At 39.6% G+C, this 72,089-nt stretch overlaps 1 non-coding gene across 1 annotated transcript; it reads right to left on the bottom strand.

Annotated features, from left to right (window-relative positions):
• Positions 1-56,421: 56,421 nt before the first annotated feature.
• LOC132651931 (U6 spliceosomal RNA) lies at positions 56,422-56,531 on the bottom strand. Its single transcript, XR_009589455.1, has one exon. It is a non-coding gene; the product is annotated as a U6 spliceosomal RNA (small nuclear RNA).
• Positions 56,532-72,089: the final 15,558 nt, after the last annotated feature.

Below are 72,089 nucleotides of genomic sequence, written 5' to 3'. Positions count from 1 at the left end.
TTGTATCCAATTGATTTGCTTCAATTGTCTTATTGCTCTAGCAAGCACTTCCAGAAGATATGTTGAAGAGATATGTAGAGAGTGGGAAGCCATACTTTGTCCTTGATTTCAGTGGGATTGCTTTGAGTTTTTCTATATTTATTTTGATGTGGGCTGTAGGCACGCAATATATTGCCTTAAATACGTTTAGATATTTGTCTTGTATACCTGATCTCTCCATTACTTTAAACAAATATATGTACAATATTGTCAAATGCTTTTTCAGCATCTAAAGATATTATCATGTTTTTTTCTCTCATTTTTTTTAATATGGTGGATCACATTGATGTATTTGCATGTATTGAACCACCCCTGCATACCTGGGATGAAGCCTACTTGGTCATAATGGATGATAGCTTTGATTTGTTCTTGTATTTGGTTTGCAAATATTTTGTTGCATGTTTTTGCATCAATGTTCATAAGATAGATTGGCCTGAAATTCTCTTTCTTTGTTGGGTTTTTGTGAGGTTTATGTTCCAAGGTGACTGTAGCTTAACAGAATGAGTTTGATAGTGTTCCTTCTGTTTCTATTTTGTGGAATAGTTTGAAGAAAAGTGGAGTTAGCTCTTCTTTCTTTAAACCATCTGGTCCTGGGATTTTTTGGGATGAAAGACTTTTGTAAACCACTTCTATTTTCTTAGGGGATATAGGACTATTTAATTGATTTACCTGGTCTTGATTCAGCTTTGGAAGTGGAATCCATTAAGAAAATTCTCCATTTCTTTTAGATTTCAAATTTTGTGGCTTATAGACTTTTGAAGTAAGTCCTAATGATTGTTTTGATTTCCTCAGTGTCTGTAGTTATGTCCCCTTTTCATTTCTGATTTTGATGATGAAGTATAGACCTCTTCAGGACTGATGTTTTCTTCTTGGTAGTGGTGCCAGCATGCTGCAAGGATGAACTCTTTTTTTCTTTAAGAGACTTTGCATTGAGACTCTGATCATGTGCTTAGATGAAACAACACATACTTCGGTTTATATATTTTGAAGAAAAATATTTAGGGTGGCACATGGGTAGGAATTTGAACCTGTGAGGAATGGAAAAGGAGTGTAATGTATATTATATCAAATTCCAAAAAAACAGTAAAAATAACACATTGACAACTTTTACAATGACTTTTAACATGGAGAGAGATTCTGCTAAAGGAGGGAAGAGTTTGACTTTGTGAGGCATGCCTTCCAGGAACTCATTATGTAATAGAGAGTCCTAGCCATGAACTAGTGGTTACCCAGGTACCTCAGACCCTATGAGCTTAGGTGGCATCTCTGAGCAAGCAGTCCTGATAATAACATTATGTTTAGAGGGTTTGTCTGTAGAATCACAACAGTTAACACTGCTGTTCTAGTTTTCTATGCATATAACACAGACCCATTTCACTGCCCAGAAGGCCCAATTTTAAATGTAAACACCAGGACAAGGAGGGTTCCACACTGACCACTGTGTAGGCCACAGCTGCCTATCCAGCCAGGTCAGCCAAAACTGCTCATAAAGGTTTGCCAATAGTATTGTGGAACAGCACCATCTGTCAAATAGTTTATTTCCCCTCATTTCTCCTTTTACACTCACAGATTTCTCTTTTTTAGCCAAACCAGTCCCAGGAATTGTCTGGTTTCTGAGAAAAAAAAATAATTGGAATTCTGCCTCCTGGACATGGCAGATGTGGCTTTTCTCTAAGTTGTATATCTCAGAAACTTTCCTTCTCTCTAAGTTGTATATCTCAGAAACTTTCCTCTGCAAGTGGGGTGTTCTGAGTCTAAGAAGTAGATAGCAAGCTTCCTGGAACCTTGAGAACCAGACCACAAACATTGTGTAACCTTTAGTGAATTCCTGGATGCCTTGCAAGGTCGCACAGAAGTTTTGCTACTTTGATAAAAATTTTGCTTGTGCCCTTTGCTTTATAAGTGTTCTTTTCTCATTAATTAAACTAAAACTTGATCAGGAATTTGTCTTGTCTCCATTCTTTGTGTCTCTTTCCCCCTATTACCACTCCCCCTTTCAGGTGGACTCTTTTCTCTTGTTATAATGTTCATTTGAAATGCATACACCTTAACTTTGTTCATTTAAATGATTATTTCTCCCCCTAGGTCTCTGATTTCAGATATTGCATTGTGATAAACAGGCCAAAATTAAACAATTAACCATCAAAAAAAATGTTGTGCAAAGGAAGGAGCCAGAGGACAGGAAAGAGGGGAGGAGACAGAGGGCAGGAAATTAGTAGGAGAAATGGGCTAGAGAACTTGGAGAAAGAGCTGAAAGACAGAACATGGCACTATGTAGAGATGGATGGACATAATATTTCACAAAAAAGCAAGTATAACGGGTAAAATCTAAATGTTAGGGAACTATGAAGGCTTGGAGATATAGGAGGGAGTAATTATTACCCAGAAATGTGTTATAGGTTAACTAAATAAACCTAGTCTATATGTGGTGCCTTGGTTATACAGCTGGTTAGGATTAACAGCAATCTTAACTAAAGATATTTATTAGTAAATATAAATATCATACAACAATTTTGACTAGCCCAAAGGATGGGTCAGTTAGTGCCTGAACAAGGGACCTTGAAAACAAGGGGCAAAATGAAAAAGGCTTTTTTTTTTTTTGGAACTCAGGATACCTGAGAAAAAATGTGCTTTGTGATGACTGCCCATTACATGGAGGAAGATAAGGTAGACAGGCAGCTAAATTATGGGGCAGAGAAGTAGCAGAGAGATGTTAATGAGGACTTTAAAGTCAATGCTAATATAAGCAAGAAATTGGGGGAAATGCTCTTATCCCCTTAATTTTTAAATGAAGTTTCTCCCTGGTTCCCAGGTGAAGGTACCATCAATCTAGAAAGTTGGGAAAAAAGGAATCTCACAATCTAAAGTGTTATTTTGGAAAAGTAGAGGTGCCAAACAGAAAAATTACTTCCAAAGTTACTTAAAATGTTCATAAAAGAGCTCAAATATATTTGTGTAATTTGAAAACAGAAAATAATTTAGGAACTAGATGGGGAAGGTGAAACAGAGTCAGAGGTAGAAACTGCCAAGTCTCATAATTCAGACTGGCCTCCTGCACCCTCTGTCCCCATGGCTTTCCTTGCCACATATGCAGGAGATACAGGACCACTGTTCTCCAAGAGAAAGTACAATTACAAAGAGAACAAGTTCAGTTATTAAGGGAATTAAAGAAATTAAGATTATGAAATAATAATAATAATAATAATAATAATAATAATAATTGGATTGTTTGCAGTGGTAAGATTTAAAGTCTGATTTTGACTTTTAAAATTATAAATGTGTGGGGGGCAAGATGTCAGCACCAGGAGAGCACTGTGTCTGAGAAGCAGGACAACACTCTCTGTGCAGTGACCAGGAGACTGAACCCTGGGCCCTAAAACTACAGTGAGTGTGTTTCCCAGGTGAGGGGAGGCTTCCACAGTGTGGGAATCGGTTGGGTCCACTCTCAGGCTGCCCAGCCAGAACCCAGAAGAGATCCTGGGTAACACAGGCATTGGGTCTCCAGGCCAGAGCGGCAAGGTTGCATGTCCTGATCACTTTCCCAGGCAGATTGGTGGGCACAAGGGTGCCAGAGACTGGGAGTCCCAGTCACAAGAAAACCCCACAGGGAAGGAACGTTGCTAGTCTGATCATGGGTCACCCAATCTTTCCCGGGAAGGTCTCGCTGACCTCGGGTACTTGCCACCATCACAACTGAGCTCCCACCACATGGAGAGCAGCAGCTGCATGCCAAGCTCACCAGTACAGGTGAGCTGTGCACCCCAGAGCAACAGAGAGTGGGAATCCGTGTCCACAGAGGGGCCCACAGGGAAGGAAGAAACTGTGATGCTTGGGTCACCTATGCTTTGCCTGGGGAAAATCTTGCAGAACACAGACCACAGACCGCAGACAGGTGAGTATGCCCAGCCATCATGGATCCAGGCCCAAGCAGGGAGCACAGAGTTATTGGGAACCCAGCTACCACAGACTAGTAGGCAGGTGCATGCGCTGCCAGCCCAAAGACCTGCTTTGTACCAACTACTCATGACAGAACTGTTTGCCCCAAGATACCAGAGTCTTGGAGTCACTGTCTGGAGAAACCCTCACAAGGAACAATGAATGAATCAAAGAATGAATCAAAGGGGACAGATTAGGCATCCCAGTATATACCCGGAAATGGTCCTACAGACTGCCCTAAAGCAGGGAACTGCTGTGCCCCAGATAACCTGCTGTTACCAGGAGAGCAAAACTCAACCGCCACAGATTACCTCCTGGTTTCTGGGGAACAGAGCCCCAACCTCAGACCTACAAAAGACCTGGAACCCTGAGATCAAACTCCAGATACTGCTCCAAGGGCAACAACTTATCCCTAACAAAACCACCAAACCACGGGACACACAGGTTACAGCAGCTGATCACTAATTTACAGTAAGAAACCCCAGAAGCAGGGCACCTGTCTCCAGGACTTATCCCGGTGAGAGGAGAGCCCTCTTGACTAATAAGGACCACAGTTACCACTCAGGTCTCTATGCCTGAGGTGAGCTGTAGCAACTCCTGAAAAACACCGGCCATCCAGTGACTATACCCAAAAAGCTTAGAAGGCTTCCTTCAGGAAAAACCATCTTACTGCAAAGTGATTCTCTCCACCACTGGAGTCCAGGAACAACCAGAAACTAATTTCAAACACCTAAGATAGTCCAGTGGGTAGAGGACCTCATAAAAGTTCAAACAACAAAAGCCAGAACAATATGGCATCTCCAGAACCCAGTTATCCAGGGGCAAATAGCCCTAGACACCCCAGCATAATTGAAATTCAAGAAGATGACCTAACATCTATGCTCATGAAGAAGATAACAGAGGAAACAAATAAAATATGAAAATAAATAGAGGAAGCTGCAGCCAAACAGTTTGTGGCCTTTAGAGAGGAAATGCTTAAATCACTGAATGAAATAAAAGAAACAGAGGATTGTTCAAACAAACAGCTTAAGGAATTGATAGAAAAACATGAAAATACAGTCAGACAGGTGAAGGAAACCAACAAAATGACTCAAGACATGAAGATAGAATTGGAAAAATTAAAAAAAAAAAGAAAAGAAAACACAATTTGAAGAAATTGTGGAGAGAAAGAAGGGAAGAAAGCAGGAACTACAGAGGTTAGCATAATCAGTAGGCTACAAGAAATAGAAGAAAGAATCTCAAGTGTGGAAGATACAATGGAAAAAATAATTGTATCTGTCAAAGAAAATGTTAAATCTAAAAAATTCCTGACACAGACCGTCCAAGAAATTCAAGACAACTTAAAAAGACAAAACCTAAGAATAATAGGAATCGAGGGGGAAAAAAAAAAGATTCCCTGCTACAAGGCCCAGGAAATATTTTCAACAAAATCATTGAAGAAAAATTTTCCAACTTAAAGGAGAGGTCAATAAGAATACAAGAGGCCTATAGAACACCCAATAAATTAGACCAGAAAAGAAAATCCTCCCGCCACATAATAATCAAAACCGTGGAGGGGAGCCAAGATGACGTCGCCAGGAAAGCACCACGTTTGAGAAGCAGGATAGCACTCTCCATGCAGAGACCAGGAGACTGAATTCTGGGCCCTGAAACTACATCAATAGTGTTTCCCAGGTGAGGGGAGGCTCCCACGGTGTGGGAATCAGTCGGGTCCACTCACGGCTACACAGCCAGAACTGGGAAGAAATCCTGGGTAATGCAGACTTTGTGTCTCCGGGCTGGAGCCGCAAGCGTCCCTGTCCCAATTACTTTCCCAGGCTGATCTGTGAGCACAAGGATGCCTGAGGCTGGGAGTCCCAGAATCGGGAGACCCCACTGGGAAGCAAAGTTGCCAGACTGATCACGGGTCACCCAGTCTTTTCCCAGAAGGTCTCTAAGACGGCGGGTACCCACCACCAACACAACTGAGCTCCTGCTGCACGAAGAGCTGCCCGCTCAGCTCAGCGGTACAGACAAGCTGAGCGCCCCAGTACAACAGGGACTGGGAACCCCTGTCCAGAGAGGACCCCGCAGGGAAGGAAGAAACCTTGCTGCTGGGGTCACCTAGGGAAAGTCTAGCAGCCTGCAGATTGCAGACAGGTGAGTACACCCAGCCATCACAGATCTGGGCCCAAACAGGGAGCACAGAGTGATTGGAAACTCAGCTCCCAGAGACTAGCAGGCAGGCGCACACTCCACCAGCCCAGAGGCCTGCATTGTACCAGATACACCTTACAGACAGAACTGTGCACCCCAAGACACCAGAGCAGTACTCACTCGCCACAGATTACCTCTTGGGTTCTGGGGCACAGAGCCCCAACTTCAGACCTACAAAAGACCAGGAACCCTGAGATCGACCCCCCAGACACTACTCCAAGGGGCAACCAGTTATCCCTAACAAAACCGACCAAACCACGGGACACACAGGTTACAGCAGTTGATCACTAAATTTACAGCAAGAAACCCAGAAGGAGGGCAGCTGTCTCCAGGACTTCTCCCAGTGAGAGGACAGCACTCTCAACTAATCAGGACCACAGTTACTACCCAGGTCTCTATGCCTGAGATGAGCAGTAGCAACTCCTGAAAAACACCGGACATCCAGTGACTATACCCAAATAGCTGGAAAGACTTCCTTCAGGAAAAACCATCTTTCTGCCAAAGGGATTCTCTCCATTACAAGAGTCCAGGAACAACCAGAAACTAAATTAAAACAACTAAGATAGCCCAATGGGTAGAGGACAAGGTAAAAGTGCAACCAACAAAAGCCAGAGCAATATGGCATCTCCAGAACCAAGTTATCCAGGGGCAAATAGCCCTAGACACCCCAGCATAAATGAAATTCAAGGAGATGACCTAACATCTATACTCATGAAGAAGATAACAGAGGAAACAAATAAAATACAAAAAGAATTAGAGGAAGATAAAAACAAACAGATCATGGCTATCAGTAAAGAAATGGAGGAAATTAAAGACAAGGAGATTATGGCCATCCTTGAAGAAATACGGGAAGCTGCAGCCAAACAGTCTGTGGCCTTTAGAGAGGAAATGCTTAAATCACTGAATGAAATAAAAGAAACAGTGAATTGTTCAAACAAACAGCTGAAGGAATTGCCTGAAAAACATGAAAATACAGTCAGACAGGGAAAGAAAACCGACAAAATAGCTCAAGACCTGAAGATAGAATTGGAAAAATTAAAAAAAAAAAACAACACACAAATGGAAAACATTGTGGAGAGAAAGAACTTAGGGAAGAAAGCAGGAACTACAGAGGTTAGCATAACCAATAGGCTACAAGAAATGGAAGAAAGAATCTCAGGTGTGGAAGATACAATGGAAGAAATAGATGTATATGTCAAAGTAAATGTTAAATCTAAAAAATTCCTGACACAGACCGTCCAAGAAATTCAAGACAACATAAAAAGACAAAATCTAAGAATAAGAGGAATAGAGGAAAAAGAGGATTCCCTGCACCAAGGCCCAGAAAATATTTTCAACGAAATCATTGCAGAAAATTTCCCCAACATAAAGGAGAGACCAATAAGAATACAAGAAGCCTATAGAACACCCAATAAATTAGACAGAAAAGAAAATCCACCCGCCACATAAAAATCAAAACAGTAAGTATACAGAACAAAGAAAAAAATACTAAAAGCTGCAAGGGAAAAAGGCCAAGTAACATATAATGGCAAACCCATTAGAATCACACCTGACTTTTCAACAGAGACTATGAAAGCCAGAAGGGCCTGGACAGATATCATGCAGAACCTAAGAGAACACAGATGTCAGCCCAGGCTACTATACCCTGCAAAACTCTCAGTCTGCATAGATGGAGAAAACAAGATATTCAATGACAAAAACAAATTTCAACAATACCTCCAAACAAATCCAGCATTACAGAAGACACTGGAAAGGAAAATACAACCCAAGAAAGCGAGCTACATTCAAGAAAACACAGGAAATAAATAACCCCACTACAGTAAAACAAAAAGCAACCAAGCACACAACCATATGACCACAGCCAACATAAAATTCAAAGAATTTAACAGCCACTGGTCATTAAACTCTCTCAATATCAATGGAATTAATTCTCCAATAAAAAGACACAGACTAACAGAATGGATGCGTAAACAAAACCCAGCAATCTGTTGTATACAAGAAACACACCTAAGTCACAAAGATAGACATTACCTGAGGATAAAGGGATGGAAAACAGCTTTTCAAGCAAATGGATGCAAGAAGCAAGCAGGAGTAGCCATTCTAATATCTGATAAAATAGTCTTTCAACCAAAATTAATCAAAAGAGATGGGGAAGGATACTTCAAACTCATCAAGGGAAAATTCCACTAAGAAGAATTCACAATCCTGAACATCTATGCCCCAAAACAAGGGCTCCCACATTTGTGAAAGAAACATTGATAAAACTTAAAGGACACATAGATCCCCACAACTAATAGTGTGAGACTTCAACACCCCACTCTCAACAAAGTAAAGGTCAACAAAACAAATTAAACAAAGAAACAATGTCTCTAACAGAGGTCATGAATCAAATGACCTAACAGACATTTACAGAACCTTACACACAAACACAAAAGAATTTACCTTCTTCTGAGCACCTCATGGAACCTTCTCCAAAATAGACCACATAGTTGGTCACAAAGCAAGCCTCAACAGATACAAGAAGATTGACGTAATCCCTTGTATCCTGTCTGATCACCATGGAATAAAGCTGGACCTCAGTAACAACAAAAATAGCAAAAAGCCTACACATACAAGACAGCTGGGTCAGGGAAGAAATAAAGAAAGAAATTAAAATCTTCCTAGAACTCAATGAAAATGAAGACACAACATACCCAAACTTGTGGGACACAATGAAAACAGTGCTAAGAGGAAAGTTCATAGCACTAAGTGCCTTCAAGAAGAAATTTGAGACAGGGCAGTCAAGCACCCTAATGGCTCACTTAAAAACCCTAGAAAAAGAAGAAGCAGACACACCAAGAAGGAGCAGACAGCTGGAAATAATCAAACTCAGGGCTGAAATCAATCAATTAGAAACAAATAAAACAATTCAAGGAATTGATGAAACCAAGAGCTGGTTCTTTGAGAAAATGAACAAAATAGACAAACCTTTAGCCAAGCTAACTAAAAGGCAGTGAGACACCATCCAAATCAACAAAATCAGAACTGAAAAGGGGGACATAACTACAGACACTGAGGAAATCCAAGCAATCATTAGGATTTGATTTCAAAAGTCATTATGTAACAAAATTTGAAAATTTAAATGAAACGGACAATTTTCTTGATCAATTTGACTTACCAAAGCTAAATCAGGACCAGGTAAATCAATTAAATAGTCCTATATCCCCCAAGGAAATAGCAGCACTCATCGAAAGTCTCCCATCCAAAAAAAGCCCAGGACCTGATGGTTTCAGTGCAGAATTCTACCAAACATTCAAAAAAGAGCTAAATCCAGTTCTCTTCAAACTATTCCACAAAATCGAAACAGAAGCAACAACACCAAACTCATTCTATGAAGCCACAGTCACCTTGGTACCTAAACCTCACAAAGACCCAACCAAAAAAGAGAAATTCAGGCCAATCTCCCTTATGAACATTGATGCAAAAATAGTCAAAAAAAAATACTCACAAACGGAATACAAGAACATATCAAAATATCATCCACCATGACCAAGTAGGCTCAATCCCAGGTATGCAGGGGTGGTTCAATATACGGAAATCCATCAATGTGATCCACCATATTAACAAACTGAAAGAAAAAAACCACATGATAATCTCCCTAGATGCTGAAAAAGCATTTGACAAAATCCAACATCCATTCATGTTTAAAGTATTGGAGAGGTCAGGGATACAAGATATATATCTAAACATAGTAAAGGCAATATACAGCAAACCTATAGCCAACATCAAACTGAACGGAGAAAAACTTAAAGCAATCCCACTGAAATCAGGGACAAGACAAGGCTGCCCACTCTCTCCATATCTCTTCAACATAGTTCTGGAAGTCCTTGCTAGAGCAATAAGACAGTTGAAGGAGATCAAGGGGATACAAATTGGAAAGGAAGAAGTCAAATTATCACTATTTGCAGATGATATGATAGTATACATGAGTGACCCCAAAAACTTTACCAGGGAACTCCCTACAGCTTATAAACACCTTCAGCAAAGTGGCTGGATAAAAAATTAACTCAAAAAAATCAGTAGCCCTCCTGTATACAAAAGACCAAAGAGCTGAGACAGAAATTAGGGAAACAACACCTTTCACAATAGACACAAATGAAATGAGGTACCTCGGAGTAACCCTAACCAAGGAAGTCAAAGACTGGTATGAAAAAAATTTCAAGTCTCTGAAGAAAGAATTATAAGAAGATATGAGAAGATGCAAAGATCTCCCATGTTCATGGCTTGGCAGGATTAACATACTAAAAATGGCCATTTTACCAAAAGCAATCTACAGATTCAATGCAATTCCCATAAAATTACCAACACGATTCTTTACAGACCTGGAAAGAAAAATTCTCAACTTCATATGGAATAACAAGAAACCCAGAATTGCTAAAACAATCCTCTACAATAGAAGATCTTCTGGAGGTATCTCCATCCCTGATCTTAAGTTCTACTATAGAGCAACAGTTTTAAAAACTGCATGGTACTGGCATAATAAAAGAACAGTGGATCAATGGAGCCAAACAGAGGACCCAGAAATAAACCCACACACTTATGGACACCTGATCTTTGACAAAGGCGCCAAAACTATACAATGGAAAAAAAGATAGCATCTTCAACAAATGGTGCTGGTCCAATGGGATGTCTACATGTAGAAAAATGAAAATAGATCTATACTTATCACCCTGCACAAAACTGAAGTCCAAGTGGATCATAGACCTCAACATAAAACCTGACACATTAAATTGGCTATAAAAAAAGTGGGGAATATCCTAGAACTCATTGGTACAGGAGAAAAGTTCCTAAACAGAACACCAACAGCACAGGCTCTAAGAGCAACAATCAATAAATGGGACCTCATGAAACTGAAAAGCTTCTGCAAAGCAAAGGACACCGTCATCAAAACAAAGTGACTGCCTACAGATTGGGAAAGAATCTTCACCAACCCTTTATCTGACAGAGGACTCATATCCAGTATATATAAAGAACTAAAGAAGCTCTCCTTGTGGAGACCCTGTCATCTCCAGCTCTTACTATTTCCCAGTTCTTACATAAAATTCCATTCACTCTGCCCAGCAGTTGCCCATCAGGCTCAGCAACTGTTTTGATAGTCTGTAAGGCAGAGGGTTTCAGAGGCCCTCTGTTGTAGGTTCCTAGATTGTTTCCTGTTTTCTTCTTCTTCTGATATCCATCCTCTTTGTCTTTCTGGATGGGGATTGGACATTTTAGTTAGGGTCCTCTCTCTTGCTTAGTTTCTTTAGATGCAGAGGTTATAGTGGGTTTGTCCTATGTTGTATGTCTATATGAGTGAGTATATACCATGTGTGTCTTTTTGCTTCAGGGACAACTCACTCTGGATGATCCTTTCCAGATCCCACCGTTTACCTGCAAATTTCATGATTTCCTTATTTTTCGTTGTTGAGTAATATTCCATTGTTTAGATGTACCACAATTTCTGCATCCATTCTTCAGTTGAGGGGCATCTGGGTTGTTTCCAGCTTCTGGCTATTACAAATAAAGGCTACAAACATGGTTGAGCAAATGTCCTTTTTGTGTACTTGAGCCTCTTTTGGATATATGCCTAGGATTTGTATGGCTGGATCATGAAGAAGCACTTTCCTAGTTGTCTGAGAAAGTGCCAGATTGATTTCCAGAGTGGTTTTACAAGTTTACATTCCCACCAGCAGTGGAGAAGGGTTCCCCTTTCTCCACAACCTCTCCAGCATGTGTTGTCACTTGAGTTTTGATCTTGGCCATTCTGATGGGTGTAAGGTGAAATCTCAGGGTTGTTCTGATTTGCATTTCCTTAATGGCTAGTGAGGTTGAGCATTTCTTTAAGTGCTTCTCTGCCATTCGGCATTCCTCTACAGAGAATTCTGTAGCTCTGTTCCCCATTTTTTAAGTGGATTACTTGGTTTACTGCTTTTCAGCTTCTTTAGAACAAGAAAATTTGAACAGAGGGAATTTCCCAGAGACTCATACTCCAACCAAGGTCTATTCTTGGAAATAACCCAGAACCCCTGCACAGATGTAGCCCAGGGCAGTTCAGAGTCCAATTGGGTTACATAGTAATGTGAAGAGGGACTGCCTCTGACATAGTCTGATTGGCCTGCTCTTTGATCACCTCCCTCTGGGGGGGGGGGAGCAGCCTTACCAAGTCATAGTAGAGGACAATGCAGCCACTTTTGATGTGAACTGATGGACTAAGATCAGAAAGGAGAGGAGAACCTCCCCTATCAGGGGACTTGGGGAGTGTCATACATGCAGAGGGAGGAGGAAGGGTGAGGCTGGGAGGGGAGGAGAGAGGGGCTTATAGGGGGATGCAGAATGAATAAAGTGTAATTGATGAAAAAATTTAAAAAAAGGGAAAATAATTTAAGAACCTTAAATGACTTTCAAAAGTGGAGGAAAACATGGAGTTAGTCAATTTACATGGAGCAGGTCTCAGCCCTGGGGGCAATGGTCTCCTGAACCTGCTCAGACCTTGGACACCACCACTGCTAGTTCTAGAACTGAGGCAAGATGTTCCAATGAGGAGGTTAAGGCTTCTCATAATATTTCCTATAAGCCCACACCTGTTTGTTTATATCCCCCATTTTTATTCATTATTAGCCAGATAGAGCCAAGTAATTGTGGTAATGATACTTGCTTTTTGCTCAATGCTGGAATGCTAGTGGTATGCCCTGGTTACTTGCATGCCTCACTGGGTGCCTGTGCCCGTTGATGCCCCTCACCCTATGACTCTCTTCAGTCAGAATAGGGATCTTGGAACTACAGCCACCATTGTTACTGCCATCTCATTTGTGGCTGTTGGAGCTACCACTGTGGCATTAGCCATGAGTACTGTGCAGACTGCTCAGACCCTGAATAATCTTTTAGACAATGTAGCTCATGCCTTAGATGTACAAAAAGGATTAATGCTCAACTTGATGGTTTTCAATCATAGGATTGACCTCGTGCAGGAGAAAATTGATACCCTATGGCAAATCGCACAACCTGGCTACCAATGAAAGTATGTTGGACTTTGTGTCACTAGCATACAACATGAGAATTTTTCCTGTGCTGCAAATCTGTCTAAACAATTGTCTAGCTATATTTTAGGTAATTGAACTGGAGAATTCGATACTACGATGGAGCAGCTGAGAGTGGCCCTTATCACAGTAAATTCTACCAGAGTGGACGCAGGACTAGCCACAGGATTATCCCCATGGATTGCTGCAGCCATGAATCATCTGAAGGAATGGGCAGGCATGGGAGTGTTAGCAGGCCTTCTGGTGTTGGTCTCCTTGGTTTGCCTGTGGTGTATATGCAAGATTAGAGAATAACAACAGCGTAATACAGCCATGACCATTCAGGCCTTTACAGCCATTGAAGCAGGACAGTCTCCCCAAGAATGGTTGGCTACCATAAAAAGCTAAAATGTTATGCTCAGGATGTGAGGCTAAGCACTGCACTCAGGGTAGGCTGCTTTTGACCCAGAAAAGAGCAAGTCTGATTGCAAGAGGGTTGATGCCCCAGGTCCCACCTCTGAGAAAAAGGTATCAGACAGGTCTGATGCTCTTTGGGTGGATGACACCTTAATGAACATCAGTACAAAGTCCCAATTTATTTCTAATATCAGAGATCAGACCTCTACTCTTGCCTGATGTATCTAAAACAAAAAGGGGGAACTGTAGAGAACTGCAGAATGCCTATGCCTTAAAGATGGAGCTGGTTTCTGCCTTCCACCTTCCCTATGGTGAGTGCTCTCTGTGACAACTCCACATTTGGCTAAGGTTGAGGATCTGGCATGCTTCCATGTATGTGGACCTATCTGCATTGCCCACATGGCACGCTCTGGTTGGCTACCCAGAGGCTATTTAAGCTATGGGCTGGCTTTCCCCAGGGTCAGATGATTGCTCAAGTTTCCAGAATAAACTGCATTGAAAAACAAAAACAAAACAAAACAACAACAACAAAAAAAACCAAAAAATGTAAGTATACAGAACAAAGAAAAAATACTAAAAGCTACAAGAGAAAAAGGTCAAGTAACATTTAATGACAAACCCATTAGAGTCACACCTGACTTTTCAACAGAGACTATGAAAGCCAGAAAGGCCTGGACGGATATCATGCAGAACCTAAGAGAACACAGATGTCAGCCCAGGCTACTATACCCAGCAAAACTCTCAATCTGCATAGATGGAGAAAACAAGATATTCAATGACAGAAACAAATTTCAACAATACCTACAAACAAATCCAGCATTACAAAAAAGAAGGAAAAATACAACCCAAGAAAACTAACTACTGTCAAGAAAACACAGGAAATAAATAACCTCACTACAGTAAGACAAAAAACAACCAAGCACACAACCGTATGACCACAGCCAACATCAAATTCAAAGGATCTAACAGCCACTAGTCATTAATCTCTCTCAACATCAATGGACTTAATTCTCCAATAAAAAGACACAGGCTAACAGAATTGATGTGCAAACAAAACCCAGCAATCTGTTGTATACAAGAAACACACCTAAGTCACAAAGATAGACATTACCTGAGGGTAAAGGGTTGGAAGACAGCTTTCCAAGCAAATGTATGCAAGAAGCAAACAGGAGTAGACATTGTAATATCTGATAAAGTAGACTTTCAATCAAAATTAATCAAAAAAGAAGAGAAAGGACACTTCATACTCATCAAGGGAAAATTCCACCAAGAAGACTTCAGAATCCTGAACATCTATGCCCCAAAACAAGGGCTCCCACATTTGTGAAAGAAACATTGATAAAACTTAAACCACACACAGATCCCCACACTTTAATAGTGGGAAAGTTCAACACCCCACTCTCAACAAAGGACAGGTCAACAAAACAGAAATTAAACAAAGAAACAATGTCTCTGACAGAGGTCATGAATCAAATGGACCTAACAGACATTTACAAAACCTTACACCCAAACACAAAAGAATTTACCATTTTCTCAGGACCTCAAGGAACCTTCTCCAAAATAGACCATATAGTTTTTCACAAAGCAAACCTCAACAGATACAAGAAGATTGAAATAATCCCTTTTATCCTGTCTAATCACCATGGAATAAAGCTAGACCTCAACAACAACAGAAATAACAAAAAGCCTACACACACATGGAAACTGAACAATTTGCTACTAAATGACAGCTGGGTCAGGGAAGAAATAAAGAAAGAAATTAAAGTCTTCCTAGAAATAAATGAAAACAAAGACACAACATACCTAAACCTGTGGGACACAATGAAAGCAGTGCTAAGAGGAAAGGTCACAGAACAAAGCGTCTTCAAGAAGAAATTCGAGACAGCACATTCAAGGAACTTAATGGCTCACTTAAACAGCCTAGAAAAAGAAGAAGCAGACACACCTAAAAGGAGTAGACAGTAGATGGCTAGAAATAATCAAACTCATGGCTGAAATAAATAAAAAATACAAATAAATAAATTCAAACAATTAAAACATATAAAACAATTCAAAAAATCAATGAAACCAAGAGCTTGTTCTTTTACAAAATCAACAAGATAGACATACCCTTAGCCAAGATAAATAAAAGGCAGAGAGACACCATCCAAATAAACAAAATCAGAAATGAAAAGGGGGACATAACTATAGATACTGAGGAAATACAAAGAATCATTAGGACTTATTTCAAAAGTTTATATGCAACAAAATTTGAAAATCTAAATGAAATGGACAATTTTCTTGCTGGATTCAACTTACCAAAGCTAAATCAGGACTAGATAAAATAATTAAATAGTCCTATATCCCCCAAAGAAATAGAAGCAGTCATCGAAAGTCTCCCATCAATAAACAAAAAAACAAAAAAACAAAAGCCCAGGACCTGATGGTTTTGGTGCAGAGTTCTACCAGACACTCAAAAAAGAGCTAACTCCAGTTCTCCTCAAACTATTCTACAAAATAGAAACAGAAGGAACATTACCAAACTCATTCTATGAAGCCACAGTCACCTTAGTACCTAAACTTCACAAAGACCCAACAATAAAAAAGAGAACTTCAGGCCAATCTCCCTTATGAACATTGATGTAAAAATACTCAACAAAATACTCGCAAACAAGAACACATCAAAGATATCCACTATGACCAAGTAGATTTCATCCCAGGTATGCAGGGTGGTTCAATATATGAAAATCCATCAATGTGATCCACCATATTAACAAAATGAAAGAAAAAAAAACACATGATAATCTCATTAGATGCTGAAAATGCATTTGACAAAACCCAACATCCATTCATGTTTAAAGTATTGGAGGTATAGGGGATAAAAGGCATATATCTAAACATAGTAAAGGCGATATACAACAAGCCTATAGCCAACATCAAACTGAATGGAAATAAAATTAAAGCAATCCCATTGATGAAAGGGATAAGACAAGGCTGCCCACTCTTTCCATATCTCTTCAACATAGTTCTGGAAGTTCTTGCTAGAGCAGTAAGACAGTTGAAGGAGATCAAGTGGATACAAACTGGAAAAGAAGAAGTCAAATTATCACTATTTGCAGATGATATGATAGTATAAGTGAGTGACCCCAAGAATTCTACCAGGGAACTCCCTACAGCTTATAAACACCTTCAGCAAAGTGGCTGGATAAAAAATTAACTCAAAAAAATCAGTAGCTCTTCTGTATATAAAAGACAAAAGAGCTGAGACAGAAATTAGGGAAACAATACCCTTCACAATAGCCAAAAATGACATAAGGTATATTGCAGTAACCCTAACCAAGGAAGTCAGAAACTTGTATGAAAAAAAAAATTAAGTCTTTGAAGAAAGAATTAGAAGAAGATATGAGAAGATGGAAAGATTTCCCATGCTCATGGCTTGGCAGGATTAACATAGTAAAAATGGCAGTCTTACCAAAATCAATCTACAGATTCAATGCAATTCCCATCAAATTACCAACACAATTCTTTACAGACCTGGAAAGAAAAATTCTCAACTTCATATGGAATAACAAGTAACCTAGGATTGCTAAAACAGTCCTCTACAATAAAAGATCTTCTGGAGGTATCTCCATCCCTGATTTTAAGTTGTACTATAAAGCAACAGTTTTAAAAACTGCAATGTACTGGCATGGAAATAGAATGGTGGATCAATGGAACCAAACAAAAGACACAGAAATAAACCCACACAATTGTGTCCACCTAAACTTTGAGAAAGATGCCAAAACCATACAATTAATAAAAGATAGCATCTTCAACAAATGGTGCTGGTCTAACTGGATGTCTACATGTAGAAAAATGAAAATAGGTCCATACTTATCACCCTGCACAAAACTGAAGTCCAAGTGGATCAAATACCTCAATATAAAACCAGACACAATAAATCAGCTAGGAAAAAAAAAGTGGGGAATACCCTAGAACTCATTGGTACAGGAGAAAACTTCCTGAACAGAACACCAACAGCACAGGTTCTAAGAGCAACAATCAATAAATGGGACCTCATGAAACTGAAAAGCATCTGTAAAGCAAAGGACACCATCATGAAAACAAAGCAACTGCTTTGGGAAAAAATCTTCACCAACCCTTTATCTGACAGAGGACTCATATCCAGTATATATAAAGAACTAAAGAAGCTGAAAAGCAGCAAACCAAGTAATCCAATTAAAACATGGGGAACAGAGCTAAACAGAGAATTCTCAATAGAGGAATATGGAATGGCAGAGAAGCACCTGAAGAAATGCTCAACCTCACTAGCCATTAGGGAAATGCAAATCAAAACAACCCTGAGATTTCACCTTACACCCATGAGAATGGCCAAGATCAAAAACTCAAGTGACAACACATGCTGGAGAAGTTTTGGAGAAAGTTGAACACTTCTCCCTGCTGGTGGGAATGTAAACTGGTACAACCACTCTGGAAATCAATCTGGCACTTTCTCAGACAAGTAGGAATAGCGCTTCCTCAAGATCCAGCCATACCACTCCTAGGCATATATCCAAAAGAGGCTCAAGTACACAAAAAGAACATTTGCTCAACCATGTTTGTAGCAGCTTTATTTTTAATAGCCAGAAGCTGGAAACAACCCAGATGCCCCTTAACTGAAGAATGGATGCAGAAATTGTGGTATATCTATACAATGGAATAATAATCATCAATGAAAAATAAGGAAATCATGAAATTTGCAGGTAAATGGTGAGACCTGGAAAGGATCATCCTGTCATAGAAGCAAAATGGCACATGGTATATACTCACTCATATAGACATACAACATAGGACAAACCCACTAAAATCTTTGCATCTAAACAATCTAAGCAAGAGAGAGGACCCTAACTAAAACGCTCAATCACCATCCTGAAAGTAAAAGAGGATGGATATCAGAAGAAGAAGAAAACAGGAAACAACCTAGGAACCTGCTAAAGAGGGCCTCTGAAAGCCTCTGCTCTGTAGACTATCAAAACAGATTCTGAGCCTGATGGTCAACTTTTGGGAGGAGTGAATGGAATTTTATATAAGAAGTGGGAATAGTAAGAGCTGGAGAGGACAGGAACTCCACAAGAAGAGCAACAGAACAAAAAAAAATTTGAACACAGGGAACTTCCCAGAGACTCATACTCCAACCAAGGACTATTTATGGAGATAACTCAGAACCCCTGAATGGATGTAGTTCATGGCAGTTCAGTGTCCAAGTGGGTTATATAGTAATGGGAAGAAGGACTACCTCTGACATAGTCTGATTGGCCTGCTCTTTGATCACCTTGCCGTGAGGGGGAGCAACCTTACCAGGCCACAGAAGAGGACAATGCAGCCACTTTTGATGAGAACTGATAGACTAAGATCAGAAAGAAGGATAGGAGAGCCTCCCCTATCAGTGTACTTGGGGAGGGGCATGCATGCAGAAAGGGGAGGGAGGGTGGGGTCGGGAGGGGAGGAGGAAAGGGCTTATGGAAGAATACAAAATAAATAAAGTCTAACTAGTAAAAATTAAAAAAAGAAAAAGAAATACTAAACAAAATGTTTGAATACAAAAAAATATAAATGTGCTTTATGATTTCACTCCTAAAGTGGATGCTTTGTTCAATATTACAGAAACAGGTTTTAAAAAATATATATCTAAATGTTTAAAAAACAGGTATCTTGGTTGTTTTTTGTTTTTGTCTATGTTTTTTTATTTATTTATTTATTTTTTTGTCTACTGCCTTCTGTTTTGGTTTCTGGTTTTGGTTTGCTCATGAGGTCTGGGAAACTTGATGAGTTTCCAGTCTAGTCAAGAGAATCTGGGGGATACTCCAAGTCCTGGGTAAGAGGTCAATAAAGGTTCTACTCCTTTTAGGAATAGGAGAGAGCATCATTGGGACCCTATTCTGTATGATAAAAGGGTTGTTGGAGCCTACTCTCCATCTGAAAGCAGTGGAAAGGGCTATGGGGGCTCTGCTCCTTCTGGAATCTGTGTGTGGAGGGGACACATGAGCAGGTCCACTCCTCTTGGAATCTGTGGGACTTGTGTCCAGTAGGGACTTGTCAAGTCATGGTATTTGGGTAGTCTGATATCTCCTAGATGACAATGTCTGATTTCTTTGTTCCTTATGTATCTCTCTCTGTGTGTATATTATGTCTGTAGACATGGATATATTTAGACATGAGACAATTTGAATCAACACCTGAGTTTGGTCCTGGTCCATTGGAATTAAATTCTATAAAACAATGTTAAAGTTATCAGGAATTTTAAAAGTAACTCTTGGGTAGTCTAACAAAGAAATTAAAGGAGTTTCTCAATGCTTTGGCAGAAATAAAAAACCTTGGTATTTATTTTATTAATTTTACAAATTAAAAGGAAGCTCTGCTGTTTAAGCCATTTAAACAAAAACTGCAATTACAATATATCATGCAAAAAAAACTATAAATTATGTTGTTCTTCATTCAAAAAGGCTGGAGATTCTTCAATATGAAATGTTGTCTTATGCTCTTTTACAGGCAAAATAGTACTACAGTTCCATGTTAGCACAGGGTTATGCTGGGTTATATTGATATCATTGTTAACCATTAAATAAAATATATGCCTGGCTGCCAGTGTTAGGACCAAACCTGGAATGTGGAGGCTACACAAGGGTTCACAAATCACAACACGAGATCGGTTCCACGTGGGAGGTTTATTAGGGGAAGGGGGTTTCAGAGAGAGAGAGAGAGGAAGAAAGGAAGAGAGGAAGAGTAAGAAAGCAGAAGAGGAAGAAGAGAGAGAGAGGGTAGGGCTCCAGTTTTCTTATAGGGTGACCCAGGGCATGTGCAGGTAGTTCCAGGTGGTCAGCAGGTGGCCTGGTTGTCTTCACAAATGCCTGATAACTGGTCTGTCAGGTCCCTTGGGGCTGCCTGTAGAAGTGCCTGCTTACTGATCCCAACATCCAGTACCTATATAAATGATATAATGCTGTGGGTTTTGTTTTGTTTTGTTTGTCTGGCCTATAGGTTTGGTACAGCCAGAATAGTTCATTTTTGCTGAGGGCTAGAGGCTAAATTTAGTTCTCTGGTTAATGGTAAATAAAATATTGTCCTTTAAAATTTTGTTGTTAAGTTTTAATACAATATGGTAGGATTAATAAGATTTGTTAGCCCCTTTATAAATTATCTTTAATTAAAAGTTTTGCCTTGATTTTAGTTTAAAAAGAGCCGATTTAAACTTATGCTAAAATTACATAGTTCAGTACAAGATGAGTTTTACCTACTCTTTTTGATTAGGTTCTCTTTTTTTGTGGTTAAATTCAAAATTGGTAACCATAAAGTTTGCCTATATAGAACTACCTAAAATTTGGTTCTAAAACATACCTTTAAAAAATATGCCAAAATTGTGATTATAACATCCTGTTTTATAGGATGAAATTTAGAGCAGATGATAAAGGTAGACAAAGAGTAACTCAAATATGCTGGCCCTCAGACTTGTCAGAGTTCTGATAAATACGGAATTTTAACATATGTAAGCTTATTATGACAGATTCCAACCTATTTAAGTACAAAAAAACCTAATTAATTCAGTTTTTATAGATGCAACATATAATTTTTCCATTAAAAAAAGTTAGCCCAATTGTTGATACTTTTATCTGTATTTACTGATGGTTCATTATCTGGTGTTGATGCCTATGCTTATAAAAGAAAAAATCTTTTCAAGTGTCTAACACATTTGTGCAAATAGCAAAGGTGTCTGCAATATTGATTGTGTTTCAAAGTACTAATAAAGAATCTTTGAATATTTTTTACAGATAGTACAAGTATAGCTCAGGCTTTGCCTGGGTTAGAGACCACAGGACAAAATCAGACATCTTCTCCTGCTGGATTTTTATTTTTACAAATTCAAAATTTGATACCCAAAAAACAACAACAAAAAAAAAAAAACAAAAAAAAAAACACTTTATCTTTTTTATAGGACCTTTGAGGGCTCAATACTAATTTGCCAGGACCCTTATCACAAGGACATGTATTGGCAGATAAAGTCACCAAAAAATATTGTCCACAGTTAAAAATAACCAGGAATGTCCATAATATACATCATCTTAATAGTCAAAACTTAAGACTTAAGACTTAGATATGGATTGACTAAGGCACAGGCCTGTAGTATGGTCAAGGCTTGTAGTTCTCAATTTCAGACTGTTCCTCGTTTGGGCATCATTCCTAAGGGATTGGCTCAAAATCAGATTTTGCAAATGGATATTACCCATATTCCTGAATTTAAACAATTGAAATATGTACATGTTTGCATAAATACCTATTCTTGATTTCTTTTTGCCACTCCTCAACCAGGAAAAGCTTCAAAAAATGTTTTTGTTCCTTTCTACAGGACTTTAATATTCTAGGAGTTCCTAAGCAATGCAAAACTAACGATGAAACAGGATATACTAGGAAATATTTTAGAAGTCTTTTTTAACAGATTCAAGTTTCTCATATAACTAAAATACCTTAAGGACAAGGCATGGTACAGCATACATACCAAAACATTAAGATTTATTTGCAATAAACAAAGAAGGGGGAGCTACTCTCCTAGACACCTAAGAATGATCTTAATCATGTTCTTTTCATTCTGAATTTTTAATTTGCATGAGCTTGGTAAATCTGCAGCAGATAGATTGTGGCATACGAAAACTAAGAAAACTCTTGCTAAGTAATATGGAGGGATCGTTTAACAAATAAATGGCATGGACCCAACCCTTTACTCATAAGGGAATGAGGCTCTGTCTGTGTTTATTAACATGAAAATGATGCAGCTCAAGGTTACTGGAACATCTGGTGTGAAAAGTGGATGAGCAGTTATCTCCTGACTATTATAATGTCAATGAAGACACCTCTATTCAAAATGACTGTTCATTGGGTGTATGTTCCTAATCCACTTTTCTGGGATGATCTAGATGTCCTTGTTTATGTCAACAACACTTAGTTGCTGGGTTTTCCTGCTTTTAAAAGAACACAAGTAAAACAGATTCTTAACTTTTCAGGACTAGGAAGATGTCATCCTCTTTGTTTTACCAGAGAGAATATTCATCAGGAAAGTTTACAAGTCTCCCCTATCCAGGTTATAGGTTGGGATGCCTATTACTCTAAAGTTGGGGTGGCATCTGAAGCCTCCCTTTGCAACCGGGCAAAGTGGAACATGGGGGGGGGGATATTATTGTCCCTTCCTGTGGGAGTTAAGAATGACAGTCTTACTTCTCCAATGACTTACCCAGTGAGAAAGGGGATCAATGCACTTGTCCTCAACTGATGGTTCCTTGGACAAGATGCATCAGAGATGCTGCATTTAAGGTCATGGACTGGACTGGTCTTTGTTAAGGATATTATGAACATGGCTTCTAGTAAAGGCAGTCAAAATTTCATTGTTTTAGAAAAACTGTTAGTGCTGAATTTAGGAGGACTTCAAATAAAAACTGGCAAACCTATGTATGGAAATTTGGGGCTGTGTGTGGATACAGGCATTCTCTCTGGGAATGCAAGTAGCTTTGCTAAAGTAATCAAGTATACTTCCCTTGTTATACCCAGTTCGAGAGCCCCCAAAAGATCTCCAGGAATCTACTCCGTTGCAAAACACATGAGGGTCTTTTTATTGAAAATTACAAGCTGCAGCTTGGGCTATACAGCCCCACCGCCATAGCGGTGGGAGTTGAGTGCGCCGCGCCCAGTTTAGTGGGGTGATTTATAGATTCTGGTCCATCCCAGCATGCCCAAGGCAGGGGCAATTCCTGCCTGGCAAGCATCTATTGGTCAAGGTGTTACATTTTGAATCAATTGGCTTTAGGAAGGTCCCCAGACCAAAATGACCTGGTGTCCCTCCCTAGGATGATGGGCCAGTTTCCTAGCAACTGTTATCTCTAGTAGGTGGGGAAAAAATGCAGTAAGGCAGTCCTTTCCCTCAGGGCATCAACAGACTTCTTCACCCACATAGTTTAGCCCTTAATAATAGCTGCTAATTTTTCATCTTTTTGGTTTCTCACCCTTTTGGCATGTATTAATCCTCTATATTTACTGCTAATTGAAAACATTGTAGTGAGACATTGTAAGAACAATGACACCTATTCAATTGAATGTGTATATTACAGTCTTACTAATTGTGTTAGTGCTTATAATAAAGCTCTTTCAGTATTAGTTGTTAAGCAATCTGCTTTTGTTATGATTCCTGATAGGGTTTCTGATTCTTGGTATGATGAAACAGGATTTAATTGGACTTTGGTTCAGAATCAACTTGTTGGTATTTGGTCTAGCAAAAGCTTCTCATTAAACATGTTAATGATGAGAAATACGATCCATGACATAGAATCTGCCAAGAGATTTAGGTTAGAATTGGCCAATACAACCTCAGATATATTTACTAGCCTCAGGAGGTACATTCCATCTTTTGACTCTGTGCTTAAGTAAGGCCTGACACTTGTGGGCCTGGCATGTATGGGTTTGTTGGCCTGTGCCTATCTTTCTTGTGTGTTACAGTTCCTTCTTGAACAACTTCAAGGAATGCAACTGCAGTTGCTTTAATTTAAAGATCTCTAGAAACCTGTTGGGAACTAATCCCTGGGACCCTCACTAAGAGCCTGGCCTGCCAGATAAGCAACGGAGGTCAGCAGACCATAGTTTCTTACAACCCATTGTTCCCAAAACTGTTTGCTTTGGGACACATCCATGACCACAGATGTTATCTTTGGGCCTTGTAGCTCTTTAACCCACCTTCTTAGTCTTGGGAACTTCCCACCTCCCCACCAAGGGCCTTGGTCTTTTTCCACTACTACTCCCCTTTACTCGCCCCTCTCCCCCGCCCTGCCAGAGCCGTGCTTTAAAAGAAATACCAAAGCTCAATAAAGCTGACACTTGACTGGCAACCATAAGCTTGTGTCCTTTCTCTCTCTCACCCATCTTTTTCAGGATTGACCCCCTTCACCCCCACAAATAACTAGGTCCTTCGGGTTGGGGCAGAGTGGTGCCCAAACGTGGGGCTTGAAGTACGGGTCCCTCCGGACGGACCCTGAAGTGAGGAAGAAGGCCTTCGAAACCACAGAAGCGTGATCAGCTGCCTCTAACCCAGAGAGACTAAATGACCTGGTAAGCTTTACATTTCCGTCCTATCGAGATGGGCCATTCTTTGTCTAAGGAGGCGTCATTCGTTAAGGAATTAAAGGCCTCCCTCAGAGAGAGAGGAATACAGGTTAAAAGAAAAAGGGTTTAATTAAGTTCTTTGTTTTTGTGTCGGACATTTGTCCATGGTTTGCTATTGATGGCCAGAGATAGGCCGAAAAGTGGGATCAGGTTGGAGCCTGACCTCTCGAGGACCTTAGAGAAAGGGGTCGAGATAAAGATAATAATTATCCTTCTGTTATTACTGTTACTTCCTAGCTTTCCCCGTTTTTCCCAAAGAAGGCCCTGACCAATTAGACCCCTCAGAGGAGAGTGATTTGAAAGAAGAGGCTTCCAGGTACCATAACCCTGATTGGCTGCCTACACTTGGCAGTGCAAGCAAATGTTAAGAGATAGTACATAAAAAGAGCTGGTACCAAAAAGCCTCCTAAAGAAGAGATAGACCTCATCTCATTACAAAGTGAGGATTAAACAGAGTCAGGGGAAGAAACTGCTAAGTCTCATAGCTTACTTCCTTTGCGCTGCTTCCCTTCTGCCCAAAACAAAAAAGGCCCCCAGGAGGGCTGGGGCAAAGGGATCGGGGCCGGAGCTGTAGCACGGTGAGCAGGAGGAACAGGGACTCTACTTGTCTCCTTCCCACTCCCCTTCCGAGGGCCAGGCTTGCTGAGAACTGGGTGGATGAGAACGCCCAAACCCTCAGAGGCCTAAGATCTGCCTCTGCCAGCTGCACAGCTTAGCAAGACTGCAATTTACTCCACCCCCTCCCACAAGCTTCAGCCAGTGCCATCTTCAGCCAGCTCTCGAACAGAAACCAGAAAGATGGAGCTACTTCTAGTTTTAAAGATTAACTTGTGTTCACTGATAAATTCTGAATTTTTCTAGTTCTGACTTAAAATCATGGTTATGCTCTCTCTATATATATATTTAAATGTTTAAAAAGCAGGTACAGCAGTTGTTTTTTGTCTTTGTCTCTGTGTTTAGTTTTTGTGTGCCGGCTGTAAGTGTCTAAATGTTTCTGTGCAATGTTGTGCGTATAGTATTTTCTGTTCTCTGTTCTAAAAATTCCTGAGCTCGACATGTCTGTATCTGGGTAGCAAGACATGATCAAAGTGTTCACCGCTGCCAAAGTTCATGGGGACGCCCCTAACTTCATCAGCATTTTCAGTAAATTTGGCCAGCTGGTTAATGTTTTTCTTATCTGAATGTCTCTGTGCAGTATTTTTTCGTCTCTACCTTCTGTTTTCTGTTCTGAAAGGCCTCATGAAGTATGTGCCTATGTGCTTGTGGGGTCTATGAATGCATGTGTGTGGGTTGCCATGTGGTGTATGAGGTGCCTCAGTGCCTCGCCGCCATCTTGACATTGCCATATGGTTTATTTATTTATTTATTTTTCAATGCAGTTTATTCAGAAACCTTGAACAATCCTCGGACCCTGGGAAAAGCCAGCCCACAGCTTAAATAGCCTCTGGGTAGCCAACCCAGGCGTGCCACGTGGGCAATGCAGATGGGTCCACATACATGAAAGCAAGCCAGATCCTCAGCCTTAGCCAAATGTGGAATTGTTCGTGACAGAGAGCACTCACCATCAGAAAGGTGGAAGGCGGAAACCAGCTCCATCTTTAAGGCATAGCATTCCGCAGCTCTCTACAGTTCCCCCTTTTTGTTTTAGACGCATCAGGCAAGAGTAGAGGTCTGATCTCTGATATTAGAAATAAACTGGGACTTTGTACTGATGTTCGTTTAGGTATCATCCACCCAAAGAGCATCATACCCGTCCGATACCTTTTTCTCAGAGGCGGGAGCTGGGGCATCAACCCGCAAGCAACCAGACATGCTCTTCTCTGGGTCAAAAGCGGCTGACCCTGACTGCAGTGCTTAGCCTCGCATCCTGAGCTTAACATTTTAGCATTTTATGGTATCCAACCATGCTTGGGGAGAATGTCCTGCTTCAATGGCTGTAAAGGCCTGAATGATCATGGCTGCATCACACTGTTGTGAGACTCTAATCTTGCATATATACCACAGGCAAACCAAGGAGACCAACACCAGAAGGCCTGCTAACGCTCCCATGCCTGCCCATTCCTTCAGATGATTCATGGCTGCAGCAATCCATGTTGATAATCCTGTGGCTAGTCCTGCGTCCACTCTGGTAGAATTTACTGTGACAATGGCCACTCTCAGCTGCTCCATCGTAGTATCGAATTCTCCAGTCCAATTACCTAAAATATAGCTCGACAATTGTTTAGACAGATTTGCAGCACAGGAAAAATTCTCATGTTATATGCTAGTGACACAAATTCCAGCATATTTTCATTGACAGCCAAGTTGAGCAATTTGCCATAGGGTATCAATTTGCTCCTGCACGAGGTCAATCCTCTGATTGAACACCATCAAGCTTCCTTTTAGTTGAGCATTGATTCCTTTATGTACAACTAAGGCATGAGCTACATTGGCTAAATGATTGTTCAGGGTCTGAGCAGTCTGCCCAGTATGACTCATGGCTAATGCCCTGGTGGTAGCTCCAACAGCCGCCAATGAGATGGTAGTAACAATGGTGGCTGTAGTTCCAAGATCCCTTTTCTGTCTGAAGAGAGTCATAGCGTGAGGGGCATCAACAGGCACAGGCACGCAGTGAGGCATGCGAGTAACCAGTGCATACCTAAATTTACTAGCATTCCAGCATTGGGCAAAAAAGCAAGTATCATCACCACAATTACTTGGCTCTATCTGGCTAATAATGAATAAAAATGGGGGATATAGACAAACAGGTGTGGGCTTATAGGAAATATTATGAGAAGCCTTAACCCCCTCGTTGGAACATCCTGCATCAGTTCTAGAACTAGCAGTGGTGGTGTCCGAGGTCTGAGTAGGTTCAGGAGACCATTGCCCCCAGGGGCGAGACATGTTCCATGCCAATTGACTAACTCCATGTTTTCCTCTACTTTTGAAAGTCATTTAAGGTTCTTAAATTATTTTTTTCCCTTTTTTTTAAATTTTTCGTCAATTACACTTTATTCATTCTGCATCCCCCCATAAGCCCCTCCGTCCTCCCCTCCCAATCCCACCTACCCTCCTCCCTCTGCACGCATGCCACTCCCCAAGTCCACTAATAGGGGAGGTTCTCCTCTCCTTTCTGATCTTAGTCTGTCAGTTCACATCAAAAGTGGCTGCATTGTCCTCTACTATGGGATGGTAAGGCTGCTCCCCCCCACAGGAAGGTGATCAAAGAACAGGCCAATTAGATTATGTCAGAGGCAGTCCCTCTTCACATTACTATGTAACCCAATTGGACTCTGAACTGCCCTGGGCTACATCTGTGCAGGGGTTCTGGGTTATCTCCACGAATAGTCCTTGGTTGGAGTATGAGTCTCTGGGAAGTTCCCTGTGTTCAAATTTTCCTGTTCTGTTGCTGTCCTTGTGGAGACCCTGTCCTCTCCAGCTCTTACTATTTCCCAGTTCTTACCTAAAATTCCATTCACTCTGCCCAACAGTTGTCCATCAGGCTCAGCATCTGCTTTGATAGTCTGAAGGGCAGAGGCTTTCAGAGGCCCTCTGTGGTAGATTCCTAGGTTGTTTCCTGTTTTCTTCTTCTTCTGATGTCCATCCTCTTTGCCTTTCCAGATGGGGATTGGATATTTTAGTTAGGGTCCTCTCTCTTGCTTAGTTTCTTTAGATGCAAAGGTATAGTGGGTTTGTCCTATGTTGTATGTCTATATGAGTGAGTATATACCATGTGCCATTTTGCTTCTATGACAGGATGATCCTTTCCAGGTCTCACCATTTACCTGCAAATTTCATGATTTCCTTATTTTTCATTGATGATTATTATTCCATTGTATAGATGTACCACAATTTCTGCATCCATTCTTCAGTTAAGGGGCATCTGGGTTGTTTCCAGCTTCTGGCTATTAAAAATAAAGCTGCTACAAACATGGTTGAGCAAATGTTCTTTTTGTGTACTTGAGCCTCTTTTGGATATATGCCTAGGAGTGGTATGGCTGGATCTTGAGGAAGCGCTATTCCTACTTGTCTGAGAAAGTGCCAGATTGATTTCCAGAGTGGTTGTACCAGTTTACATTCCCACCAGCAGGGAGAAGTGTTCAACTTTCTCCAAAACTTCTCCAGCATGTGTTGTCACTTGAGTTTTTGATCTTGGCCATTCTCATGGGTGTAAGGTGAAATCTCAGGGTTGTTTTGATTTGCATTTCCCTAATGGCTAGTGAGGTTGAGCATTTCTTTAAGTGCTTCTCTGCCATTCGGTATTCCTCTACAGAGAATTGTCTGTTTAGCTCTGTTCCCCATTTTTTAAGTGGATTACTTGGTTTGCTGCTTTTCAGCTTCTTTAGCTCTTTATATATACTGGATATGAGTCCTCTGTCAGATAAAGGGTTGGTAAAGATTCTTTCCCAATCTGTAGGTAGTCGCTTTGTTTTGATGACGGTGTCCTTTGCTTTGCAGAAGCTTTTCAGTTTCATGAGGTCCCATTTATTGACTGTTACTCTTAGAGCCTGTGCTGTTGGTGTTCTGTTAAGGAAGTTTTCCCCTGTACCAATGAGTTCTAGGGTATTTCCCACTTTTTTTTCAAGCCGATTTAATGTGTCTGGTTTTATGTTGAGGTCTTTGATCCACTTGGAGTTCAGTTTTGTGCAGGGTGACAAGTATGGATCTATTTGCATTTTTCTACATGTAGACATCCAGTTAGACCAGCACCATTTGTTGAAGATGCTATCTTTTTTCCATTGTATGGTTTTGGTGTCTTTGTCAAAGATCAGGTGTCCATAAGTGTGTGGGTTTATTTCTAGGTCCTCTGTTCGGTTCCATTGATCCACCATTCTGTTTCTATGCCAGTACCATGCAGTTTTTAAAACTGTTGCTCTATGGTGCAACTTAACCATAGAGGGATGGAGATACCTCCAGAAGATCTTTTATTGTAGAGGATTGTTTTAGCAATTCTGAGTTTCTTGTTATTCCATATGAAGTTGAGAATTTTTCTTTCCAGGTCTGTAAAGAATTGTGTTGGTAATTTGATGGGCATTGCATTGAATCTGTAGATTGCTTTTGGTAAGATGGCCATTTTTACTATGTTAATTTTGCCAAGCCATGAGCATGGGATATCTTTCCATCTTCTCATATCTTCTTCTAATTCTTTCTTCAGAGATTTGAAATTTTTTTTCATACAAGTCTTTGACTTCCTTGGTTAGGGTTACTCCGAGGTACCTTATGTCATTTGTGTCTATTGTGAAGGGTGTTGTTTCCCTAATTTCTTTTCAGCCCTTTTGTCTTTTGTATACAGGAGGGCTACTGATTTTTTTGAGTTAATTTTGTATCCGGCCACTTTGCTGAAGGTGTTTATCAGCTGTAGGAGTTCCCTGGTAGAGTTTTTGGGGTCACTCACGTATACTATCATATCATCTGCAAATAGTGATAATTTGACTTCTTCCTTTCCAATTTGTATCCCCTTGATCTCCTTCAACTGTCTTATTGCTCTAGCAAGGAATTCCAGCACTATAGTGAAGAGATATGGAGAGAGTGGGCAGCCTTGTCTTGTCCCTCATTTCAGTGGGATTGCTTTAAGTTTCTCTCCGTTCAGTTTGATGTTGGTTATAGGCTTGCTGTAGATCACCTTTACTATGTTTAGATATGTGCCTTGTATCCCTGATCTCTCCAATACTTTGAACATGAGTGGATGTTGGATTTTGTCAAAGGCTTTTTCAGCATCTAGGGAGATTATCATGTGGTTTTTTTCTTTCAGTTTGTTAATATGGTGGATCACATTGATGGATTTCCGTATATTGAATCACCCCTGCATACCTCGGATGAAGCCTACTTGGTCATAGTGGATAATATCTTTGATGTGTTCTTGGATTCGGTTTGCAAGTATTTTATTAAGTATTTTTGCATCAATGTTCATAAGGGAGATTGGCCGGAAATTCTCTTTCTTTGTTGAGTCTTTGTGAGGTTTAGGTACCAACGTGACTGTGGCTTCATAGAATGTGTTTTGTAATGTTCCTTCTGTTTCTATTTTGTGGAATAGTTTGAAGAGAATTGGTGTTAGCTCTTCTTTGAAGGTCTGGTAGAATTCTGCGCTGAAGCCATCTGGTCCTGGGCTTTTTTTGGATGGGAGACTTTTGATGACCGCTTCTATTTCTTTGGGGGATATAGGTCTATTTAGTTGATTTACCTGGTCCTGGTTTAGCTTTGGTAAGTCAAATCGATCAAGAAAATTGTCCATTTCATTTAGATTTTCAAATTTTGTGGCATATAGACTTTTGAATTAAGTCCTAATGATTGTTTGGATTTCCTCAGTGTCTGTAGTTATATCCCCCTTTTCATTTCTGATTTTGTTGATTTGGGTGGTGTCTCTCTGTCTTTTAGTTAGCCTGGCTAAGGGTTTGTCGATCTTGTTGATTTTCTCAAAGTACCAGCTCTTGGTTTCATTGATTCTTTGAATTGTTTTATTTGTTTCCAATTGATTGATTTCAGCCCTGAGTTTGATTATTTCCAGCCACCTACTCCTTCTTGGTGTGTCTGCTTCTTCTTTTTCTAGGGTTTTTAAGTGAGCCATTAGGGTGCTTGAATGAGCTGTCTCGAATTTCTTCTTGAAGGCACTTAGTGCTGTGAACTTTCCTCTTAGCACTGCTTTCATTGTGTCCCACAAGTTCGGGTATGTTGTGTCTTCATTTTCATTGATTTCTAGAAAGACTTTAATTTCTTTCTTTATTTCTTCCCTGACCCAGCTGTCATTTAGTAACACGTTGTTCAGTTTCCATGTGTGTGTAGGCTTTTTGTTATTTCTGTTATTGTTGAGGTCCAGCTTTATTCCATGGTGATCAGACAAGATACATGGGGATTATTTCAATCTTCTTGTATCTGTTGAGGCTTGCTTTGTGACCCACTATATGGTCTATTTTGGAGAAGGTTCCATGAGGTGCTGAGAAGAAGGTAAATTCTTTTGTGTTTGGGTGTAAAGTTCTGTAAATGTCTGTTAGGTCCATTTGATTCATGACCTCTTTCAGAGACATTGTTTCTTTGTTTAATTTCTGTTTTGTTGACCTGTCCTTTTTTGAGCATGGGGTGTTGAAGTCTCCCACTATTAATGTGTGGGGATCTATATGTGCTTTAAATTTTATCAATGTTTCTTTAACAAATGTGGGTGTTCTTGTATTTGGGGCATAGATGTTCAGGATTGTGATGTCTTCCTGGTGGAATTTTCCCTTGATGAGTATGAAGTGTCCTTCCCCATCTCTTTTGATTAATTTTGGTTGAAAGTCTATTTTATCAGATATTAGAATGGCTACTCCTGCTTGCTTCTTGGGTCCGTTTGCTTGGAAAGTCATCTTCCAACCCTTTACCCTCAGGTAATGTCTATCTTTGTGTCTTAGGTGTGTTTCTTGTATGCAACAAATTGCTGGGTTTAGTTTACGTATCCATTCTGTTAATCTGTGTCTTTTATTGGAGAGTTGAGACCATTGATGTTGAGAGAGATTAATGACCAGTGGCTGTTAGATCTCTTGATTTTGATATTGGCTGTGGTCATACTGTTGTGTGCCAGTTGGCTGGCCGCTTTTTGTTTTACTTAAGTGAGGTTATTTATTTCCTGTGTTTTTTTTTTAATGTAGCTAGCTTTCTTGGGTTGTATTTTCCCTTCCAGTGTCTTCTGTAATGCTGGATTTGTTTGTACGTATTGTTGAAATTTGGTTTTGTCATTGAATATCTTGTTTTCTCCATCTATGAGGACTGAGAGTTTTGCGGGGTATAGTACCTTGGCTGACATCTGTGTTCTCTTAGGGTCTGCATGATATCCGTCCAGGCCCTTCTGGCTTTCATAGTCTCTGTTGAAAAGTCAGGTGTGATTCTAATGGGTTTGCCATTATATGTTACTTGGCCTTTTTCCCTTGCAGCTTTTAGTATTTTTTTCTTTGTTCTGTATACTTATTGTTTTGATTATTATGTGGCGGGAGGATTTTCTTTTCTGGTCAAATTTGTTGGGTGTTCTGTAGGCCTCATGTATTCTAATTGGCCTCTCCTTTAGCTTGGGGAAATTTTCTTCAATGATTTTGTTGAAAATATTTTCTGGGCCTTGGAGAAGGGAGTCTTCTTTTTCCTCTATACCTATTATTCTTAGGTTTTTGTCTTTGCATATTGTCTTGCATTTCTTGGATGGTCTGTGTCAGGAATTTTTCGGATTTAACATTTTCTTTGAGAGATACATCGATTTCTTCCATTGTATCTTCTACACCTGAGATTCTTTCTTCCATCTCTTGTACTCTGTTGGTTATGCTTATCTCTGTAGTTCCTGTTTTCTTCCCTAGATTCTTCCTTTCCATTATTTCTTCCATTGTGTTTTCTTTAATTTTTCCAATTCTATCTTCAGGTCTTGAGTTGTTTTGTTTACTTCCTTCACCTGTCTGATTGTACTTTCCTGTTTTTCTTTTAGTTCCTTCAACTCTGTTTCTATCATTTCATTCAGTGTTTTAAGCATTTCCTTTCTAAAGGCCATAAACTGTTTGGTTGCAGCTTCCTCTATTTCTTTACGGATGGCAATATTCTGTTTGAGTTTATCTTCCTCTATGTCTTTATGAATCTTATTTGTTTCCTCTGTTATCATCTTCATGAGCATACTTGTTAGGTCATCTTCTTGGATTTCAGTTATCGTGGGGTATCCAGGGATACTTGCCCCTGGGTAACTGGGTTCTGGAGATGCCATATTGCTCTGTCTTTTGTTGTTTGAGCTTTTACGCTGGCCTCTACCCATTGTGTTATCTTAGGTGTTTGGGGTTATTTTCTGTTGGTTCCTGGGGATCCTGTGGTGGAGAGAATCCCCTTTGCAGAAAGCTGGTTTTTCCTGAAGGATGTCTTCTCAGTTTTTTGGGTATAGTCCCTGGATGGCTGGTGTTTTTTCAGGAATTGCTCACCTCAGGGATATAGACCTGAGTGGTAACTGTGGTCTTTGTAAGTCGAGAGGGTTCTCCTCTCACCCAGGGAAGTCCTGAGGGCAGCTGCCCTGTTTCTGGGTTTCTTGTTGTAAATTTAATGATCAGCTGCTGTGACCCAGTTGGACATCAGGCGTGCCTCAACTGTTTGTGCCTGTGTCTGGAGCACAGCTGAGTGCTGGCGCCTCGGCCTCACTAGACTGCTAGACTTTTTCTAGGGAAGGATTGGGTGATTAAGGTCAGTAATTTCCTTCCTTCCCCATGGATTCTTTGGAGACATGGACTCCCAGTGTCTTTTTTTGCCCTGGTGCACACTGCTCAGTGTCTGCCAGTTGGCTGGCCACAGTAACTGCCTGTGCCTGGAGCACAGCTGTGTGATGGCGGCTCAGTCTCTGTCAGCTGTCTGGTGTGCAGAAACTGCCGGTGTCTGCCTTTGCGGCTTTTGGGAGCCTGAGTGCCTCCCTAAGATGGGTAATTTTCCGGGAACCTTTTCAGGTTCGGGGTGAGCTGAGTGCTCTGAGCTCAGACCCGCCGTTTCTATGTCCGGCGGCGAATCAGGCACGCAGGCAGGCAGGGCTCTGTGCCTGAACCTGAGTTCCTGGCTCTGGCTCTGGGCTGGCTCCTGGGGTGCCTGTGGAACCCGCCCGAGTCTTTTCTAGGGGATGTCTGGGTGACCTAAGGACAGTCCCAATCATTTGCTGTACCCTGGGGTTATCTCAAGACTGAAAATTCCAGTCTCTGATAGTGTGGTGCACACGGTTCAGTCTGGGACCGTGACCAGAGACACTGGCTTGTGGCTCTGGGCTGGTGCTGGGGCTGGTGGCTGGCAGCCAAGCGTCTGGCGGAACCGGGATCTCTTCCTCGGTTTAGCCAGGTGAGTTAAAAGCTGATTGAATCCCCAACCGTGGGGTATCCTCTCACCTGGGAAACACAATGACTGTGTTTTATGGCCGAGAGTTCTGATTGCTGGTCACTGTGCTGATCCTGCTGTGCTGCTGCTCAGAATGAGAGTCCTCCTGGCGCCGCCATCTTGCCCCTCCCGGCTACCATATGGTTTATAATGTAACCGTCATCTTGGTAAAAAAAAAAAAAAAAAAAAAAAAAAAGGAAACCTTAGTCAGATAATTTTCATTTCCTCCTAGGTTAAAAGGATGAGTTATTTTAAATTGGTATTGGTTTTAAAAATTAAATTGTTTATACTGGTAAATTCTGGTTTTAAAATCTGGTTTTGACTTTTAAAATTATGGTTATGTGTTGGGAGCCGCGTGAGCTTTTCGCTGGCAGAAATGCACGTGACCACAGGAATTCTTCCACAACAAAACCTTTATTAGTCACGCGATGAAAGGAGAGGAGAGAGAGAGCCCCCGATGTGGCGCTGTTTATATAAGCCCGGGTTGCACCTGAGTGACGTGTGAATACCCTGACTGGCTGCTCACTTTTACCCCGCCTGATGACTTGGGCCCATTACGCTTAGCGGGCTTGTGATGTGTCAATACCCTGATGGGCTGCTCACTCTTACCCGGCGTGCCTACGCAATTCTTAGCATGCTTATGCAATCTTTAGCGTGCTTACACAATCTATGCATGCGCCCTGGAGGTTTACAGTTTTAAGGGCGAGATGTCAGCGCCACCTAGTGGCGTCTGAGTCTCGGCTCTCCACATCTCCCTTTTCGTTATAAATAAATGAAAACTGCCTAAAAGCCTATAAGCACGGTACAAGAGGGCCCTAAGCTCGATCAAGCGAACTCCTTCTTTGGGGAGTAAGTGATCAAGAGCTTTAGATTACTCCCTTACCCCACCAGGTGGAATGGAAATGAGTCCTCTGGGTGCAGGGGCTAGGGGAGAAGATTTTAAAAAGGAGATGACACTCATTCCCGTGCAATGGAATAAAATTCCAGGGAGTGCAAGAGTTGTCACCCTCCTACCTAGGTACCATAACCGTTTAGGCAAAGGCAACATTAACCTGGATCACTCATCGACTCAGTACAATGGGTGAAACCCCTGAGGTGCATCGACTGAGTGTCACAGTCTGTTTTAATTTTTTAACATGGATAACCAAATTTTTGGGAGACGATCCTTGTTCCAAGGGTGCTAGTGTTTGCGCGATTGCGACCTAGTCACGTTTGTTTTGGGCATTGAGTTTACAGAACAACCAGAGTAAAAAACACTAAGCCACAACACAATGCTACACCAAACATTCTGACCCCCACCCAATCTGAGGTAAGAAAAGGCAGAAGAAACCCAGGGTAAAGCCAGTCTGTGGGCAATGAATCCACTCGAGTAGAATTAGTGGTCCTCCTCACTGTCCCTGATTCTTTAAGCAGTAGTAGGTGTGTCTGTTGAAAGATCATCTTCAGCTCTCATGAGCTTTCGTGTGAGGCGCTCTGGTACCCAGAATGGATTGTTTTCTTCCTGTGGAAAAACACAGACAGCTCCCCTGGATCTTATTAAAATAGGATCCGGGCCTTTCCACTGTACAGTTAAGACATCCTTCCATATAATCATTTCCTTGGGCCTGTTAGGCCCTGTACAGTGGCGATCAGCAGCCGAATGGCCTTGACTGTCCAAATTTAAAAAATTGAGAGTGAAGAGTGCCAGTGAAACTGTCACTTGTGGCACTGAGAGCAGAGCCTCCTGGACTCCTCCCCTTTGTTTTATTAAATAGGATTTTAGGGTGCGGTGAGCACGTTCAATGATGCCCTGACTCTGGGGGTTATAGGGGAGACCTGTCAGATGGGTTATTTCCATCTGATGACAAAACTGTTTAAATTTTTGAGAAGTATAGGCTGGCCCATTGTCAGTTTTTAGAATTTTGGGCTTTCCCAGGCACTCCATGCCTCTAGGCAATGTTGAATAACATGGGCTGCCTTTTCTCCAGTCAGGGGAGAAGCAAACATGACTCCAGAGCAAGTATCAACAGAAACATGCAAATATTGAAGTTTACCAAAAAATGAAATGTCTGTAACATCCATCTGCCACACTTGCAGTGGACAGATTCCTCTGGGATTAATCCCAACATGAGGCACAGGTAAGAACTGACAGCAATTTTGACATTGGGTAACAATATCTCTAGCTTCCTTTCTAGTTATGTTAAATCGATTATGCAATGTCTCAGCTGTAACATGAAATATTTTATGAAACTCCTTAGCCAATTCTAAATTTGAAAGGAGGGCAAATGCAATCATCTTTGTGGCTCGATCTGCCAGGTCTTTTCCACGGGACATGGGCCCCGGTAGACCGGAATGAGCCCTGATGTGTGTAATAAAAACAGGGGATCTTCTGGTAATTAAGGCAAACTGAATCTTTTGAGGGCCCACCTTGCCATAATACAGCAGTTGGCAACTGTTTAGTTTTAATGACACACAGGTCAAAGGCCTTAGTTTCATCTACACGTTTTAATTGGACATCCTGTAAAGCGTTTTCTACCACTCGCAGGGCGTGGCTTGCAGCTGGTGTTAAGGCTCTGGGTGAAGAAATATGAACATCCCCTTCCAAAATATCAAATAGGGGCTTTAATTCAGCAGAAGGAATTTTTAAAAACGGCCTAAGCCAATTTATATCACCTAATAATTTTTGAAAATCACTTAAGGTATGTAAATGATCCCTGCAAATTTCTATTTTTTGAGGAACTATTTGTTCCAGATAAATAACAGTCCCTAGAAAGGAGCCCACTTCTGAAATTTTGACTTTTTCAGTGGCAATATGCAATCCCCATTGTTGCAGGGCTTTTTGCAACAAAGGATACGCATCTTGTAACATGGCTAACTCCTCATGGCACAAGAGAATATCATCCATATAATGAATCAGCAATAAGGAAGGAAATTGCTGTCTAACTGGTTCAAGAGCCATCTGCACATACAATTGACACATGGTGGGGCTATTAGCCATGCCTTGAGGTAAGACTGTCCACTGATATCTCTGGTCTGGCTCATGGCGATTAACAGCAGGTAGGGTAAAGGCAAATCTCTGTCTGTCTCGTGGGCACAATGGAATGGAGAAAAAACAATCCTTGATGTCTATTATGATAATTCTCCATTGCTTAGGCAGGGATGAAAGCAGAGGCAAGCCTCGTTGCACTGTTCCAAATAATCGCATCTCTGCATTAATAGCCCTCAGGTCATGGAGAAGCCTCCACTTTCCTGATTTCTTTTTTATAACAAAAATGGGTGTATTCCAGGGGGAAGTAGATGGTTCCAAATGACCAAGCTGTACCTGTTCTTTAACCAGCCTTGTAGCGGCTTCTAGCTTTTCAGAGGAAAGGGGCCATTGAGGAACCCATACGGCTTCCTCTGTGAGCCAAGATATGGGCATGGAACCCTCAATGGCAGTTAATGAAAACCCAGGCCTTGTTTCGCCTGTATTATTTTCCTGTGAAATCGGGTGCAATCTCCCTTGTTCCTGTTTTCCAAGGTCTCTTCCTTCCTTATAACCCATCCTTTTTATTATATCAATTGCCTGTTGAGAGTATTCGTTGCCCAATGCTAATCCTAAATCCTGCAAAATATCTCTTCCCCAGAGATTGACAGGAGAGGAAGAACATATGGTATGAAACTTCCTGTTTGACCTTCCGGTGCTTGCCACCTCAAAGAACGTGAACTAACTGCAGGGCTGGCCTCATATCCCAACCCTTGTAAGGAGTGGGATGATTGTGTAACAGGCCATGCCTTAGGACACCAGGTAGAAGAAAAAATGCTTTAATCAGCCCCGGTGTCCAAAATACCAGTAAAACCTTTGCCTTCTATCTGTAATTGTAAGGTAGATCTGGTCTTAAGATCATCTACCAAATGAGCAAAATCTGTTCCTGTGGAACCGAGTCCTCTTGTGCCCCTTGGTGTTTCGGTAGATGGGAAACACTCATGAAGACTTGGGAGGAAGACTAATTGAGCAATCCTATCTCTAGGGGAAATAGAAAATATACCTTGGGGGCAGGAACAAAGCACCTGGAACTGTCCCGTAAAATCCTGATCTAAAATTCCAGGATGGACCATAAGTCCTTTTAAAGTGAGAGAGGAGCGACCCAGAATAAGACCGACACTTCCTTCAGGCAGGGGACCTTCAAACTCCACTGGGACAGGTTGCACCCCCATGTGTGGCATTAATAAGAATTGGGAGGTGGAACGGAGGTCCAGGCCTGCTGATCCTCTGGTTGCTCTATAGCTGGATAAGCCCTCCTGTTGTCTGTTTGTGTCCCATTTTTTCTGGGGCCCTGGGACTTGGGGCCCTGAAATCCGTTTTTTGGAATATTTTCGTTCCTCTCATCAGGGGGGTTCTCATGCTGGATAAGCTTTCCCTGAATATCTCTAATTGAACAGCATTCATTAGCCCAGTGATTGCCTTTTTTTACACTTAGGCAAAGCCCAGGAACTTTCTTTTGCACAGACACATGACAATCTCTCTTAAAATGACCCATTTTGCCACAATTAAAACAAACTTTATTGTTTTCAGAACTTGGGCGTTTATTGCTCTGTAATATAGCTGCCGCCAGCCCGGTGTTGGTAAGCGGGCCTCCGAGTCCTCGGCAAACCTTTATCCAATCTGTCAGTCCTTTGTTCCTTCTGGGGATAATGACTGCCTTGCATTCTGGTGAAGCATTTTCATACACCAGCTGTTCTATCATTGGCCGGACCCTTTCCGGGTCTCCAAATATCCTGCCTGCTGCATCCGTCATTCTGGCCACAAATTCTGGGAATGACTCCTGAGGACCCTGGATAATTTTTGTTAAATGGCCCTCAGTCCGGTCCCACCCTTCTTTGAAAGGGCCTTCCATGCTTTAATGGCAGCAGCAGATATTTGGCCATACGCTCCCCAATCATAATCTGTCTGTTGCTGGACATGCGGACCTTGTCCTGTTAGTAGCTCAAATGTCCAGCGTCGTTGATTGTCTTCTGTATTGGCATTAGCCCTAGCTTGGGATTGACAGGCATCATACCATAGGGCTTTCCATTCCAAATATACTCCCATATTAGGGAGGGCAGCTTTCACTACAGTCTGCCAATCATTTGGGGTCATTGCTGTAGAGCCTAGCCTCTCAAGCTGCATAATTGTGAAATTAGCATCCACCCCGTACTTATTAACTGACTCTGCCAGTTCCTTGACTAGAGGGTAATCTACAGGCACGTGGACATGGCCTCCCTCCACATCTTCAAATACTGGAAAAGTCTGAATAATCTTGTGTCTATCTTCTGTTGAAAAGAAGGAATCAGGACAGTGCCTCCCGGTGTAGGATGGGGGAGCACTGGAGACAACGGGAGCGGCCGATTGAGAAAGTACGCCCTTCCTGTTCCTCATACAACCTTGCTTTTGATACAATAGTGATGGCCGCTCATCCGGATGGTATCGTTTTTCCTCATAATAGGCTGCTTCCTCCTCCAAATCCTCTTTGCCAGAGGGATATAGCTGCTCAAATCCCAGGGTGTTCTTCCCCTGACCTCTCTCTTCTGTGGCTTTAACGTCCACAGAAGGGTCTTTTTTCTTAGAGATGTCCCTATATCTATCCATTGGGGCCCCTAACCTCATCTCACGTCCTGATTCTGGCATGTTGTCTTGCATCCCCCCATCCTTAACCTTTTGCTACTCCTTTTTCTCCCGAGGCAGCCCTTGAATTTGCACGAGACCAAAAAAAGGAAAGCTATGGCGGCTATCACAGCAGAGAAGGCCATAAGGGTAGCCGAAATGAGAAATGGGATAAGTCGAGATCGAACATGTCTTTCAGGACAAACCTTAATGTTGCAGTTCTGAATTCCTCCCCGCTAACGGGGCCCCTCCTTACCCAGCACTGTTCCCGGGTTTCGGCACCAGATGTTGGGAGCCGTGTGAGCGTTTCGCCGGCAGAAACGCACGCGACCACAGGAATTCTTCCACAACAAAACCTTTATTAGTCACGCGATGAAAGGAGAGGAGAGAGAGAGCCCCCGATGTGGCGCTATTTATATAAGCCCGGGTCGCACCTGAGTGACGTGTGAATACCCTGATTGGCTGCTCACTCTTACCCAGCGTGCCTACGCAATTCTTAGCATGCTTACGTAATCTTTAGCGTGCTTACGCAATCTACGCATGCGCCCTGGAGGTTTACAGTTTTGAGGGCGAGATGTCATCGCCACCTAGTGGCGTCTGAGTCTCGGCTCTCCACAGTTATGCCTTGTGACTTCTCTCCTACAAAAGGGATACTTTATTTTGATATTGCAAAAAAGGTTTTTAAAAAAAATGTTTAAATGTTTAAGGCTATAATAAAATGTTTAAAGTTTATCAGGCATTTGGGTATGACAATGATTTTGGGTATTTATTTTTTCAATTTTACTAAATGAAACCCTGCCGTATTGTTTGTACTAATTGAGAAAATTGCAGTTTTTAGAATGTATCTTATGGAGAGCTGTTTGTTAAGCTGCTTTATGTAAAAACGTTTCCACCCTGTTCTTTACCTTGAGACAAAGAAAAGAGGAAGTTTCACCAAGTTCCTTAAAATTTGTTCTAAGTTCCTTACAGTTTATGTGACCTTGGACCATCTTGTCTGCTACAGGGAAGTTATTTTAAAAAGAATTTGGCAGTCTCAGAACTCCTCTTTGCATTAATGAAATTTGTTTTTGCTTTGCCTTTCAAAAGCAAATCGTAGACACTGGGCTCCAGCAGGATCATGTTAGGATGAAAAGGATTTTGATGAGAATTTTTATCTTGTCTGAAAGGCAAGAAAGTAAGCATGTCTGGTTAAGCCAGAAAAAGGAAGCTAGAAACCTAAAGGTATATAGACCGTTGCAAAAGGTTAATAAATGTATGTAACCCGAGGACAAAAACTGTATTGTTATAATTCATTTAAAAAGGCTGGCGATTCCTCATTGCAAAATGTTTTCTTATGCTCTTTTAAGGGGAAAAAATTCTGGCTAATAGGTTTGGTATGGCTAAAATAATTTATACATTTTAAGATTGTTTTGTACTGTTCTGTTATGCAGTTGGTTCTAAAACATATTTGAGCTCCATATATAGCCAAAGATGACCCTGAACTTTTGGTTGTGGAGGATTGTACACGTGGCTAGCCGCCATGATCGTTCAGGGATAGAGAGTGTGTGGAGCTGTAATTTTGCCGCCATATTTGTTCGGGGCTTACAGCTGAGTTCAGTTACACGTGGCCAGCCACCATGCTGGTCCGAAGATAAAGAGGGTAAAGCCATGAATTTACGATCATTTTTTTAGGTCTGAGGTATGTTCAGTCATCTGATTAGTGCTAAATGCCAAGCATTTACTGTTCAATTTCAATACAAGTGGTAGGAGCAGCAAGATTTACTAGCCTCTCTATAAACTGTACCTGATTAAAAGGTTTGCTTTAATTTTAGTTCAGAAAAGAACAGATTTAAAGTTTTGCTAACAACTATAGTTGGTTAAGATGTTGAGCTATACCTAGTGTCTTTGTCTAGTTTTTTTTAAGGTTAAGCCTAGGATGGGTAACTAAAGTTGCCTTTATAAATCTATTTAAAATATAGTTCTAGGTAGCATTCTCTTTTATAGGACATAGTTTAGAACAGATGTTAAAAACAGTAACTCAGATAAGCTGGCCCTCAAGCTTGTCAGAGATCTAATAAATATGGTATTTTAACATATGTAAGCTTATTATGACAAAGTCCAACCTGCTGATGCATCTTTTCAAGTGTCTAGCATATCTGTGCAAATAACAGAGTTACCTGCAGTATTGGCTGTGTTTTAAAGTTTTAATAAACAGTCTTTAAACATTTTTATAGATAGTGCCTATGTAGCTTAGTCTTTGCCTAGGTTAGAGACTGCAAATTAAATTTAGACATCTTCTCCTGCTAAAATTATTCTTACAAATTCAAAATTTGATACAAAAAATCCTTTTCCTTTTACATTGGACATTTGCAAGCTCATTCTAACCTTCCAGGACCTTTAACTAAGGTAATTATAAAGCTGACTTGTTTAAACAAGTGTCATCCTTGTGTTGTCCTTTGCCTGCTTCCCATCCTGGGGTCAATCCCTGTGGCCTTGTACCTAGTGTTATTTGGCAAGTGGATGTTACACATATTCCTAAATTTGGTAATTTAAAATATGTTCATGCTTTTGTTGACACTTATAGTGGTTTTATATTTTCCACACCCTAAACTGGTAAAGCTTGAAAAAATGTTATTGCTCATTCGTTGTCAGCAATTGCTATATTAAAACTTCCAACACAATGTAAAACAGATAATAGCCCTGGCTATGTTGGAAATATGTTTTCAAAATTTTAAGAGTGGGCCCCTAGAGACATAAGCCTCAGGTTGTTAGGGGATGAGGCACAGGAAAGTTCAGGGGTTGCCATCTTGGCTACTCATAATTGGATGAGGGATTAGGTAGCTGACTTTCAGGTCTGGTCAGTCCTGGCCAGACACCTGAGGAATATCTGATCTTTAATTCACGTTCAGAATCTCCTGCTAGTGGGGATGTGGCTACAGCCAAAGATGGAAGAGCAATTAGCTTCAACCTGTGTCTTCTCTGAGAAGCGAGCCTGAGAAAAGGTCAGGGGCTCTTCAGGAGAAAAATTGAGTCCATTTGGGTTGATTGCTAGGTGATGTTATCTATCAAGCATAGATCTGGTCATTCTTTGCAGAGTAGAGGTCTTTGCTTGCTCACTTCCCTATCTCTGCTGAGCAGAAGACCAGGGTCCCGGGTGGTTACATTCTTCCGTTCTCTGGAAAAGTAATGTGAGGCTTTTATTAACACTTTAATTAACAAGGGCCTGAAACTCGAAAATATGGACATTCAGCTGTGGAATGTTTATGGCATATGGATACAGAAAGTCAGTTTGCTACTGTCCTATGAAAAGATCCTTTTGACAACAAATGGCATGGTCCAGGTCCTGTCCTGATATGGGGCAGAAAAGCAGCTTGCATCAATTCTAAAGAGATAGATGCAGCCAGATGGTTGCCAGAATGATTAGATAGATAATAATAATAACACTCATCAGTCCAGGGTAAAAGAATTACCCTGAGACCATATTCCTTTTATATCTCTTTACAGAAATGATGGAAGAAAAACAACTGTTTCCATGGACTGTGATCCTTTGCCTCCAGCTGATATATGTTCATGGTAGACTTAAGCAGCACCGCTTATCTTATTAATAATTCTTTCAATAGGACCAGTTCTCTTCAACAAAATTACAGCTTTTATTAAACAGCAGATTGAGGCCCTAAAGGTACACACCATCCAGGTGCACTATCAAAGGCTTGAGATGGTCAGCCAAGACTATGAATACGCCTAATGCTAATCATCCCAGTGAGCTGAACCAGTTAGCCAGTGATGGGTAAAAGAATCCACCATGCTCTTCTGCCCCCCCTTTTTGCCACCTAAAACAGGAGCTCAGCCAATTGCTGCTGATGTATTCAATGAAGAGCTTAGCAAGGGTTGAAGACCTCAGATTCCCACCTAAGACAGGCACGGTTCCCTTGGGATTATGGCCTTGTAAAAGTAAAATAAAGGGGGACCTTCTGGCACCTTGCTGCCCCCTAAATTTTGGCATCTGGCATGACCGGACTACTGCCCGGATACAATAGTGCTTTCATGGCTGACCTGGAGCTTTCGATAAGATCATCTTCCTGAAATACCTTAAATCCTAATCTCCCTCAGGGCTTCCTAAGTAACTCTTCTGAGGAACTTTCCAAATTACCATTATTAACACATCTAGGTGGGCCATCCTGTGATTTCTAGTCACTTAGTAACCCTGCCTATAATGAATGTTGGATCTGTTTTTCTCCTAATCCACCATTCTATGAGGGGATAGCCATGATAAATAGCACCCAGAGGGAGTCAGCCTTACAGTCACACAGGTGTCTGGGATTGGAAAGTGCCTGTTGGGACCTTCTATGCTTCCCCTGGTGGCTTTACAAGAAATTTGCAATATTACTCTTGTAAATTCAAGCTTTATATGTATTGCTGCACCTAATGGCATTTATTTTGTCTGCTCCACTGGTCTTACTCCTAATCTTGTAAGCTCTACCATTCTATGAAGGGATAGCCATGATGAGTGACCCTGTCCCCACCAATGAAACTGCTGACTTACTTTGGCATGCTCCCCCTGAGGGAGGCCTTACCCTTAGTTCGGTTTCGGGATTCAGCTACAGCCTTGTTGGGCCCAACATGCTCCCCCCGCGACCATTACAATCGGTCTGTAATCAGACAATTGTTGTCAATCAAACATTTTCTTATACAAAAGCCCCAAATAATACTTACCTTGCTTGCGCCACGGGATTTATTACCTATATAATTAATAAGGCTTTTATAGATAGTAAAGACTATTGTGTTGTTGTTGTTATTCTTCCCCGATTTTTTTGTCCATGACCCTGATAATTTTTTATTTTTCTATGATAATGGCATACCTATAAAAAAAAAAGAGAGCCCCTAACTGCTGTTACCCTTATGGTACTTCTGGGTTTGAGTACCGCAGGAGCTGGAACTGGTATTGCCTCTATGGTCACCTCTCAACAACATTTCTCCCAGCTCTAATTGACTATCGACAAAGACTTGAGTGAACTCCGAGAGGGAGTTCAAAATCTTAAAGATTCTGTGGCTTCCCTTTCCGAAGTAGTTCTTCAAAACCGGCGAGGCCTTGACTTAGTTTTTCTAAAAGAGGGAGGCCTTTGTGCCGCCCTTAAAGAGGAATGCTGTTTTTATTCTGATAAGACTGGATTGGTACAAAACAGCTTAGATAAGGTAAAAAAGAGCCTAGAAGAACGCAAAAAGGCTTGAGAACAACAAGAATCCTGGTATCAAAATTGGTTCACCACCTCTCCTTGGCTTTCCACCCTCCTTCCCAGTCTCTTGGGCCCCCTCATGGTCCTATTCTTGCTCCTCTCTTTTGGCCCTTGGGCCTTTAATCATCTCACGAACTTTGTTAAGAACAAGGTAAGCTCTGCAATCAAGCCCATTGGAGTCCACTACCATCCCCTGGCTGGGGAAGAAGAATCTGCCATAGAGCTTCCACCTGATGCCCCAGCTTCCCGCCCCCTCGATTTCTCCACCCTAATATCCCCTGGCCCAAGATGGAAGTTCTGGGGCCACTCTCCCAACTAGATATGGACCCTTTACAATTCTCACAATTGGCTGACCAATTTTGTTAAAATTAATTCAAACATATTTAACAAATGTCTTGTACCTCTTAACTCGGGGTTGGCCCTCATTCTTTCTGAGGAGAGTTAATGAGTTACAGTTTCACAAACTGTGCAGTCTGGTAAGTCAGTGACGGTTGTGTGCAAGTCAGTGTTCGCTCACCTAAGACAGGACAGCCTCGCAAGAAGAGGAGGTTGTTCCAATGACGGGTAACGGCCAAGCATTGCCTTCCACCAGGCTCAGACCCCGTTTGTGCCCCTGATCATAATGAGGACTTATGCCCTCCATACTTGTTGATATGCACTGTCTATGGCCCTAGCACTCTGAGGGTTTTGTCCCATTGCACCAGAAGTGGCATAGACTGTCGACAATGGTTTTGACTTCCTGCTTTGGAGACCGCGGCCTTCAAAACTTGCTTGTGTGGATAACCCCTAGTAGCCAATATAAATTGGCTCTTCCAAAATGCCTTTTTTATGCTCATTGAGAATCCTAAAGGGCCCCCTCATTTTAAAGATATAAAAAGGGAGGAGATGTTGGGAACTAAGCCCTGGGACCCTCACTAAGAGCCTGGCCCGCCAGATAAGCAACGGAGGTCAGCAGACCATAGTTTCTTACAACCCATTGTTCCCAAAACTGTTTGCTTTGGGACACATCCATGACCACAGATGTTATCTTTGGACCTTGTAACTCTTTAACCCACCTTCTTAGTCTTGGGAACTTCCCACCTCCCCACCAAGGGCCTTGGTATTTTTCCACTACTACTCCCCTTTACTCGCCCCTCTTCCCCACCCTGCCAGAGCCGTGCTTTAAAAGAAATACCAAAGCTCAATAAAGCTGACACTTGACTGGCAACCGCCTGCTTGTGTCCTTTCTCTCTCCCACCCATCTTTTTCAGGATTGACCCCCTTCGCTCCCACGAATAACTAGGTCCCGCAGGTCGGGGCAGAAACCCAGTTGATATGGAGGTAAATCAATAACATGTAAGAGTAAAATTATGTTTTTTCAACCTAAGATAGGGTAACATAAAAGTTCCATTGGAGACCATGGCTGCTGAACTAGCCATGTCAACCAAGGCAACTCTGCTCATAGAGGGTTGGCAAATCTAGTGTAGTATAACACCAACTGTGAAATTATATCTTGCCTTTAAGTTCACAAGTTACCCTCAGAGATTTTTCTGTGTTTCAGCCAAACTATCCCAGGAATTGTCTGGTTTCCTTCTCCTTTTACTTCTCTTAAATATGCAATACCCCACTGAACCCTAGACCCTGCCAGTCTATTATATCCATAAGAATGGGAAGGTACATTTAGTGAGTACACCAGTAACAGCTCAGTTCAAAGTAACAAACTAGGAAATTTCAGATCCAAGAACACAGAAGCATACTACCTTGTCATTCGATACATTCTCCTTAATGCCACTTCATTTTGAATCTTCCCTTCTTAGCAAGCTCTCAAAATAAATAGACATTAAAGTTTCATTTCTGACCAGACATTGTCACAGAGGTAAACATGAGTAAAGGTGCAGGCTCTTGATAAAAGGATGAGATAAACGCTTCTTGGGTTTCCAAAAAAAAAAAAAAAAAAAAAAGTCAAATGTGCACAGCATCAGAGATACTGGACATTGAAGAAAATTTGTTTACTCATCTTCATGGAAACCTCAAAACTGTCTCAGGTGTTGATTGGCTGAAAGGGAGAATGATGTCATGACACAGTTGAGAGCCCATAAGAGTTTCAGAAGCCAGTTATTAAAAGTCCAAGTCGACAGACTGATTGAGAGACACTACATACTTCAATCTGGGCAGCTGAAAGCACCCAACCCAACTATGACAGGTCGGGTATCCAAGACTTTAGTTCAGGAAAACTGTCACATATTTCTTTCAAGTAGTTATTAATAAAGTCACCTGTCCTTGACATGTGACATTTACATTATCACAGATTTCATTATTATTTATGAAATGGATAGATATGTCTTCAGTCAGTGAATTACTTACCGGGAAAACATAACTGACCAAGAAAACTCTTTAAACAAAAAGCATTTAATTGGCAGCTGGCTTATATTTTTACAGAGCCTATTCACGATGTCGCATCAGCAGGCAAACAACTTGTTGTAGTCCTTCAGCAGAACTGAGAGCTTTTAATACAGATCCACAAATGGCAGGTAGAGAGAGGGAGACTAAGAGAGACAGAGAGAGAAAAGAGATAGACATTTTCAGAAAAAGAGTGACTCAGACTGACAGAAGCATATATATAAATGAAAGAGACATAGAGACAGAGACTCTATTATGTCTGGTCACTTTAATTTACTTATCAACCTCAAAGCACATTCTCCTATAATATAACTACAATAGGAAATATATTATTAGCAAGGACAAATGTGTGGGGATCTATGTGTGGTTTAAGTTTTATTAATGATTTTTTTACATATATTGGTTCTTCTTGTATTTTTGGGCATAGATGTTCAGGATTGTGATGTCTTCCTGGTGGAATTTTCCCCCAAAGACTATGGAGTGTCCTGGTCCATCTCTTTTTGTTAATTTTGGTTGAAAATATATTTTATCAGATATTAGAATGGCAACTTCTTCTTGATTCTTGGATCCATTTGCTTGAAAGCATCCTTCAGTTCTTTACTATCAAGTAATGTCTATCTTTGTTACTTAGATGTGTTTCTTGAATGCAACAGATTGCTGGGTCTTGTTTAAGCATCCATTTTGTTCGTCTGTGTCTTTTTATTGGTGAATTGAGTCCATTAATGTTGAGAGAGATTAATGACCAGTGGCTGTTAGATACTTCAATTTTGATGTTGGATATGGTAGTAACTTTGTGTGCTTGTTTGCTTTTTGTTTCACTGTAGTGATGTTTATTATTTCCTGTCTTTTCTTGAAAGTAGCTAGTTTTCTTGGCTTGAAATATCCTCCTAGTGTCTTTAGTAATGCTTTAACTTTGTGTAGGTATTGTTAAAATTTGTTTTTGTCATTGAATATCTTGTTGTTTCCATCTATCTATGAGGACTGAGAGTTGTGCTGGGTATAATAGCCTGGGCTGATATATCTGTTCTCTTAGGGACTGCATGATATTCTTCCAGGACTTTCTGGCTTTCATAGTCTCTGTTGAGAAATCAGATGTGATTTTGTTGGGTTTGCCATTATATGTTACTTGGCCTTTTTCCCTTGCAGCTTTTACTATTTTTTTCTTTGTTTTGCATACTTACTGTTTTGATTATTACATGATGGAAGATTTTCTTTTTTGCACTAATTTATTGGGTGTTCTGTAAAGGTTTTGTATTCTCATTGATGTCTCCTTTTAAGTTGGGAAAATTTTCTTCAATAATTTTTTTGGAAATATTTTCTGGAAGTTGAGGGGAGAAGACAAGATGGGCACCAAGAGAACAGGGCATCTGAGGAGCAGTACAACATTTCCTGTACAGCAGTCAAGAGACTGAACTCTGGGCCCTAAAACAGTGATCATGTTTCCCATGTGAGAGGAAACCCCCATGGCATGGGAATCAGTTGTGACCACTTTCAGGTCACCCAGGCAGAACCTGGAAGAGATCCTGTGTCTCGCAGGCACCAGGTCCCCAGACCAGAGCCACATACCTGCGTGTCCTAATCACATTCCCAGGCTGATTGGTGGGCACAAAAAACACCATAAACCTGGAGTCCCTTTCATGAGAAAATCCATAGGGAAGGAAGGAAACGGTTCTGACTTGGGTCACCTAGTCTTTCCCTGGAAAATGTCTCTCAGACCAGCGGGTCTGAGCCACCATCACTGAGCTGTGCTCCAGACACAGGCACAGTTTCTGTGCTCCAACCATATGGCACAGACTGAGCTGTGTGCCCCAGGGCAAAAAAGAGACTGGGAGTCCCTTTTGCAAGAGAATCCACAGGGAATAAAGGAAATGGTACTTACTTAAATCACCCAATCCTTTCCTGAAAAAATTCTCACAGATTGGTGGGTCTCAGCCACTATCACTAAACTGGGCTCCAGCAGCAAGCATAAACAGTTGCTGCACACCAGCTCTCCAACTGTGTGCCCCAGGGCAACAAAGACTGGGAGTCACTATCAGAGAAAACCTTACAGGGAACTAAGCAAAGAGGACAGACTTAGGCCACCCAGTATATTCCTGGAATCAGTCCCACAGACCAGTACAACTCAGGGTCCTGCTGTGCACCAGATAGCCTGCTATTACAAGGAAAGTGGTTCCCACCCACCACAGATTACTGCTTGCAACTGGGTCACAGAGCCCCAATCTCAGACCTACAAAAGCCCAGGATCCCCGAGATCAAAGCCCAGATACGGCTTGAAGAGGCAACTAGATAATCCTAACAAAAGTGACCAAACATGGGACACACAGGTCAGAGCAGCAGATCATTAAATTTACAACAAGAAACCCAGAAGCAGGGCAGCTGTCTTCAGTACTTCCCTGGGTGAGAGGGGAACCCTCTCAACTAAAAAAGACCACAGTTACCACTCAGGACTCTATCCCTGAGGGGAGCAGCAGCAACACCTGAAAAATGCCAGCCACCCAGTGACTATACCCAAAAAGCTGAGAAGACCACCTTCAAGAAAAACCAGCTTTCTGCCAAGGGGATTCTCTCCACCACAAGATCCCCAGGAACCAAAAGAAACTAACCCCAAACACCTAAGAGCCCAATGGGTAGAGGCCAGCATAAAAGCTCAACCAACAAAAGAGAGAGTAATATGCCATCTCCATAATCCAGGTATCCAGGGGCAAGTAGCCCTGGTTACCCGAGCATAACTGAAATCCAAAAAGATAACCTAATATCTATGCTCATGAAGATGATAACAGAGGAAACAAATAAAATACGTAAATATTTAGAGGAAGATAAACTCAAACAAATATGGCCATCCATAAAGAAATAGAGGAAGTTACAGCCAAACAGTTTGTGACCTTTAGAAAGGAAATGCTTAAATCACTGAATGAAATAAAAGAAACAGAGGTTTGTTCAAACAAACAGCTGAAAGAATTAATGGAAAAGCAGGAATATACAGGCAGACAGGTGAAGGAAATAAAAAAAAATGCCTCAAGATCTGAAGATAGAATTGGAAAAATTAAAGGAAACACCAAAGGTAGAAATTGCAGAAAGAAAGAAGTTGGGGAAGAAAACAAGAAATACAGAAGTTAGAATAAGCAATAGATTACAAGAAATGGAAGAAAGAATCTCAGGTGTGGATGATACAATGGAAGAATTTGAGGTATCTGTCAAAGAAAATGTTAAATCTAAAAAATTTCTGACACAGAACATCTAAAAAATTCAAGACAACACAAAACGACAAAACCTGAGAATAATAGGAATAGAGGAAAAAGGAGATTCTCTGCACCAAGGCCCAGAAAATATTTTCAACAAAATCATTGAAGAAAATTTTTCCAACTTAAAGGAGAGGCCAATAAGAATATAAGAGTCCTACATAAGAGCCAATAAATTAGACCAGAAAAGAAAATCCTCCCCACCACATAATAATCAAAAGAGTAAGCATACAGAAAAAACAAAAGATACTAAAAGATCAAAGGGAAAACGGTCAAGTAACACATAATGGCAAACACATTAGAATCACACCTGAACTTTCAACAGAGTCTATGAAAGCTAGAAGGGCCTGGACAGATATCATGCAAACCTTAAGAGAACACAGATGTCAGTGGAGGCTATTATACTCAAGAAAATCTCAGTCTTCATAGATGCAGACAACAAGACATTCAATGACAAAAACAAATTTCAACAATACCAACACAAAAATCCAGTGTTACAGAAGACACTAGAATGGAAAATACAACCCAAGAAAACTAGCTACTGTCAAGAAAGCACAGGAAATAATTAAACTCACTAGAGTAAAACAAGAAGCAACCAAACAAACACCCTTATGACCATAGCCAACATCAAAATCAAAGGATCTAATGGCCACTGGTCATTAATCTCTCTCAAAATCAATGGATGAGTTCTCAAATAAAAACACACAGACTAACAGAATGGATGCATAAACAAAACCCAGTAAGCTGTTGCATACAATAAACACACCTAAGTCACAAAGATAGACATTACCTGAGGGTAAAGGGTTGGAAGACATCCTTCCAAGCAAATGGACCCAAGAAGCAAGCAACCATTCTAATATCAGATAAAATAGACTTTCAACCAAAATTAATCAAAAGAAATGGGGAAGGACATTCCATATTCATCAAGGGAAAATTCCAACCAGAATACATTAAAATCCTGAACATCTATGCCTGAAATAGAAGGGCACCCACATTTGTAAAAGAGACATTGATAAAACTTAAACCACAAATAGATCCCCACACATTGTTAGTGGGAGACTTCAACACTCCTCTCTCATCAAAGGACAGGTCAACAAGACCGTAGTTAAACAAAGAAACAATGTCTCTAACAGAGGTCATGAATCAAATGGACCTAACAGACATTTATAGAACCTTACACACAAACACAAAAGAAATTACTTTCTTCTCAGCACATCATGGAACCTTCTCCAAAATAGACCACATTGTTGGTCACAAAGCAAGCCTCAACAGATATAAGAGACTGAAATAATCCCTTGTATCCTGTCTGATCACCATGGAATAAAGCTGGACCTCAACAACAAAAGAAATAGAAAAAAGCCTACACACACATGGAAACAACTTGCAAATAAATGACAGCTGGGTCAGGAATGAAAAAAGAAAATTAAAGTCTTCCTTGAACTCCATGAAAATGAAAACACAACACACCCAAACTTGTGAGACACAATGAAGGCTGTGTTAAGAGGAAAGTTCATAGCACTAAGAGTCTTCAAGAAGAAATTCAAACAATTTAATGGCTAACTTAAAAACCCTAGAAAAAGAAGAATCCAACACACCGAAAAGGAGTAGAGGGCTAGAAATAATCAAAATAAGGGCTGAAATCAATCAATTAGAAATGAATAAAACAATTCAAAGACTCAATGAAACCAAGAGCTGGTTCTTTGAGAAAAACAACAAGATAGACAAACCCTTAGCCAAACTAACTAAAAGACAGAGAGACACTATCCAAATCAACAAAATCAGAAATGAAATGGGAGACATAACCACAGACACTGAGGAAATCCAAACAATCATTATGACTTACTTCAAAAGTCTATATGCCACAAAATTTGAAAATTTACATGAAATAAACAATTTTCTTGATCAATTCGATTTACCAAAGCTGAATCAAGACCAGGTAAACCAATTAAATAGTCCTATATCCCCCAAGGAAATGGAAGTGGTCATCGAAAGTATTAATCCAACAATTGCCCAGGACCAGATGGTTTCAGCATATAATTCTACCAGACCTTCAGTAAAGAGCTAACTCCAGAACTCTTCAAACTATTCCACAAAATAGAAACAGAAGGAACACTACCAAAATCCTTCTATGATGCCACAGTCACCTTGGTACCTAAACCTCACAAAACTCAACTAAGGAAGAGAATTTCAGGCCAATCTCCGTTATGAACATTGATGCAAAAATACTTAACAAAATACTTGCAAACTGAATCCAAGAACACATCAAAGATATTATCCACTATAACCAAGTAGACTTCATCCCAGGTATGCAGGGGTGGTTCAATTTAGGGAAATCCATCAGTGTGAATCACCAAATTAATAAACTGAAAGAAGAAAAAAACACACACATGATAATCTCCCTAGATGATGAAAAAGCATTTGAAAAAATCTAACATCCATTCATGTTTAAAGTATTGGAGAGATCAAGGATACAAGGCACACATCTAAACATAGTACAGGCGATATAGCAAACCTATAGCCAACATCAAACTGAATGGAGAGAAACTTAAAGCAATCCCACTGAAATCAGGGATAAGACAAGGTTGTCCACTCTCTCCATATCTCTTCAACATAGTTCTGGAAGTCCTTGCTAGAGCAATAAAACAGTGTAAGGAGATCAAGGGTATACAAATTCAAAAGGAAGAAGTCAAATTATCACTATTTGCAGATGATATGATAGTGTATGTAAGTGACTCCAAAAACTCTACCAGGGAACTCCTACAGCTGATAAACACCTTCATCAAAGTGGCCAGATACAAAATTAACTCAAAAAGTCAGTAGCCCTCCTGTATACCAAAGACAGAAGGCCTGAGAAAGAAATTAGGGAAACAACATCCTTCACAATAGCCACGAATGACATAAAATACCTTGGTGTAACCCTAACTGAGAAAGTCAAAGACTTATATGAAAAAAGTTTCAAGTCTCTGAAGAAAGAAATAAAAGGAGATATCAGAAGATGGAAAGATCTCCCATGCTAATGGCTTGGCAGGATTAACATAGTAAAATTGGCCATCTTAACAAAAGCAGTCTACATATTGAATGCAATTCCCAACAAATTACCAACACAGTTCTTTAGAGATCTGGAAAGAAAAATTCTCAATTTCATATGGAATAACAAGAAACGAAGAATTTCTAAAACAATCCTCTACAATAAAAGATCTTCTGGAGGTATCTCCATCCCTGATCTTAAGCTGTACTATAGAGCAACAGTTATAAAAACTGCATGGTACTGGCAAAGAAACAGACTGGTGGATCAATGGAACCAAATAGAAGACCCAGAAATGTACCCACACACTTATGGATACCTGATTTTTGACATAGATACCAAAACCATACAATGGAAAAAAGACAGCAACTTCAACAAATGGTGCTGGTCTAATTGGATGTCTACATGCAGAAAAATGAAAATGGATCCATACTTATCACCCTGCACAAAACTGAAGTCCAAGTGGATCAAAGACGTCAACATAAAACTGGCCAAATTAAATTGGTTAGAAAAAAGTGGTGAAGTGCGTTGAACTCACTGGCACAGGAGACAACTTCCTGATCAGAACACCAACAGCACAGGCTCTAAGAGCAAAAATCAATAAATGAGACCTCATGAAATTGAAAAGTTTCTGTAAATCAAAGCACACCATCATCAACACAAAATGACTGCCTACAGATTGGGAAAGAATCTTCACCAACCCTTTATCTGACATAGGGCTAATATCCAGTATATTTAAAGAACTAAAGAAGCTGAAAAACAGTAAACCAAGTAATCCAATTAAAAAATGGAGAACAGAGCTAAACAGAGAACTCTCTGTAAAGGAATATTGAATGTCAGAGAAATACTTTAAAAAATGCTCAACATCATTAGCCATTAGGGAAATGCAAATCAAAATGACCATGACATTTCTTTCACCTTACATCCATCAGAATGGCCAAGATGAAAAACTCAAGTGACAACACATGCTGGAAAGGTTGTGGAGAAAGGGGAACCCTTCTCCACTGCTGGTGGGAATTTGAAATTGTACAACCACTCTGGAAATTAATCTGGCACTTTTTCAGACAACTAGAAATAATGTTTTCTCACGACCCAGCCATACCACTCCTTGGAATATATCCAAAAGGTGCTCAAGTACACAATAAATACATTTGCTCAATCATATTTATAACAGCTTTATTTGTTATAGCCAGAAGCTGGAAACAGCCCAGATGCCCCTCCACTGAAGAATAGATGCAGAAATTTTGGTACATCTAAACAATGGAGTACTATTCTGCAATAAAAAACAAGGAAATGGTGAAATTTGCAGGTAAATGGTGGGATCTGGAAAGGATCATCCTGAGTGAGCTGTCCCAGAAGCAGAAAGACACACACGGTATATACTCACTCATATAGACATATAACATAGGATAAACCTACTAAAACCTGTACATCTAAAAAATTAAGAAAGAGGACCCTGACTAAAACGCTAAATTCCCATCCTGAAAGGCAAAAATGATAGACATCAGAAGAAGAAAACAGGAAACAACCTAGGAACCTGGCACAGAGGGCCTCTGAAAACCTCTGCCCTGCAGAATATCAAAGCAGGCACTGAGATTTATGGCCAACTGTTGGGCAAAGTGCAGGGAATCTTATGTAAGAATTGGGAAACAGTAAGATCTGGAGAGGAAAGGAACCTCACAAAGAGAGCAACAGAACAAGAAAATTTGAACACAGGGGTCTTTCCAGAGACTCATACTCCAAGTAAGTACCAATCATGGAGATAACCTATAACCCTTGCATAGATGTACTCCATGGCAGTGTAGTGTCCAAGTGGGTTACATAGCAATGGGAAGATGGACTGCCTCCGACACAATCTGATTGGCCTGTTCTTTGATCACCTCCCCCTGAGGGGAGAGCATTCTTACCAGGCCACAGAAGATGACAATGCAGCCCTTCCTGATGTGATCTGATAGGCTAAGATCAGAAGGAAAGAGAGGAGGACCTTCCCTATCAGTGGACTTGGGGAGGGGTATGTGTGAAGAAGGGGTTAGGTGGGAACAACTGGGTGGGGAGAAGGGAGGGATTTGGGGGGATACAAAGTGAATAAACTGTAATTAATATATAAAAAGATACGGAAAATATTTTCTCAGCCTTGGAGGAGGGAATCTTGGATGGCCTATGTCAGAATTTTTTTTTTTTAGATTTAACATTTTCTTTGACAGATACATTGATTTCTTCCATTGTATCTTCCACACCTGAGATTCTTACTTCCATCTCTTATAGTCTATTGTTTATGGTTACCTCTGTAGTTCTTATTTTCTGCCCTAAATTCTTTCTCTCCACAATTTCCTCTATTTGTGTTTTCTTTAATTTCTCCAAAAAAAAAAATGACGAATGTTTCATGAATTTGTGTGTCATCCTAGTGGAGAAGCCATGCTAATACTCTCTGTATCATTTCAATTTTAGTGTATGTGATGTCCAAGAGAGTACCACATATTTCTTTCAAGTGGTCATTAATAAAGTCAAGTTTCCTTGACTTGTGTGTTTTACATTATCACAGATTCCATTATTATTTGTTAAATTCACAGATATGTCTTCAGTCAATGAATTATTTTCTGTGAAAATCCTCCCTAACCAATGCAAATTTTTGAACAAAAAGCATGTAATTGGGACATTGCTTATATTTTTACAGAGACCTTCCAGTATGTCACATCAGGAAGCAATATCTTGTTGTATTCCGCTAAAACTGAGAGCTTTTCACACTGAACCACAAATGGCAAGCAGAGAGAGGGAGACTGAAAGAGTCAGAGAGAGAAAGAGCTAGACAGATAGATACAGAAATAGAGAGACCAATACCAACAGAAACAAAGACCTAAAGTGACAGTGACCAAGAAAGAGAGACTCCATTCTGCTAGTCACTTTCATTGGCCTATTTACCTCAAGAGACAACCTCTTATAATATAAATCAAAAAGGAATTACATTATTTAATATTTTTATTTTAATTTTTATTAATTACACTTTATTTACCTTGTATCTCTCCATAAACCCCATCTACTCCCAATACTACCTCCATCCTTTTTCTCCATGCATGCCCCTCCCCAAGTTTACTGATAGATTAAGACTCCTTCTCCTTGCTTCTTATCCTACTCTTTTAGATCACATCAGGAGAGGTTGCATTGTGTTTCTCTGTGGCCTGGTAAGGCTGGATACAATATCAGAGTGAGGGGATCAAAGAGCATGCCAATCAGTTTATCTCAGGCAGTCTATGTTCCCATTACTCTGGAACCTACTTGTACACAGAACTGCCATGGGCTACATCTGTGCAGAGGTTCTAGGTTATCACCATGCATGATACTTAGTTCTAGTATGAGTCTCAGCAAAGACACCTGTGCTCAGATTTTTTGTTTTGTTGCTCTCCTTGTGGAGCTGCTGGACTCTCCAGATCTGAATATTTCACACTTCTTTCATTTGATTCCATGCCCAACATTTGGCAATAATTCTCAGCATCTGCTTTGATAGTCTGTAGGGCAGGGCCTTTCAGGGGCCCTTTGTGGCAGGCTCCTAACTTGTGCCCTGTTTTCTCCTTCTTCTGATGTCCATCCTCTTTGACTTTTGAGATGGGAATTCAGCATCAAGAGACCTCCCTCTTGATTAGTTTTGTTAGGTGTACAGATTTTAGTAGATTTATCCTATGTTAAATGTCTATATGAGTGAGTATATACTGGGAATGTCTTTCAGCTTCTGGAATAGCTCACTCAAGATGATCCTTTCCAGTTCCCACCATTGACCTGCAAATTTCATTATTTCCTTGTTTGTTTGTTTCTGAATAATATTCCATTTTGTAGGTATACCATAATTTCTGTATCCATTCTGCAGTTGGGGGACATCTGTGTTGTTCCCAGGTTCTGGCTATTATAAATAAAGCTGCTACAAACATGGTTGGGCAAAAGTCCTTATGGTGTACTTGAGCCTCTTTTGGATATATACCTAGGAGTTTATTCATATGGGGACAATGATGTGTCTGTATTTTTTCATAGGAAAATGATACAGCTTGATGGCTCCTGGAATGCCTGGTGCAACAAGTGGATGAGGAGTTTTCTCCTGACAATGATAATGATGACAATGAAGACCTCTTTGGTCAAAATGATTATTTATTAGGCATATATTCCTAATTCACCTCTACTACATCCAGTTTCCTGGGATGATCCAGAGTCCTTAGTTATGTCAACAACACTTGGTTGCTGGGTTTTGCCGCTTTTGAAGGAACACAAGTAAAACATATTCTTAACTTTTCAGGACTAGGGAGATGTCATCCTCTCTGCTTTACCAAAGAGAGTATTGCTACTCCCTCTCCAGTGTCATCAATGTAGCATATCAATAGATTGTGCTACTAGACAGCAGATACATTTTCATTGGAAATATGCTCCCTGGAGGTCCCTAGAAATAACCCTAACATGGCCATCTAAGCCAAAAACACATTTTCTGAAAGTCCCACGCTTGCTCAGTTGCAAGCTTGAATTGATGAGCTTTTTTGCTGCTTCTCTATGATTCTTGGAACAGTTCAATTAACTCTTCAAGGAAACACATTTCTAATAGATTACTAAAAGCTTTAGCAAATAAGAGTAAAAGGAAAATAAAATTTTAGGAGAGATAATAAATCAGATTCAGCATCAGGACTTGCTTGTGGAAAAAACAAACATTGTAGGTAATAAAGGGACAAGAGTTTTAGGGCTTTCTAAAGAAAACATTTAATCAGGATCTGTTAGGATAATACTCTGGATATTCCCAGTGCAGTAAATCTATTACAAAACCATTATGAACCACGGGTGTTTATGATGAGGCAGAATGAAGATAGGCAAACATAGGATGTCAGAAGGTTTTATATTATACTCTGAGTTTTATGGACAGGCTAGCTCAAACATCTTATCTCTAAGGAAAGATTGTAAATCCTTAGCAAGACAAACATGAGGAATTCCCCTAAATGTTTAACTCTGGGGGGTTGTAAATCTTTAGGCAACTTAGTTCTGAGGGCATGGCAGCCCCTGCCCCTCCACTCATTAATTAGTAGCAGTACACTGTGCAAACACCACTAGTTTAAGGTTTTGTATTTGTTTTGATTAAAAGCTTTTAAGCCAATATTTTTTGTAGACACTGCCTCTACCAGATTACTCTTTCAGTTAAAATGTAAACTTTGTATTGTTGGTAAAAAGTCTGAATGCTCCGGGAAATATGTCAACTTCAAGATGCTTCTTTATGTAATCACTATATAAGTGTTGGCTTGACTTCAGTAAAGCTTAGTAGATTCAAACCAACACTACCTGGTGTGGTCTCTATCATTTTGCCTACCAGTGTCTAACCTGATATCTGAATCCCTGTTCTCCTGCAGGTAAGGGACTCCTGGCTGGATTGGCCTGCAACAGAGTATTTATCAGGACAGCTTACCAGTCTCCCATGTCTAGATCATAGGTCAGAATGACAAGTACTTTAAAGTTAGGGTGGCAGCTCAAGCCTCCCTTTGCACCCAGGCAAAGTGGAACATTGGAGGGACATTATTGTCCCTTCCTATGGGAGTTAAGAATGGCAGTCTTACATCTCCAACAGTTATCTAACCTGTGAGAAAGAGGTTCAAAGCACTTGTCCTTGAATGATGTTCCTTGGAAAAAATGCATAGGAGAAATGCCAACCATCTACTCCTGGGACAATGACGCTGCCTTTACTTGCAAACCAAGTACAAGAACACATCAAAGACATCATCATTATGACTAAGTAGGCTTCATTCCAGATATGCAGAGGTGGTTCAATACGAAAATCTGTAAATGTAATCCACCATATTAACAAACTGAATAATAATAAAAACCTAATAATCTTCTTAGATGCTAAAACAGCATTTGACAAAAAAACCAACATCCATTTTGGGCTAAAGTATTGGAGAAATCAGGGATATAAGGCACATATTTAAACATAGTAATATAGAGGAAGCCTATACATCCTCAAAGTAAACAGAGAGAAACTTAAAGCAATCCCACTGAAATTAGGGACAATGCAAGGATGCTCCCTCTCACCATATCTCTTCAACATATTTCTGGAAGTTCTTGCTGGAGTAATAAGACAATTGAAAGAGATCTAGGGGATAGAAACCTGAAAGGAAGAAGTCAAAATATCACTATTTTCATATGATATATGATATTATCCCTGAGTGACTTCAAAAACTCTACCAGGGAACTCCTACAGCTGACAAACACCTTCAGCAAAGTGACTGGATACAAAATTAACTAAAAAAAAAAAAAAAAAGAGTAGCCCTCCTGTATATGAAAGACAAAAGAGAGGAGAAAGAAATTAGGGAAATAAAAGAAATTATATTAACAAATCCATACCTCCATACATTCCCAGATATTTACTTGGGAGAAAGAGCTGGAGAGATAGTTTCAGAAATAGAGAGACCTAGACAATAAAAACAGATATAGAAAGTGACAGAGACTGAAAGATAAAGACTCCATTCTGTCTGGTCATTTTCATTGGCATATAAAATTCAAAGCATACCCTTTTAAAATATCAAATAGGAATTATATTATCTAACAAAGCCATGTGGCCTGTTTACACAAAGTTGAGACAAGATCCTTAGAATAATTATATATATAATAATTTTATTATTACATAACAATTTTATGACATCTCTGTTGTATGTGTTGATTAATATTTACATTTGATATATCTTCTGGCAAAGCTGCTGTTACTCCTATAGATCTGTATAACCAAATCACCACACTGATTCTGGTTATATTTAGTTAACCTAGAACACAATGATGGTCAATAATTACTCCCTCCTAAACTTGCAAGTCCTCATAGATTCCTAACATTTAGATTTTATCCATTTTACTTGCTTTTTTTGTGAAATCTTAGATCTGGTTCATTCTCCACTGTAGTTCCTAGTTCTCTTCTCAGCTCGGCTCTCTCAGCTCTGCCCTCGCCCTTTTTTCCTACAACCATTTCCTACACTCTGGATCCTCCCCTCTTTCCTGTCTGGCTCATCTCCTCTCCATGCTCAATATTGTAGCTAGTTGCTTTATTTTTGCCTGTTTACACAAAATGAGACAGGATGCATAGAAAGTATCACAATGCAATATGCGGATTGAAACCAAAGAGTGGGGGGTAGAAATTTGCATTTGATGGAACAAGGGTATGATGTATACATTTCAAAAGAACAGTGTACCAACATTCCTTCTTAAAGTCCAATAAAAAGCTTCTTTTATTTCAATACAATAATAATTATGAAACTCTGAAACTATATTAGGTAAAACCTACATATGCAATATCCATTCCATGTGAATTTAGCAACTTAGGAGAAAGTATCTGATTATCCTATCTTGACAAGTTGAGATTTCTATACCTAAATTAACTTTTATCCTCATTGGTATTACCTATATATGAAAGCATTTCTTAACTTCTAAACAACTTAAGCTTTTTTGTTGCACTGCACCTATTTGTTCTTCAACCCCATCAGAGACTTGAGAAGGATTAAAATTATTTATTAGAGTAAATAGGAAGTATATGTTAGCAGCTTGGAAAAACTAAAAATATATATATATATATTGACAGAAACAATTTGTTGTCTGAACAGACATCCATATCACTCTGTAACTTTGGAGCACCATCTTCAGCCTTCTGGCTCAGAATATTTAACAGACATATTTGTTAAGGGGGAACTATGTACCATGTCTTGATGGAGTCCAGAAAAGGTATGACATCAAAATTCTATGATGATATCTCAATGTGTGAAATGACAGTGCTATTATGACATCACAATTGTATGACACCTCAATGCTATTATGACATGATTTTGGTATGACATCAAAATGGAATTTTGATATCACAATGCTTTAAAATATTACAATACTGTTATGATAAGATAGTTTTATGACATCACAAGGGAATTATGAAATCACAACACTATTATGACACAACAATGCTATGATGCCATCACAAAATTATGGCATCTTAATGTTACTGAGAAATCACAATGGTTTTATGACATCACAATGCTATGATGACATCAAAATGCTATGATGACATCCCAACGCTTACATGACATCATAATGTTATTATGACAACAATGCTATTGTGCCTAAAATTTGTATTATGACATAAAAATGGTAATAGAATATCACAATGGTATTATGACATAAAAATGGTAAGATGACATCACAATGCTTTCACGGCATCACAATTGCATTATGACTTCACAAGATATTAAAACATTACATTGTGGTGATGACTTCACAGTGCTATTATGACATCACAATAACATTAGGACATCAAAATTCATCACGACTTCCCAATATTATTGTGACATCACATTGTCATTAAGACATTAAGACATGATTGTGGACATTGCAATGGAATTATGATATCATAATGGAATTTTGGTATCAAAATGATATTATGACATCACAATTCAATGATGATATCATAATGCTATTATGACATCACATTGATATTTTTGACATCAAATTTCATCATGATATCCCAATGCTATTATGATATCACAATGTCATTATGAAATGATTGTGGTATGACATCACAATGGAATTTTGATATCAAAATGCTATTATGACCTTAAAAAGGTATTATGACATCACAATGGTATTAAACATCACAATAGTATTACAATATCACAATGGCCTGATGACTATAAAATGGTGTCATCACATCCCAATGGTATGACAAAGTAATGCTATTATAAAATAAAAATGCTATACAACATAACAACAGGATGACTTCACAATGGTGTTAGTACATCACAATGCTATCATTACATCACAATGGCATTATGACATCAAAATGCTATTTTGAGTTCACAATGCTATTATGATATCTCATTGCTATTATGACATCACAGTGCTTTTATACTATCACAATGATGTTATGACTTCACAATGATTTTGTGAAATAACACTTCTATTGTAACATCACAATGAAATGATGAACTCACAATGTTATGTTGACATCAGAATGCTATTATGACATGATGGTGTTATGATATCACAATGGAATTATGATATCACAAAGCTATTATGACATGACAATGGGGGTTATGTCCTCAATATGTTATTATGATATCACAATTATATTATGACTTCAAAAAGTTATGACTTCACAATGATTTTAGGACATCACGATTCTATGATGACATCACAATGGTATGATGATATCCCAAAGCTATTACCACATCACAATGGTATGAGGACATCCTAATGCTATGATGACATCAAAATTGTGTGAAGACCTCATCTTGCAATGGTATTATGACATCACAATATTATGATGACATCACAATGCTATTACAACATGATTATATTATGACATCACAATGGAATAATGACATGACAATGCTATTATGACTTGACAACGATATAACTTTACAATAATATTAGAACATCTCATACTATGATGACATCAAAATGCTATTATGCTATCACAATGGTGTTAGGACTTCAAAAGGTTATTTTGACATTACAATGCTATTGTGACATCACAATGGTATTATAACTTATGACTTGACCATGCTATCATAACATCACTACATGATTGTGCTTTGACATCTCAATAAAATTATGACATCCCAATGATATTATGACTTCACAAAGATATTACAACATAAAAATGCTATTAGGACATCACAAAGGTTTTATGACATCCCAAAGCTATTTTGACATCACAATGCTATTATAACACCCCAATGCTCTTATGACAGCCCAATGCTGTTATAAAATGATTTGTATTATGACATCACAATGGAATTATGATATTACAGTGCCTGTGGTAGCTCGGTAACCAATTGGTTTCCCATGTTAAGGGGAACAGGAACTATTTCTGCCAACTACACTGAGGCTCACAACGATCTGTTGTGAGCTCTGGTGACCCTTCTTGGATGCTGGCAGTACACTGTATATACAGTATAGATGTTTTATGTATACATAAAACAAATGAGTAAATAAATTGTGGTAAAATATTTTTTGGAATGTATATAATTTACCCTTGTCATTCAAATGCTGATTTCTGCCCCCACTCTGATTTGAATCCAGAAATTGCACTGTGATGCTTACTCTAAACATCACCTGTCTCGAGGTTGTTTAAACATGCCACCATTTGTTCTCTGTATTTTCAATGACACAACCAGCTACAGTGCTGAGCAATGGAGAGAAAAGGGTGGGACATCGTGTTCCATAGAGGGAGGAAGGGAAAGAAAGCAGGGGAGGAGAGGTGGAGAATCAGGAGGAGAGGTCTTAGAACCACGTGGAGAGATGGACCATACCTAAGATATGACTAAAAGCATGTATAATGACTGAATCTGAATGGTAGGAATCTATGCAGTCTTTTAGGTTCAGGATGGAATAACTACTGACCATCATTGTGCTCTAGGTTAATTAAATAAATCCCAGTCTCTGTGTTATGATTTGCATATACAGCTGGTTTAGGAATAAGCGCTGTTTAAGTAAATGATATTTCAATAGTAAATATCAATAACTATAAAAAATGGCACTCAGCTAATTTAACTGTACAATAAATGGCCACACCCTGTTAGTATAATGTGTATCCACACCCTGTTGGTATAATGTGTTTTGTTTTTCTTTTAATGTATACACCTTACCCTTGTTGAGTCAAATACTGATTTCTCCCCAACTCTCTGGTTTCAATCTGGATATTACATTGTGATACTCATTCTAAGCATCCTGTCTCAACTCTTGTGTAAACAGAATAAAATAAAACAACTAGACATAATGTTGAGCAGGGAGGAGCCAGAGGACAGGAAAGAGAGGAGGAGCCAGAAGGCAGGAGATGAGTGGGAGGAGAAGGGGTGAGAGGAGAGCTAGGAGAACAGAGCTGGAGGAGAGATCTTAGAGAATGTGGAGCATGAACCAGATCTAAGATTTCATAAAAATCAAGTATAATGTGGGAAATCTAAATGTTAGGAAACTGAGGGCTTGGAGGTTTAGGAGGGAATAAGTATTTCACAGCATTGTGTTCTAGGTTACCTAAAAACCCAGACTCTGTATGGTGATTTGGTTATACAGCTGCTGAGGATTAATAGCAGCATTACTAGAAGATAAACCAATAGTAAATATTAATAACCTCTTAAAACAACACCCTTTAAATCACAATTTAACATAATTTGGTGATGGGGTTAAGCTCGCAGTAATACAATCTCCATAAGCCAATATTAAAATTTAAAAACTCCAAGGTCAATTACTGTCTCTTTAAGAGAGACTCTTAAACAGACCCAGGAGCAAAAGACAGCCTATTGTGGACAGACCTGAGACTTAACATTATGAAACTGGCTGCTGCCAGAGTCTAACAAAAGGATACCCAAGCATGGCTTCCTTATACTGTGGCTGGCTCAGCATAGCTAAACTCAGCAGCCATATCTGGAAAGAAGGGAAGTGGAGGCACACAGACCTCTAGACAGAGCTTAGCCTAAAACTGCATCTGAAAAAATAAACCATGCCAGAGGGTGTTTTAATATACTTTGGCTTTGTTTTGGTTGTCATAGTCATGGATCTGGCTGCAATATATTTAATAGTGTTCGCTTCTCTGGAGGAATTCTCCAAGAAAGTGCAAGGAGAAAACAGGAAAATCAACCAAGTAATGGAATACTAAGTTACAGACAATAGAAAGAGCACTCTTCCTAATAAAAATTAGATTAAAAATGGCTAAAATTCAAAGTTTTTGGCTGCAACATACTTATCAGCTCTTTCTGGTAAAAGTCCACCAATTCACTAAAACATCAAATAAATTCCAAAAACAACCAACTGGGCTTTGCTTGTTACACCATAACAACTGACCCCAAACTTAAAATTTCCTTATGTCTTTGCTTAATTTTCATTTAAAGGCTTTGAATTACAACTATATTGATATGAGAAAAAAATATTTGAACAAGTTGACAAAGGCACATGCCTTTAATCCTAACACAAACTAAAAAGAAATAGGCAGATCTGTGAGTCCCTGATCAGCCTAATTTACATAATAAAAGCCAGGATGGCAACTCCTGCTGTTTTTCCTTAAGGTATACAGCAGCCTAGTTAAGTACTAAAAACTCAAAAATTATACTTCATATATTTAAAAGGCAAAACTGTTCATTCAGTATCAAAAAAGGCACAAAGATAGCCAAATAAAATTTCAAAAACCCAGGTGCAAAATGCCAAACCCTAACGCTAAATGTAATTCTAATACTAACCTTATACTATGCTGACATCAAAATGGTATAATAGCTTCAAAAATGCTATTATGACATCACTATGGAATTTTTAACAACAAAATGATAGTATGACATCACAATGGAATCATGACATCACAATGCTATGATAACATCACAATTCTATTATGACATGATTTTTGTATGACATAACAATGGAATTCAAACATCATAATTTCATTATGACCTCAAAATGTAATTATGATATCAAAATAGTATTTTGACATCATAATAATAGTATGACATCACAATGGATTTATGACATTATAATCATATTATGACTTCATATGGTATGATATCACAATGGAATTAGAACATGAAAATAATAATACAGCATAACAATGCAACTATGGATTCACAATGCTATAATGACAGCACAATGGTATGACATCCAATGGGCTATTATGATTTCACAACAGTTTTATGACATCACAATGGGATTATGACATGACAATGCTAGTATGACTTCACAATGGTATTAGAACATCACAATGCTATTATGACATCAAAATGTTATTTTAACATAACTGTAGTATGGCATCACAATGGAATTTTGACATTACAAAGGTATTATGACCTAAAAATAATATTACATCATTACCCTGCACTTATAACTTCATAATGATATTATGATATCCCAATGGCAATATGACCTCAAAACACAATGACATCACAATGGTCTGACATATCAATGCTATTGTGAAGTAACAATGCTATAATGACATTTCAATGGAATTATGACCTCAAGTGGCATTATGACATCACAATAGTATGACATCCAAATATTACATCACAATGGTAGCATGGTATCACAAGGGTATGATGACATAACATTTGTGTCATGATATCCCAATGGCATTATGGTTTTCCAATGCATAACATCATAATACTATTTTGACATCACAATGCTATGTCTTCACAATAATATAACATCACAATGGTATTATGACATCTAAATGGCTTAATCATCTCACAATAGTATTACAACATCATAGTGCTATGGTGACAACACAATGCTATTATGACATTAAAATGCCATTATGATATCACAATGTTTTTTGACTTTACAATGGTATTATAATATCACAATTCTATTATGATATCACAATTGTAATATGACATCACAACTTTATTATGACATGTCAATGGTTTTATGTCATCATAATTGTGTCATGACATCTCAATGCTCTTATGACATCACCATGGTATTATGACATTTCAATTATATTATGACATCACAATTGTATTATAATATCACAAATTTATTATGACCTCTCAATGATATTATGTTATTACAATGATGTCATGACATCTCAGTGCTATTATGACATCACAATATTATTATGCCATCACAATGGTGTCATGATATCCCAATACTATTATGACAATATTATGACATCATGTTCTATTAAGACATGATTGTGGTATGATAGCAGAATGGAATTTTGATATCACAATGGTATTATGATATCACAATTGTGTTATGACTTCACAATGCTATTATGACAACAATGGTATTATGTCAACACTATGTTTTTATGACTTCACAATGGTATTACAACATCACCATGCTATTATGAAATCACAATGGTATTACAATATGGCTGTGGTATGATTTCAAGGGAATTTTGACGTCAAAATTCTATTATGACTTCAAATGTTTTGAATTCACAATGATATTAGGACATCCCAATGATATGATGACATCCTGTGGTATTATGAAATTGTAATGGCCTGATAACATCAAAATTCATCATGACATCCCAATGCTATTCTCACAAGGCTATTATGACATGATTATGGTATGACATGGGAATGGAATTTTCACATCACAATGATAACATGTCATCACAATGCTATTATGACATCACCATGCTATTTTTACATCACAATGTTATGAAAGCACAATGCTACTGAGACATCACAAATGTATTTTGTTATCACAGTGCTATTATGACATCACAATGTTATGACATGCCAATGGCATTATAATTTTAAAAATATTATATCACAATTCTATTATGACATCACAATGCCATTATGATATCACAATGGTTTTATGACATCAAAATTCATCGTGACATCCCATTACTCTTATGACAGCACAATGCTATTAAGACATGATTGTGGTATGATATCAGAATGGATTTTTGATATCACAATGATATTATGGTATCACAATCGTGTTATTACTTCACAATGCTGTTATGACATAACAGTGGAATTATGACAACACTGGTTTTATGACTTCATTATGGTATTATGACATCACCATGACATTATGAAATCACAGTGGCATAATAACACAACTGTGGTATGATATCACATTGGAATTTTGACATCAAAATTTTATTATGACATCACAATGGTATGACTTCATAATGATATTAGGACATCCTAAAGCTATGACATTCCAATGGTATTATGAAATCATAATGGCCTGATAACATAAAAATTCATCACGACATCCCAATGCTATTCTCACATCACAGTGCTATTATGACAGAATTGTAGTATGACATCACAATGGAATTTTGATATCACAATGCTTTTTTTACAACATTATGACTTCATAATGCTATAATGACATAACAATGGTATTATGACATCACAATGCTCTGATAACATCACAATGCAATTATGCTATGACAATGACATTATTACATCAAAATTCATGATATCCCAATGAAATTCTGAAGTCAAAACGCTATTATGACATGATTGTGTTATCACATAACAAAGGAAATTTAACAATCACAAATGCTATTATGGCATCACAATGCTATTATTACATCAAAATGCTATTATGGCTTCACAATGCTATTGTGATATCTCAATGCTATTATGACATTACAATTATATGAAATCACAATGCTATTACAACTTCACAAAGTTATTATGATGTCATAATGCTATTATGACACAACAATGTTATGAACATCCTAGTGTTATGATAATTTGAAAATGTTATTCTGATATTACAATGCTCTTATGACATGATTGTGTTATGATATCACAATAGAATTATGACATTACAATGCAATTATGACTTCAAAAAAGTATGACCATCCAAAGATATTAAGACAACTCAATGCTATTATGACATTACAATGTTCTTATGACATTTCAATATAATTATGATATCAAAATGCTATTATAATATCACAATGGTAGGAAATGACAATGCTATTATGACAACACAAATGTATTTGGACATTACAATTCTATAATGACAAACCAATATTATGACATCCTAATGGTATTATGATTTCACAATATTATATTGACATTACAAGGCTGTTATGACTTCAAAATGGTATTTGGACATGATTGTGTTATGACATCACAATGGAATTTTGAAATCAAAAAGCTATTATGACTTTACAACAGTAATATTTCACAATGCTATTAGGACATTCAAAGCTATGATGACATCACAATGTTATTATGACATCAAAATGAAATCATGACATCAAAATTCATCATGATATCCCAATGCTATTACCATATCACAATAGTTAGTTACTGATTGGCTGAGATGGAGAATGATGTCATGAAACAGGTAAAAGCCAGGAAAAGTTTCTGGAGCTAGTTATTAAAAAAGCCAAGTGGACAGATTGCTTGAGAGAAAGGCTGAGGAGCTCTCCATGCCTCGACCTGGGCAGCTGAAAGCACACAACCCAGCGATGACAGATCCTTTGTTCAAGATGTTCAGTTAATCAGTCACATTTCTTTCAAGTGGTCATTAGTAAAGTCCCATGTCCTTGATTTGTGACTTTCATATTTGTGACTTGGGGCTTTTTCATCACAGATTCCAATACTATTTATTAAATGTACAGATTATGTACTCAGTCTGTTTGTTGTGTACTCAGTCCATTATTTACTGGGTAAACACTCCCTGACCAAGGCAACTTTTTGAACAAAAAGCATTTAATTGGGACCTTGCTTATATTTTTTACAGAGACTACCCATGATTTTACATCAGTAAGCACACTACTTGCTGTAATCCTTCATCAGACCTGAGACCTTTTCATACTTAACCACAAGTAGCAAGCAAAGAATGGGAGAAAGAGAGAGACAGAGAGAGAAAGAGCTAGAGAGACAGATTGAGAAATAGAGAAACTGAGACCTACAGAAATAAATATATAAAGTGACAGAGAGAGAGAGAGAGAGAGAGAGAGAGAGAGAGAGAGGCCTAGTCTGCTGTCTGGTCACTTTTATTGGCATATCAACCTCAAAGCACACTCTCCTACCACATAACTTCAATAGGAATTATATTATTTAATAAGGCCATACCTCCTAACCTGTTGGGAGCCGCCGTGTGAATGTTTCGCCGGCAGAAACGCACGCGACCACAGGAATCCTTCCGCAGTAAAAACTTTATTAGTCACGCGATGAAGAGGGGAGAGAGGCCGCCCGGCCACCTCGTGGGCGCGGGCGGCTTCCCGCGGGCCGTGGCCCGGGGCGGGGAAACGGGGAAGGAAGAGAGCGAAGGAGAGCGCGGCCCCGAAGTGGCGCTGTTTATATAAGCCCGGGTCGCACCTGAGTGACGTGTCAATACCCTGACTGGCTGCTTACTTTTACCCCGCCTGATGACTAGGACCATTATGTTTAGCGGCTTTGTGACGTGTCAATACCCTGATTGGCTGTTCACTCTTACTGGCGTGCCTACGCAATTCTTAGCGTGCTTACGCAATCTTTAGCGTGTATACGCATCTACGCATGCACCCTGGAGGTTTATAGTTTTGAGGGCGAGATGTCAGCGCCACCTAGTGGCATCTGAGTCTCGGCTCTCCACACTAACCCTTCTTCAGACATTTCCCCACTGGGGACTCAACATGTAAAGAGATGATCTTCAAGGGGACACTGCAATTCAAATCACCAGGAAATAGAAGAAGATGGAGAGACTTCTAGGCTAAAATAATATAGTTATCCTGATAGTTTGTCATTCAATATAATGATTAAAGTCCCAGCAAATTACATGTTCTAAAGACCATGACTGACAATCTCCTTTGGGGAAAATGTGGAATATTTCCACAATGGAGTATTATTTTGCTAAGAAAATGACATCATGATATTTTCAGGCAAATAGATGGAACCAGGAATAATCATCCAGGGTAAAATAACTAAAATGCAGGAAGACAAATATAGTATGTATTCACTTATTAGGAGTTCTCCTAATAATGGGTGATAAATTCCAACAGGTCATCTAATTGGGACCAAACAAGTCTTCAAATAGGGGTATTGGGTGGCTTTTACTTGAACTGTTTGACCAGGACATCTTACAGAAATTTTCAAGCAACCCAGGCTGTTGTTATTAAAATACTCTGGTTTTTGCCCTCAACTAATTGATCAATGCCATGTTCTTGGATCCACACAGATGCTTCCTTCTGCATCAAATTGGATTGCATACAGAGACCCAGAGTCCGATATTATGCAGAGAGAGAAACCTTAAAAAATTCAGCTGGAGGTGGGATATTCCTATGAAATTCCTCCTTTCCTCAGAGCTCAGGGAAGCCTGAGGAGGGGAGGGAGGAAGAGTGTCATAAGTATAGGGCTTTGATACAAGGAGAACAATGTCCTGAGAACAGGACCACAGAGGAAGATGATGCAGCCAGCCTTGATGAGACCTGATAAGTTAGGTTCAGAAGGAAAAGGAGGAACTCCCCTCTCAGGGAACTAGAGAAAGTTCATAGGGGTAGAAGAAGGAGTGTGGGTGGGACTGGAAGGAGAAGGGGAGGAGGCAGTAGAAGGGAACGAATATAAAAATATGTAATGAATAAATAGAGAAGAAAAACTG

The sequence above is a fragment of the Meriones unguiculatus genome (genome assembly GCF_030254825.1).
Source record: "Meriones unguiculatus strain TT.TT164.6M chromosome Y unlocalized genomic scaffold, Bangor_MerUng_6.1 ChrY_unordered_Scaffold_42, whole genome shotgun sequence".
NCBI lineage: Eukaryota > Metazoa > Chordata > Mammalia > Rodentia > Muridae > Meriones > Meriones unguiculatus.
The sequence above is the reverse complement of the archived record's forward strand: the minus strand, read 5'-3'. Positions and strand labels throughout refer to the sequence as shown.